The following is a 72,089-nucleotide window of genomic DNA, read 5'->3' on the forward strand; positions in this document are numbered from 1 at the left end:
ATCTTATAAATCAGCCCAGTCTCTATTCATTTTTTTTAATTAGTTTATCAGAATATAAAATACAAAAGAAAATGAAACTAATGAGAAAAAAGGGGAGGAAAAAGGTAAGAGGAGAAAGTGTAGGATAAAAAGGGAGGGGAAAGCATTGACTCTGACACTTGGTAGAAGATAATAACATTACAACATCCACTTTTTGCTTTTACACAATAATATATACTAGACATTTTTAAAACAACAAACCATCTAAACAGCAAAAACCAAAATCAAAGTTATATTTTTTTAAAACCTCAAACACAATATCCAGAGGTGAATTGGCCCGGTCTCACATATGAATAAGGCTGAAAATCATCCTGATATTGCAGATGCTGTCAGGATAGGGACTCGTAAGTGCAGGCAGAAAAAGTTGATAAGTGCAGCAGCACTTTGATAGCGCAGGGTGTTTTGTTCCCAATCCTACTCAGGCTTGGCTTTTCTCCAGCTATCTTTAACATACAGTAGCAAAGGATGCATATAATGCAATATAATGCCGGGATCAAGGATCAAAAATGACACATAGAGGTACTTCTGAATAGTTACTTTATTGTTGTTCGCCTACAGACAGAAATCTTGCCAGATTAAAACAACTATCTGCAAAGTGATTGATATACTTTGTAAATTACTAGGGAGGGGTCCTCTTTGCCTTCTTCCTGTCTATCAAACATTTCAAGTTCTGCTGACTCTTTGCTCTCTGGAAAGCAGCCCCTCCCCTCTGGGACTCCAGACTACATTCTACCACATATAACTACGTCAGGCATGAAATGCTCTAATTTTCGCTACTGGGAGTGCGCGTGCGTGGAGCACTTGGAACCAGGAGTGTGCTTGCGTGCAGCACTTCTTCGCATGCGCAGAACCTTATGTGCAGAGCATCCGTGATGATGTCTGGGTGAGTGGGTGGAGCCTCCTGCCACCACCACTACCGGTTTGCCCAAACCAGGGCAAACTGGCAGACTATCACCTGTGAATTATGTTCTATTTCACCTTTATTCTGAGCCCATCTTCTGCTTCCTACAAAAAAGGGAAGGAGTGGGGTCTAACTGATATGATTTTTTTTGTAAAACAGGGACCAATTTTAACAATGCTCCCCTGCCCCTCCCAAGCTTTGCTTGCTGGTTGGAATTCAAGGTATAAATGCAATCAGAGACAAGTGAACAAATGATGCTATTTACAGTCTTCAGAAACTGAAATATTGAGACCTTAACTCAGTTTTGTGGACAGTAAAAGCAACACTGGCTGATAACTGCCTTTAGGATATCTTAAGATATTTTTTATAGCTGATGTCCTCTAACAGTAACCTGCAATGTCTAGAGGAGAGAGAGAAGATTGATGGGAGAGGGAACATCTATTGTCAAGACAATGGGTTAGATAAACAATGGTTAAGATTAAATGGGAGGGGGGATTATGAAAATGTCTCAAGTAGGAACACTCCTCCCTCAATTCACACGCATATAATAGAGGGAGATAAAGGCAAAGCTTCCCTCGCACCTGTGTGCTAGTTGTTTCCAGCTCTAGGGGGCAGTGCTCATCTCCGTTTCTAAGCCGAAGAGCCAGCGCTGTCCAAAGTTGTCTCCGTGATCATATGTGGCCAGCATGACTCAACAGCGAAGGCACACGGAGCTCTGTTACCTTCCCACCAAAGTGGTCCCTATTTTTCTACTTGCATTTTTACGTGTTTTTGAACTGCTAGGTTAGCAGAAGCTGGGACAAGTACCGGGAGCTCGCTAGGGATTCAAACAGCTGAACTGCTGACCTTCTGATCGACAAGCTCAGCATCTTTGTGACTGAGCCACAGTGTCCCTTTTAATAGAGGGAGACGCTGAGGCACAATTACAACATTCTGATACTGTATCTAATCGAAATAAAAAAATAGTTTTCAGACTTTCATGGAGTCTATTTCTTGGTCTTTTCTGCCCCATAAGGCCGACACAGTGTGATAAAAATGTGATAGATTGATACAGAAGTAAATGCTTAAATCCATCCAGGTTATGCCATCACACTTTTCAGAAAACACATCAAAAGCTTTTGTGAACAGTGTTATGCCAAACAATGCTCTGCAGATCAAAAGCTCTGGAAATACCCCCAATAAGGATCCCCAGAAATTGGGACCAGCCTGAGTGAACAAGGACAGAACAGAAAAGAAAAAAAAACCCTGAATATTCATACCAGACTCAGAACTATGATCTCCCTCATGTATTCACTGAAATTTCAGTTCGACTAGGATGGGTCTTGTTCATCACAAAGCATTAATAGATTAACAGAGTTGGAAGGTACCTTGCAGGTCATCTAGTTCAACCCCCCCTGCCCGCCCGACCGCCCACCCCAACCAGGACATCCTACATCTGCCTCCACCTAGGATCGAACTCACACCCTCCTGATTGTGAGGCGATAGCCTCACCTCTAGGCCACAGCAGCAGGTTAAGAGAACATGAGGGGTAGATGTGTTCTTAGAAAATGGCATGGGAGGGAAAGATTAAGATTCTTTGTTTTTAGGGCAATATCTCTCAATTGTCAAAGCGGTCCATATAGCTATTACTCAGAGAAACACTAATTTCAAGGAAAGCTCATTGAGGAACTCTCCCATCTGAGGATAGGAGCAAGGGACTTCAAGCTTCCTTCTGATCTGTTTCCTAAGCTTAAGCAGCTTGCCCTAAAGAAGGCTTTCAAGGGGAAGACAGAGACCTGACTCATTCGTAACCATAGCAGGAAAGACAATAGAGCCAGAAGATGCGGGGGGGGGGGATCTTCAAGTGAAGATTTAGTAACTCAGATTGGCAGCTAGACCCCAAAGCAACTGTTTTAATTTCCAAGCAGCAAGTTGTATGCGCATACAGGAAGCCCCGGCTTGCAAAACGAAGACGTTCATCTGTGAGATATTTTTTCCTCCCATTTTCCTTGCTCCATTACAATAGTCTTTTCTTTTTATATCTTGCGTCCGGCGTTGCCTTTGTAGTGGTGCAGCCTCGTCTTTCCTACAGGCGCAATGTTGCCAGGGAGAGGCACCCGGCACCTTCTGGTAATTAAAACCTTTATAGAGCATGCATATTTTAATTATGACTTGTTTTAATGTTGAAAGTATTGACTCAGGCTGCCCACATGAGACACAGCCACACATTCCAGCAGGGCCAGCAATGACGGCCAGTGCATTCCTCAAGAGTCCCAAATATTAAACAGACATGCACTCGCGTTGAGCCCCGTCTGGTCTAAATATATATAAACCAGGAAGTATAATGGGGTGGGGAGGGGATGTCAGAGAGGTGGGAATAAACTTCCATATGTTGGAAAGTTAACCCAAAGTTTCAGATTAAGTGGCAAAACAGCGGCTGCAACAGAGAGCAAAACATCTGAGTGGTTGTAGACTTTGACTAGAATATAATATGTCTTTGTTAAGGGACAAACAGGAATAGATTTTTCCCTAGAATTGGCCTCTAGTTCTGTTGCCCGGAGGGATCCAAATGCTCTCAAGTTTCAACCTGCACAAAGGCAACTTTCTAAGCTCCGCAGAATTTTCATCAGTGGCAAGGATGTTCAAACCACCATCACCACCCCCCGCCCCCAGAAGTGCCCTAGAGAAAGCAAAAGGTGTAGACGGGATGGAAATCTCTCAGCTTGAAAAGTAACATGATAGTAATGAAGGGCAAACCTAGACAAAATAATAAGCAAGAATTCAAAGAATAGAAAAGTTCCCTGCATCTATTCATTTTGTTGACTAAAATGGAAAGGATTAGAGTTCATCTCCCACCCCCCAAAAAGCATTTCTTAATGGTTCAGCTCAGGCTTTTGGGGGGGGGATGGGCAGAGAGGATGCAGGTCATCACCCATTCCTCTCTTTCATAGCTCACTGTTGGAAAATATCATTCAGAGCCAATAATAGTGGGCAGAGGTGGTAGTCAGCCAGTTCTAACAGGTTCTGGAGAACCGGTAGTGGAAATTTTGAGTAGTTTGGAGAACCGGAAAATAGGCTGACACCCCCTCCCCCCTGCCTCCCAGCTAACCTTCTTTTGTTGCCTTGAACAGGAGAACGGAGCTGGAAAGCAGATTGGTGGGGTGGGGAGGGAATGGCGACTTTGCAGTATCCTTCCCCTGCCATGACCACAAAGCCACGTCACACCCACAAAGCCATGGCCACAGAACCGGTAGTAAAAAAAAAATTGAATCCCACCACTGGTAGTGGGGTATCTGTAGGGTTTGGTTTAAAAAAATCAAATGGTAAGTACAACGATACAATCATTTTTGTGTGTCACCTTGATTGTTCCATCTCAGCTGATATCTTTGTTTTTTTTCTTTTTTAACCAACTCCCATGGACATCCCTGACTCCACAAGTTCTTTGGAGACACTGAACAGACAAATGAACTCAATGGCCAATGATAATTTCTTTCCTCATCACAACCTTTTATTTGTAAAGGAATAATACTTTGTTGTTCATAAGTTCCATACATGTTCAGTCGTCTTCGGACCATTTCTATAAAACAGGAAGGGCAAAGGCCAAGCAAACCTATTTGCAACCTCACCTAATTTCACACTGGTCCTTCTTATGAAATCTAGTGATGTCTTCATCTGCTGCTGATAGAAAATTAAGTGAAAGGTGGTGTTGCTTGCACCACTCCCTTGCTAGCATGGAAGATTTTTAGCTGGTGTGTTCAAAAGAGTTCTGCATTCTACTTAAATTGTATTTATGTAGAGAACTAGCTGGAGTATACATTATAATGAACATTTCAGTATTACAGGTAGACTACAATTGAGCTGAAAACTTCAGTTGCTAAGCAAGACAAGTGTTAAGTGATTTTTACCCCATTTTATGACTTTTCTTGGCAGAATCAAAAGTGAATCATTGCAGTTGTTCAGTTAGTAACACGGTTGTTAAGTGAATCTGACTTCCCCATTGACTTTGCTTATCAGAAGGTCAGAAAATGTGATCCTGGGACAGTGTACAGGCCAGTTCCAAGCGCCTGAATTTTGCTTACTTGACCATGGGGATGCTGCAATGGCCGTAAATATAAAAAGCAGTTGTAAGTCACTTTTCAATACCACTGTAAATACCACTTCAAATGATCACTAAATGAACTGTTGCAAGTCGAGGACTACCTGTAGCTGGAGTATACATTATAATGAACATTTCAAAAGTACCAGATGATTGAAAGACATTGTATGGTGCTTAGAAACCCCTCTTATTACTAACCATTTCCCCTGATATATAGGCAGTCCCATTCAAGGCACAAGTCTCCTTAATAGCCCCTTATTGCTCTGGATGCGGTGGCTCAGATGCTGAGCTTGTCGATCAGAAAGGTCGGCAGTTCAGCAATTCGAATCCCTAGCGCCGCATAACAGAGTGAGCCCCCATTACTTGCCCCAGCTTCTGCTAACCTAGCAGTTAGAAAGCATGTAAAAATGGAAGTAGAAAAATAGGAGCCACCTTTAGTGGGAAGGTAACAGCATTGCGTGTGCCTTCCGTCTTTAGTCATGCCAGCCACATGACCATGGAAATATTTTCGGACAGCGCTGGCTCTTCGGCTTTGAAACGGAGATGACCACCACCCCCTAGAGTTGGGAATGACTAGCACATATGTTTTGACCTTTTTATTCAAGGCCCAATTCTCCTTAATAGCCCCTTATTGCTCTGGAAATTTCCACTCAAACTTAGGGTAAATAAAGGAACAGAAGACTGACAAAAAAGATAGGGTTTGAGGTTCTTTTTTTCCTAAATAAATGTCTTTGTTTCTTAGCAACCATTCAATAGGTAATACCAAACCATCCTTGACTGCAAATATTTGTATTCAGAATGGGTTTCTAAAAATCTTCCTCCTCCTTGCTGTTGTTGCAATCCTAGCCTGAATGTCTCCCGTGACTTCTATGCAAGTTTCAGCACACCTTTTGACGGGGTGGGCATAGCAGCAAGCGAATGGACTGCTTGTCACCTGATTCTTGAGATGCCAGCAACGAACTAAGCAGATTCCTGGAACGAGAATGCTGCTCCAAATTGGGGTAAATGTTTAACTGGGATTCATGTTGTGGCTTTTGAATTGGTTTATTCTTAACTCAGTCTCCGCTTCCTTTATGGTCACTTTCGTGATTGCAGGCATGAAGGAGTGAAGGAAAAACACAGTAAGTAGCTCTGTATTCCACATTGTTGAAACTATTACATTTATGAATTGGATGGGAGATCAGTGGGTTTTTTTTCTGCTGATATTCTGTATCAAAAACAGACACAACTAGGGGATCAATACAGTGTTAACATTATCCCAGGAGTAAGAAGAAGATAAATGGCTTAGCCAAAAAGAAATACAGAGGGAGAAATCACAGCTGTCTGACAGTAAAACCTGAAGTTGTGAATTATTTAGCTTTCTTAGTCTCTGTGTTTTTTAGCCAATTGGGCCCTATGTACAAAAGCAGTTATAGGTTCAAAGTGTGCGGGGAAGAAAGAGAGTAGCCCTGAAAAACTCAAGATTGATTGGAAAGAATGTGTTCCCCCCTCCCTAGAAATCAATATTCTCAGACTACCTCATTTGAGAACTATTGGAATATGAAATCCACATGGGTTTTAAAAGATTCATAATCAGGAGTGCACAGGAAATCTAATCTAATGAAAGAGAAGCAATCATATTGAATTTGATTTGATCCTAAAACAGGAGTTTTGAGAGAAGGAGGGAGGGATGTTAATGGCACCCTAACATTTTCCATATGTGTTCCTCTATACTATAGGTATTTTTTTGAGGACGAAAAATGTTCCATTGCTCGTGAACTCTGTCATTCTTTTCTGGGGGGGTTGCTGTGGGTTGAACAATAAATACAGCCCCTTCAGGAAAGACATTCTCCTCAGCATTATGCTTATTTGGAGGATTGAAATCTGAGGAGAAATGTTCCCAGAAGATAGATATTCACAAAAAGGTCAGGGTAAAGGTCAATGATGATTAAGAACTCAAAAGGAAAACTCTACTGATAGCAATAATGGTTAGAAATACAATAGAATTAATATGGAATTACAATAGATAAGAATTGCTAGATGATTTTTCACCTATTATATGAATGGTGTCTTTGTGTATAGTGTCATTGGGTTGTATCTTTGCTCTCACATGATATTGCTACATGCTTTCTGTAGTAGTATTTTTATTTGAGTAATTCTTTGAAGTATATAAGTACCATATGTTCTACTTTCATTTAGAGAGGCCGACCCACAGGTTCTATTCAATGATATGACTAAGTCATAGGGTGACTTTGCAAGCACAAATGGCAAATAATGATTGAGAACAACATTTTTCACTTTTTAAGTATATACCTCGTAGGCTGATGTAAAGCTTTCAGCAGTTTTTCATCCTGGTTGGGCCTGTTGGGGGTCATAGTTCAGCAACAACTAGAAAGCCCATTATTGTTTCTCATTATTGCATTAAAATATATTTTCAGGGATCTCCTTCATAACATGTTCAGAATAATGACCCTTCCCCAGGCAAAGTTCACTAGAGCAATAACATCTGAGAATTCGTCTGAGAATTTTCAGAAAAAGTTTGGCAGAACCCACCTATCTTGACCCAAAGAAGGGTCAAGCTGAAGAAGTTTCTTGAATGAGAAGTGAAACATCTTCAAGGAAAAACGAAGAAAATCCAGTTGCCTTTTGAAAAAGCACCTTTGGGGCAACCATGACCTGGATGACCAAGCATCTCCATAGACATTCTACCCTATCTTGACTTTTTTGAATTCCTACTTTCCATAGAAGTCTTTCTGCAGTTATTTGCTTATCTAGGAATTCCAACTAGTCTGTCTCAAAACATCTGAATATTATTTAATTGTCTTGGTTTTCTTTCACTGTGCATGCTCAGTTCTTGTAGCCTTCTTTGTTGGCCTCCTCATTGCCAGAACCCACAGACCATGTTCCTCATGTTGCACATTGCTGAACTGGTCAACTTCAGTGGAGGAGGAGCTAGGCATGGCATGCTGCCAGTTACATCATCATTTGCGGTAGATGATGATGTAATCCCTTGTGCACCATGCAGCACTTGGCTTTTGTGCATCAGAATAACATCTGCCCCCACCTTTTTCCACCCTGACAGATGGGACGCAGCTGGTCATGGTCAATGGACATTTCCTTGCCCTTGCTGGTCCTTCTGATTGAAATTTCTGAGAAATTTCCAAGGAAGGCTTTTTTCAGGAGACCATTTGAAAACAAATGAATTAGGGATATTAAGAGGGAAGGATTTCTAGACAGGCTTCCTAGACAGATTTCTAAGCAGCTTTCTATTTCGAAATGGCTTTTATTCTTAAATTGCTGTGCATATCAGAATGAGACAAAGTATAATAAAAGAGTCAGATTTTCCCACTTAAACTCGTGGCTACCATAGTTATGGAAAGTTTGAAAAGCCATTGCTTCTTCAAATAAGGGTAAGACTTCATTATTATTCGCTCTTGTTTGTCCTGTCCTAAATACTACTGGGGTGTTCTGACCTAGGCTTCCCAAGAGCATAAAGTAAACTCCTTATCCCGACAAAAACCCCTTTTATTAATTTACTGTGAATTTTGCTCATTCACATCCAGCAAAGTCTTTCTGTGATTTACTGTCACAGACCTTATCTGGCATAGAGAGCTGCCAGGCCAATATTTGCAAAACTTGGCAAGGAGTCTCGGAGAGTCACAAACCAATTAAGTGAACTAATTGTCTCCTGCAAGCTCCACTCCCCTTTTGCTTCTCTTTTATTTCATCTGGGAGGGGTCATTCAACATCAATCTGTGGCCTTACTCCCAAGTCAACCCCTGTTCTTTAGCTGTTCTCTTCGTCTGGCAATTTTGCACCTGAACACACTGGGAACAAGCTCTAGCTATTTGTCTGCTGATATCTGACTCTGAAGGCAGCTGATAACTGTCAGATGGCCCTGGCCCCATCTCTGCCTCTGACACAGAGCCCTCATCAGAGCTTTTCCCAGACTCCAGGACTGGCCATCTTTCTCCCCAAGCTCCTCTCTGTCCGAATCTGCTGCCAGCTCCCCTGGCCGCTGGTGGGCCACAGCATGGGGAGGCAAGGAGAGAAGATTTTTGTAGGCTACGGCTCATTTTTGTGGTAATTAAAAAGATCCAATAATACTCAGAGACAGGTGGTAGACATGATTTTTGCAAAATAGGGCAGCTCCAGATGTCCATTCCTTTGGGGAGCTAGTCTGAAGCAAAGCATGATGGAGAAGGGATTATTTTCAGTGCTTTCAGTGCTTTTCTCTCCCCTTTAAGTCTTTTTTCTTTCTCTACTCAGATTTCTGGTCACAGCTTTCTTCGTGCCTGAGGCAGAAGCATTTGGTGCATTCTCATGAGCATTTGTGAGAGCAGGAATTCAATCTCAGCAAGGCTGAGTAAAACAGGTTTTATAACAGGAACAGAAGGGAGGTTCACTTAGAGGAAATACATTCTATGAATAGGCAAAGCTTACAACTTAGCCAACCGCATCCTATCAGAAGGGTAAAGGAAAGCTATGCTCCATGCTCATGTGTCTAAGAAAAAAAGCAGAATGGAGTGACCTCAGAGTAGCCATCCCTTACTTAGACAGAAAGTAGGCAGACTGTTGGATAAAGAAAGGTACAGAGTAAATGCTTAACTTATGGTCTCTTACGGTCAGTCACGAGGTGATGAAGTATCACCAACACCATTGAAACTGAAACTGTAAGAATTTATGAGCAGGGGTGTATAGAATTCTTTATTGGCCAAGTGTGATTAGACACACAAGGAATTTGTCTTTGGTGCATATGCTCTCAGTGTACGTAAAAGGACAAGATACATTCATCAAGAATCATAAGGTACAACACTTAATGATACTGTAGTCATAGGGTACAAATCAGCAATCAAATCATACTAGGAAACAATCAGTAGAAATCGTAAGGATACAAGCAACAAAGTTACAATCATAAGTGGGAGGAGATGGTTGATTGATGAGAAGATTAATAGTAATAGTAATGCAGACTTAGTAAATAGTTTGATAGTGTTGAAGGGAATTATTTGTTAAGCAGAGTGATGAGGTTTGGGACAAAATGTTATTGTGTCTAGTTATTCTGGTGGGCAGTGCTCTATAGTGTCATTTTGAGGGTAGGAGTTGAAACAATTTATGTCCAGGATGTGAGGGGTCTGTAGATATTTTTACAGCCCTCTTTTTGACTCCTGCAGTATGCAAGTCCTCAATGGAAGACAGATCGGTAGTAATTGTTTATTCTGCAGTTCTGATTATCCTCTGAAGTCTGTGTCTGTCTTGTCGTGTTGCAGAACCAAACCAGACAGTTATAGAGGTGCAGATGACAGACTCAAAAATTCTTCTGTAGAACTGTATCAGCAGCTTCTTGGGCAGTTTGAGCTTCCAGAGTTGGTGGAGAAAGAACGTTCTTTGTTGTGCTTTTTTGATGACGTTTTTGATGTTAGGTGTCCCTGTTAGGTCTTGAGATAGGTAGATATATAGAATGTATTGGGGTAACCCATACAAATGCTTGATCTTGCTACTTCTTTCTTTAAATTTCAATATTGTCTTTTTTCCTATCAGTGACCTGGTTTAAGGCAACAGTTAAATCAGGAATCGATCTCCTGTAACCTCCAAATCTCATGTTATCCTCTTTGTAACCCCATGTCCCAGCCAATCATTTTTGGTTAGAAATAATAGTATTGAATCCTGATACTTTAAAAATATAGAAAAAACAAAGAATTTCTTACATAGGTCCTAAGGTAAGCTTCATATACAAGTAGTCCTTGATTTATGACCACAATTGAACCTAATATTTCCATTGCTAAGCAAGACAACTGTTAAGTGAGTTTTGCCCCATTTTACGATCTTTCCTGCCCCAGTTGTTAAGGGAATCACTGTAGTTGTCAAACTAGTAACACAGCTGTTAAGTAAATCTGGCTTCCCCATTGACTTTACTTACAGAAGTTTGCAAAAAGGGGATCACATGGGACCCTGCAACAGGCAAAAATACATGCCAGTTGCCAATCATCTGAATTTTGATCACATGACCATGGGGATGCTGCAACCACTATGAGTGTGAAAAATAGTCTTAAGTCACCTTTTTTGTAACTTTGAACAATGACTAAATGAATGGTTGTAAGTCGAGGACTACATCTACATAATTAAATCATCCAGGAAACCCTAGGTGGTACTTCAAGAGAAAAAACCTCCAGAAAATCTTGGCTTAGTTCACTTCGCAGCATCTATAACAATAGCAGTTAGACTTATATACCGCTTCATAGGGCTTTCAGCCCTCTCTAAGCCGTTTACAGGTTTAGGTTTAGGTTTCGTTTTATTTATATGCCGCCGTATTCCCAGCGGGACTCAGGGTGGCTCACAAACCCAAGGGGGGGGGAGGGAAACACAAAAACTACAAATACAAGCATTTAAAAATAACCAACAGACACACAAATCGAGAGGAGAAGGGAACTCATCAACCCCAGGCCCGCCGACACAGCCAGGTTTTAACGGCTTTTCGGAAGGCCTGGAGAGAGGTGAGGGTCCGAATCTCTGTGGGGAGTTCGTTCCAGAGGGCCGGAGCTGCCACAGAGAAGGCCCTCCCCCGGGTCGTAGCCAGATGGCATTGGCTGGTAGACGGAACCCGGAGGAGGCCAACCGTGTGATCTAATGGGTCTTTGGGAGGTAATTGGCAGCAGGCGGTCTCTCAAGTACCCAGGTCCAATACCATGAAGGGCTTTATAAGTGACGACTAGCACCTTGAAGCGTATCCAGAGACCAGTGCAGCTTGCAGAGGATAGGTATAACGTGGGTGTACCGAGGTGCACCCACAATCGCTTGCACGGCTGCATTCTGGACTCCGAATGCTCTTCAAGGGCTGCCCCATGTAGAGCTCATTACAGAGTCAGCATATTGCCCCCACAGTCTGGGTCCTCATTTCACCCACCTCAGAAGGATGGAAGGCTGAGTCAACTTTGAGCTGGTGAGATTAGAACCGCTGAACTGCAGATAACAGTCAACTGAAGTGGCCTGCAGTACAGCATCCTAACCACTGCGCCACCTCGGGTCTATCTTGAGTGGGTCATGCTCTCTCCAGATGGGACATGTGATTGCTTCGATAGCTACTAAAATTTATCATTTTCAATAGGGGAAGTATCTTGCCACTATAAAGGTGGACTACAGATAAAATGACTATGGGTTTAGCACTGTTTAGAGTCAAAGAGACGCGGTGGCTCAGTGGCTAAAACTCTGAGCTTGTCGATCAGAATGTCGGCAGTTCGAATCCCCAGTGCTGCGTAACAGAGTGAGTCCTGTTACTTGTCCCAGTTTCTGCCAACCTAGTAGTTCGAAAGCACATAAAAATGCAAGTAGAAAAATAGGAACCACCTTTGGTGGGAAGGTAACAGCATTCTGTGCACCTTTGGCGTTGAATCATGCCAGCTACATGACCACGGAGATGACTTCGGACAGCACTGGCTCTTCAGCTTTGAAATGGAGATGAGCACTGCCCCCAAGTGTTGGGAACAATTAGCACATATGTACGAGGGGAACCTTTACCTTTTACAGTCAAAGAACGCCAAACTTTGTAGTAAAAAACCAACAACAACACAGGAAGTTCAGTTTAGAAGAACAATAAGAGAGGTACCCCATCAGCTTGGAATAGTGCCAACCACTTAATTGCCTAAAGATCCTAGGACTTCACCCAGCCACATGGTTAGAGGAGGCCTGTGTCAGATTGCAGTTTCTATACGGGGATGCAAACTGAGCTCATATTGTTCTTATGCTCCCTGCAGGGCCTAGCTGCTTTTAAGGCAAGCATAGTAGCAGTCACATCGGGGTTGTGGGGACCAACTTGCTGGCGGAGGCCAAGGTTGTGTCTAGCCTAGCCTTCCTCAACCTTTTGCCCTGCAGCTGCATTGGATTATTTTGTCCAGATTCTCAGCCACAGCAGCCAAAGTGGCTGGGAATTCTGAGCGCCGAGTCCAAGACATCTGGATGGCGCCAGATTGGAGAGAGCTATTCTAGTACAAAACACTCTCCCCACCACTGGTTATCCAGATGCTTCAGTTACACTAGAATTGAATCTGTTGATTTCACAACACCAGGCAGAGAATCGACTTTGGGGTTGTTGTTTTTTTCTTGAAAGAAGCAGGAATAACTCAAGTCCTCACTTCAATGCATTCTACCCAAAGAGAAATAATTTGGTTAAATAATAGGAAAACAAGGTAGTGTCTCTTTGTCTCTTTCCTAATTATTCCTTTTAAATAACTTTTTGTCCCAGAACAGTGAATAGTAACTATATTTGTAAATGGATTTTACTAGCATTATTGCAAAACACAGCTTCAAACTTTGGAAAATTAACACCGCCACCTATTCATTTATTTGAATCCTCAACTATGTAAGCAGATGCAGATTTCCATTGGAACAGGCTAATATGGTGACTTTTGAAATAATATGTATTTTATATCCATTAGATGTCTTTTGCAAACCTTTCATACATATCCTCCTGTTTATTGTTGTTGTTGTTGTTGTTAGTTGCAAAGTCATTTCCAACCCATTGCAACTCCATGGGCAACAGGCGTTCCTGTCCTCTACCATCCTTTGGCATCCATTTAAGCTCATGCCTGCTGCTTCGGTGACTCTGTACAGCCACCTCATTCTCCGTCATCCCCTTCTTCTTTTGCCCTCAATCTTTCCCAGCATTAGGCTCTTCTCCAGTGAGGCCTTCCTTCTCATTAGGTGGCCAAGTATTCAAGTTTCCTCTTCAGGATCTGGCCTTCTAAAGAGTAGTCTGTTTTGGCTCATGCTATCCACAAAAATGAGATTTTGACAAGAAGAACCCCATCTGTTAGGGATGTATTGGTAAGACCTTAACTTAGAAAGATTTGCAATGTGTCAAACTAGATCTTCTGGAATTAGAATCAGAAGGTTGCCAAGATTGGGAAAGACTGATGTGAACAATGAGCTAATCAAGACCCCCAGAAATGGGACTCCCCATTAGCTTCTTTGCCTGGGTATATTTAGCTCTTTGAATGCTGATGATTTGACAAGCAGGTGCAGCCTTATCTAACAAACGGCTTGTCAGATGATCTCACCAGTTATTAAGCCATAAAAGGCCAGGCTCGAAATGTCTTCCTCACATTGAGCAACACTGAGAAAATGGACATAAATGCTTTGTTTCAGAAACTGAGTTTATAACTCTAAAACATTGAAGGAAGTCCCCTATATTTCATTTTAAATTTAATGGTAGTCATGTATTATTTTTTGAAACTAATTTGATAAGATGACTATAAGATGAGATGACTGCCCTTTGGATGTTCCCTTATATGGAAGACCATAACCTGGCAAAATCTTCAGCCTGAAAGATCTATTTAATGTATGATATAATACAGAATGCCAAACTTTATGGACCTCTAATGCAGTTTATGGATGTCTAATGCAGTTCAGAAGTGTTCCGTGCTTTAAACAAGCCTGCCTGGAAAGCATACAGACAAGTTAATTTAGCAGAAGCAACCTTGATTGTGATACTCGGGATTTCATGGAGCATCACAATAATCTGAACAAAACAGATTGTTTTGTCCAGCTAAAGAAAAGCTGTCCTATAATTATAACAACCCTTTTCCTACAAAAAAAAATGTGCACCATGAAAAATATATCCCTCACGCACACATACGTGCAAAATGGGAAGACACCTCACGCCATTTAAATAACTAAACATGGTTACACACACACACACACACACACAAACACACACACACACACACACTGGTCTTGTTGTATTTGGGTCTTTTCCCATGTAAGATTGATTGTCTTGGCCAAGACAATCTCAATCTTACATGGGAAAAGACCCGAATACAACAAGACCAGCATACCTACACCTGTGAATATATATGAAACATAGATTAGATCTACAGTATCTAACTGCCATGTGTTGGTCAGTACTACATTGTCCCGTTCTGTGTGCATCACCCTAAAAATTATAGCTGAAGACCAAGTCATACTAGCAGAGCATATACTTTTGATCTAGTGATGCTTCATATTGGCCAATAACTCCTTAACTACTCCCACTGTTTTTATCAGCTGCATTTTATTTGATCATATAAGAAATCCCTATATTTGGACAGATTCTGGGCCTGACGGTAACATAGTAGTGAGAATAATTAATAGTAGTAGAGTGTAGACTGTATCTGAAAGCTACAGAGGCTATTTATGGATTGAGATGTAGCAGATTGCCTGGAGCATTATCTGTGGAAACATTAACCACCTTGACAGGCTAAAGCATCTTTTACTACCTGTGGTAGATACACCATTAGAATCTCTCCATCGATAGATAAAACTTATTTGGATGTTGAACAATGCATAGGGGAGTGCTTTTGAACACTGGAAACTTCGCCTACTGCAGAATATGGAATCGATCACAGGAGGGAAATCTTGCTGAGTTTGAAGCAGCTAGAACAGTTGCTACTCTTCTCTGAATCTGCCCTTAATATATAAACAACTTGGCAAATGGGATCCTGAAAGAATTTTGTATCTATCTTAACTGGCCCAGAATACTGATTGCCTCAGTTTCCTTGCCTGATCTTTCCAATCAACCTTGGGAGCTAGTCAGAATCCTTATCTTCGGAATTCCCTTTCAGAGAAGCTTGCCTGATACAATGTTAATTTTGTTTTTTAATAGTGGCCATGGAAAAATATTTCTTTTTACATCTTGCAATCCACGGATATGATTGGGCAGACAGGTAGACATCAACATTGCTGGTGTTTTCACTTCCCTCAGCTTTGGTCAGTCCCTTTTATGGTAGCTTGGGATTTAACTGTTAATTCACCTCAATTTTCTCTTCCTATGACTGGATCAAATTGTCCTATGTCATCTCTCTGTGCTTGGTTTGGAAATACCGGTATGTGATGACGGTCTAACTCCACAGACTAAAACCAGATTTGGTTGAAGAATCACCAAACGGGGGTGGGATGAGGTGAGGTGAGGGCATAAATTTGGTATTTAAGATATTCCTTAAATGGCCAAGAGATTGTTGCTCTGTCTGACTCATGTGAGTTGTAATATACTAGACTATCCCTTACAGGGAAATTTATTCAGTAAATAGCAGTGTCGGCTTTTTATGTGACACAAATATCGAATGTAATAGAGGAATTAGAGAATGTGTTCTCCATTTCCATTTATTGTACTTTGTACTTTCATTGCTAAGCTCCCCCACAGTACTTTGCTGACCTTGCATGATGACAAAAAATGAACAATTTAGTTCTCATATTGCACACCACTAGGATATACTATATATAAAGGCTAGCTATAGCAAAAATTTAAAATATATATCTTGAAACAGGGCAATGAGAAAAAAACTTCTTTGTGGTTGACAAAAAGAAAAAAAATCCTCACAAAAGTGGTGGTTGAACTTAATTTGAAGGAGCTTAAAGCTTTTCAGTCTTACTGGTCTACTTCTGACTGATTGGTAAAGTCAGTTTGAATATTAAATCATATAGAAAAAAAGACAGATTTTGGTGCTTTATTGCCCTTCATGCATGTACAAAACCCTGTAGAAAGGCAGTTTTCTTCATGTCAAGTGTATGATTATAGCCTTGTTATTGTTGCTGCTGCTTATCAAGGTACATCTGCAGAAGTTTATTTAAAAATTAACATTGCCCAAATTTTTGAGATTCACTGTGCAGCATTTTACATACTCTTCTTTTCAAAAGATGAAAAACCCATTTTACCAAGTTCTACATAGAGCCTGAGATCTATATAATTATGCATGAATCTGCATTCTGTTTATCTTAATCTGTGATGTGATGTGCTGTTGTGGTGCTGAAAGGATAGCGCCTATTCTTAAAAGAGTTGTCAGGGCTTTAAAAAAAAACAAATCAATGTCCCCCAAACTTTCTGTTGGGCCCAGGAGTAATTCAGTTCTCATTTATTTGTTGAAATAAACTGAATCTGTATTATAACTCTAGAAGCTGCTCTTGAAGAATAATTAGAATAATCCGTACCCTCACCACCCTTCAGACCTTCCGCGCAGCCCTCAAGAACTGGCTATCCTGCCAGGCCTGGGGGTAGAGATTGATCTGCCCCCACCCGAATGTTGGATGAATGTTGTTTACTTTTTAATTATATGTAATGTTATATGTTATTGTTTGTATCCCCCTTCCTATGAGTTGTTAGCCGCCCTGAGTCCCCTCAGGGAAAAGGGCGGCCTATAAATAAACCCATTCAATTCAATTCAATACAATTAGGTTCTTTTCTTTGCATTGTTTTATTATGTACTGAAATGCAGCTGCATTTATAGGAGAGATTAAATTTAATAAGGTCCAAATTCCAATTCCTTCAATAAAAGACATACTTCACCAGCTATGACCTTTTGAGAACATTTGTAAAAATTGTTGGAGGATCTCAATGTCCCTTCATATCAAAAGCCACTTTCCACTGATATATTAGTTTTCAATGGGCAAGGTTTTTGTTTCACCAATTCTTGATTCCAAAAAGGCAATTTGACTGTATATTTCTAATATTACTTGGAGAAAATACCTATAATTTAAATGCAATTTTGAGGACACTTGGAACATAACAGAAATATGTCATAGTCAAAATGAAAAAGAAGCCCTTCAATTTATAGTGCAATAATAGTTCTATAAGAAGCTCTGCAAACACTGTATTATTTGTTAACAATGACATACATCCATTGAGTTCTTCAAGCAGTATAATTTAAGCCTGGTTCTCATTGTTAAATTTTACTAAACCATTACAGGTAGTCCTCAACTTAGACCACAACCAAGCCCAAAATTGCTGTTACTAAGCAAGACAGTTGCCCCATTTTACGATCTTATTTGCCACAGTTGTTAAGTCAACCATCCTCGACTTAACAACCACAGTTGAACCCAACAATTCCGCTGCTAAGCAAGACAGTAGTTAAGTGAACTTTGCCCCATTTTACCTTTCTTGCCACAATTGTTAAGTGAATCACAGTTGTTAAGTTAGTAACACAGTTGTTAAGGAAATCTGGCTTCCACATTGACTTTGCTTCTCACAAATTTGCAAAAGGTGATGACATGACCTCGGGACACTGCAACTGTCATAGATAAGAGCCAGTGGGCAAGAGTCCGAATTTTGATAATCATGAGGATGCTGCAACAGTTGTAAATATGAAATCCAGTCATAAGTCACAGTTTTTCAGTACTGCTGTAACTTCAAAGAATCGCTAAACAAATGGTTGTAAGTTGAGGATTACCTGTACAATCAAAATCAGAGTGCAGACCAACAGATGCTGCAACTTACAAAATGGTCATGTGACCAAGCACAATTGTAAAGTCAAAAAGAACAAATGTAAAAGCCGGTATGGAATATTTGTACAAGACTTTTGCAACCTAATTACTTTTGTTTGCTAAGTGATTTAGAAGCCATATTAGGATAAAGTCTTCCAAGCTGGTTTGTCATCTAGTTAAAGTCTTCATCAAGCCGAGAGGAGGGTATCTAACTGAGCACCATCAACCCATGATTTCATAAACTTGCTGAGGAAGAGGGAATTTCCATGTCTTCTTCAGCCTGATCTTTTACTCTTAACTTGAAGAGATAATTTTTTCTTCCTATTTCTCAACTGCTTACCTGCCCTTTTGCCTATTACCTGTCACTTCAGGATTTATTGAATCTATATTACTTACTTATACAGTTCTTGTGAATCTGTTTTACTGGCAATTATAGGGACAACATGTTCATTTGAGTGGTTTTATGATAAAGTTTATGAAAAGCTACACAAACATCTTATTCTGGTTTCCATGGAGGGAAGAAAAAAGAGATGGGAAAGTCTGAAGAAGTTAGAAACATGATATTTCCTGGAAATGAACATTTTTCCTTAATCTGCTACTTTTGAAAAAAAAATGTAACTCAAGATCTGAAGTACAGGATAGCCCTTGATTTATTACCACAATTGGGACCAGAATTTCAGTTGCTGGTAATTTAGTGAATCATCATATGACAGGACCTAATTTTACAATCATTTTTGCCACAGCCGTTAAGTGAATAATGAGATTATTAAGTGAGTCCAGCTTCGCCAATGGACTTTGCTTGTCAGAAGCCATATGGCCACAAGACACTTCAGCCGTTATAAATGTGAGCCAGTTGCCAAACACCTGAATTGTGATCATGTGACTGCAAATGTGGTGTAATGGTTGTAACTTCAAGGATGGGCCATAAGTTACCTTTTTTGAGCCTATTGTAACTTTGGACTATTGTTAAATAAACAGTCATAAATTGAAGATTATTTGTAAAATTCAAAAAACAATATTGATAATTTACCTAGGATTCATATATCTAGTTGATAATTCAACCAATCTTTTTTCCAATGTACATAAAAGGAGCAATATTTAGCAGTTGCTATTTGAAATTATTTTATTATAAATATTAATATTAAGAACCTGTTTTCCAATTAATAGGAAGAAATTAAATAATTCATTAAAATGGCAATCATGTTATCACTTGAATGAGTGTAAGACCATTACAGAACTGTTGTATAAGAAATATGAGAGATGTGGATTGCAAAAAACTGGTAAACCAGGAGATGACAAAAATTTAGCACTTCTTATCTCTTTGATGCCATCTGGTGGTTGCCTGGATTTTGGCAGCCTGGATATTGTATCTCTGATAATTCTGCAATTAGTTCTCATCACATTTATGGGCTTTGCTTGCAAGAAAGTGTTTATAGGATTGAGGTTAAAAAAGAAAGGCAACTAAATGTAAAATTCCAGAAAGGTGTCCAGAGATCATTCAGATTTTTCAAATCGTCTCTTCTGTTGAAAAGATTTTGCCAAGCATACTTTCTCTGTTGTATGTGAAAAAAGACTTGAGAAATATGGTGAAGAAAGGCTGTCTAGTTGGATAAGAGGGGGCATGGCCCACAATTGTATAATGAGTGAAGAAAGAGACTCAAGAGAGACCCTCCCTGACTTCTCAAACTGTAAAACAGACGGTGGAAGAATTGTACTTTCAGATCTGCAAGATTCTGTTAATGTTTCCTTAAAATAGAATCGGTTCATCTGGTCGTGTTTCCTATTTGGTCTTCTTGGGAAAGCTGACAATAGAAATATCCAGAACATGGCCTTCTTTGACATTATTCATGGATGAATAATGTTTTCAGGAAGTCCTTTTCTATCATCATTCTGCTTATCAACTAATTCCCACAACACTGCCAATAATTTACTAAGTCTGTATTACTATTATTATTCTCTTCCTTCCTAGTATCTATCTCTCTTATGACTATAAGCATGTTGTTTGTATCTTTCAATTTATATTGTTTTTATTTGTTTCCTAGTACAATTTGATAGCTTATTAGTAACCTTGACTATCACTAATTGTAGTATCTTTTTATTCTTGATTAATGTATTTTATTCTCCTTATGTACACAGAGAGCATATGCACCAAAGACAAATTCCTTGTGTGTCCAATCACACTTGGCCAATAAGAAATAAAGAATAAATCATTGACTATCGTTCAGAAGAAAAAAGACATTTGCCTATTTTGAAATTTTCTTTTCCAACCTCTAGAACCAAGTGAGGGAAAATTAAATAGGAAATATACTTTATGGTGAAATTTTTGCAGCTGCGAGAAAAATGGATAAAGACATCAGAAAAGAACTTCGTCAATAATTAATAGTTTTAAGAGTGCATAGAGCCTTAAGGAGACATAGATTGGTCACTTGGGTGGCCTCACATTAAGTGCAGGTTTTGACGCCATTTACAAAGAAAGGATACCCTCAAGATAGAATTAGGATTATTCTTCATCATGAATTTAAACGTAGGTATAAATGGGAACAGCACATGAAGCATATTCAACATCCAGTACGGAATAGTAATTTTAGCATGAATTATTTGGGAGTATTTCCAAGCACGGGGCATTTGCTTTTTCTATTTAAAATCAGGAAGACCTAATGTGTGTTATTGCAAAATATAGGAAAAACAGACAAGCTCTCTCCTATGAAAGAAACAGTATCATCTTGCTACATTCAGCTTCATTTACCAGAGATCATGCTTTTTCTTCCTATAACAGAAATGGCTACTGCTCCCAACATTATAATGTATAGTTACGTCGGTTGGATTGATGTTAAAATAGTTACCTTAGCAAACGAAAACTTCCATTGACGGTAATTTTATTATTTCAAAAGAAGATCCTTAGGGCATATCCACAGTAACTTTGAGCAGTTCCTACTACAGACTGACGTTAGCTGGACTATCTTTTAAAAAATTCTGCCCAAGTTGGGGTCATCATCTAGAAATCACTGCTTTCATAGTAGAGCATAAAAACTCATGCAGACATTGCATGCATTCCTCCCCTCCAAACTATAGAGGCCTGTACTTCATAGAACATATAACATAGAATCATAGAAGTGGAAGGGACCTTGGAATTTTCTAGCCCAACCCCCTGCTCAAGGCAAGAGACCTTATACATCCCACTCATATAGTTGTCCAGCTTATTTTTGAAAACTTCCAGTGATAAGAGTACCCACAACTCCAGGAGGCAAACTATTCTATTGATCAATTATTCTCACTGTCTGGAAATTTCTCGTTAGTTCTATGTTGGATCTGTCTTCCAGCAGAGCAACCTGACAGTATGAATGGGGAAAATTTTTATTTTTTAAAAAACTCTGTTCTGACTTAACATTCTGTTCTCTGAATGTAGAGCTTTTTTCCAGACTAAGTTTTTGGATTTGCACTAAATTTAACTATCCAAAATTCCTTGTACATAACTTATTTCTAGCCAGATCTCTTTGTACCCAGTTCTCAGTTTTAGGATTCTCATTGTTCTGTGATGCAATATATATATATATATATATATATATATATATATATATATATATATATGTATGTATGTATGTATGTATGTATGTATGTATGTATGTATGTATGTGTGTGTGTATATATATATATATATATATATATATATATATATATATATATATATATATATATATATATATATATATATATATATAGGGGCTGGCTATTTTGAGGTTTAATTATGCTTTATTTGACTGTGCAGACATTTAGGCTGCAGAAATGGAAAATTAGAGAACTTATTTCTGCAGCCCAATGCTGCCTGCAGCTTTAAATCTGTCAGCTCATGAAAGCTCTAGCATGTACTTCAATATGCTTAATGGCCTAGCAATATGTCATGAATTAACATAATGGATAAGACAAAAATGTGAAGGAGGGACAATTATGAATCGCCAGTTCTATATATTTCTATTTTATGCATTTTAGCCTGAAGTAAATATATATAGCTGTTGCCCCGTGTATAATTTTGTCCTATATTGAATTTTTATTTAAGAACAATCCATTCCAGAATCTATAGAAGCTTAGCTAGTTTAAACTAGTTTCCTGATTATATCTTCATTTCAAAAAGTCAACAGTTCCTTCAGCAGTTAAAGAATAATGTGTTCAGTCATCTCATGATTTATGTGATATGTGCAAATACCATATGTAGGCAAAAACAGGTAAATAATGTTAGTTTTTTTTCACTTTTGGGCAATCCTGCCCAATCCTGCTGTTTTCCTCTGCAGTGCAAGCCAAGGTTATATTTCTGCTTTTAAAAAAATAAATTTGTCTAGTTCTTCAGAAAACTAGTGACCTAATTGTCTATTCATTATTTCCTGATAAGTTGCAAAGTATAATAAGATGGATGAAAACAAATCCAGTCTATTTGTTTTAGAGTTTAGGAATCTTAATATGCCAAGGTACACGATTCCTTCTCTCTTCTGGGGGAGGATATGGGCAATTGTTCTTTCTTCATTTTTATCCATAGTAGCATATTAATAAATGCTGAATGCAGTCTGTCTGTCTGTCTGTCTGTCTGTCTATCTATCTATCCATCCATCCATCCATCCATCCATCCATCCATCCATCCATCTATTTATCATCTGTCGATCATTTCCTATTTATTTAGGAAAGCTGTGTGATTGCAAAAGTAATAATCAGTGGTGGAATCAAATGGGAGGGAATAAATAATTATTTATCAATCATTATTATAATCAATCAATCACTATTCCTATTGACAAATGCTGCAAGAGGACAGAAATGGCAGCATGTCCATGTCTTCCTGTTGCCAGAAGCACCTAACCTGTGGACAGCCATGGACCTTCAAAGAAGTAGATAAACTGGCATCCTTCTTCCACCAAAATAATAAAAACAGGCAAACTTTAGAGCCATGTGAAACCCTTCTTGACAGAATAGTGGAAAATCTGCAATACACCCAATAAAGTTAGAAGCAAGACATACCTCTCTTTCTTGGTTTAAATGAACCTTGGGTGTACAGGATTTTTTAAAAGCAGGTCTAGCCTTCTTCAAAAAAAAAAAAATTAAATCTATTTTCAAAAGGAGACTGTACCATCATTGATAAAGTTTGCAATATCGTATCCAAAGCAAAATTGTATCATGATAGGAGAAAACACAGTCGCTTAAAACTGAAGCAGCTAAATATGACATTAAGTTGCCTCAGTTATGGATGAGATTGTGGCACAAAGGCAACATCTGGAGAATCTGTTTATGGCATTATTATGAACAAATGAGGATGAACTATAAAACAGTTCCTCTCCTCCCCTCCACTCCCGCTTCCTAGAAAACATTTGCCACTACCATGAAGTAATTAGTCACAACACTGATTAACACTCAAGTATCATAGAAAAATGCTCTCCTTCAGTAACAGCACAATTTAAGAAACATGACATGGTATGTAAATCAGAAAGCTGAGTGCATCTGTGCATTTCTTATCAGAAATATCACTGATAAATAAAGCCTTGCTTTAAAATGAGGCTATTGTGTTTATCACAATGTATGTGTCCTCAAAGAATGTATTGCCTTCTTGGAAGACAACAAGATCTCTATGCAATAATGTTTCATCCCTGCCCATTATTAAGCAAAAAACCTGAGGTAGACAATGGTCCAGCATGTTCTGTGTTTCTTTGTTTTGTTCTTGAATGGGAAGTGGGCTTTGTGGTCACTGAAGTCTTCATAAACAGTTCAGGGCGTGTGTGGAGAACAATGTCCTCAGAATGGTGTTAGATGGGTAAGAACAAAGAGAAACAACTTTCTGTTTGGAAAAGCATGGAGAAATTCAGTGACTGTAATTGGGTCCAGATTGCCAGCAATATCATGGTATGGTTTGATTTCACTTGTTGACATTTGTGCTTCAAGCTCTCGGATTGGCCTGCAATGAAAGAGAGAGATGGCAGCGTTCTTCAGGAATGTTTGCTAACAATGTGTTGCAAGATAACTTCATCCATTTACCATTTGCCTGGGAATGAAGATTCCTTGTTTCTGCTTTCCTCAGGATATGGCATGACGTCACTGCTCCCAGCTTGTTTATCCCTTCTTATAACATTACTGGCTTCCTTCCAAATTGTTTTATGTTATCTGTGCTTCCTGCGCTGAGTCAAACTACAGTAAACATGACAGCTACCCTGTTATGCTAAGAGATGCAAATGCCACAAACCCTTGTAATACTGTGCTTCATCCTTCCATGTAAGTAAACCACTTGGAGTGTCTGCCGTCCTTCATATTTAAAATATTCCAGTGATGTTCTATTCAGGTAAATCCATTTGGCACTTCAAACTACTATACAACCCACATACCGATTCTTCTATCTCTAAAGTATTGTTAACCTAAATATTAGATACAAAAAGTGTCAATAAGAACATTTTATTTAATTCCTAAATTCATGATTTGATCTTTTCAAAGGGTTCCTTTTTTCACTGAGATAGAAATTGGTAAGACGAGAAAGACATGGCTGATCAATTTTCTTTTTACTTTTTGACTATCTAGATAGGAAATTGCCCCACATAGGGAGAAAATCATTTATTTTTGGCTCACTCTCACCGAGACAACTATGTTTCTGGTAACCTTTCATTGGAATACCAAAGCCATGTCAGAATATGAATATTTATGATGCCAAAATCTGGAATTCTGTGCTTTAAATCAAGTTACGAGCCATCTTCCTTGAATGTTATTGCATACCTGATGGAAGAAAAGGAAGGATGAAGGAAGAGTTAGTGGGTTGTTATGAAATATCCTCTTCTATTATCATACACTAAACAAGCAAAGAAACAAACAAATAAATAATCCTCTTCATTCTCCATATGTACTGCCAAAGGGGTTAAGGCGTGCTAGCAAGCCCCTTTTAATTATGGGATTTGAAGATCTTCAAAACTGGAAGGTCTCTAATAAATAAATAATAAACAAACAAACAAATTGTTGCAACTGAACATTGATATTGCTTAGTTCTCTTTCTCTCCCTCCCTCCCTCAGCACATTCAGTACATATACACATTCCTGTTTATTCAGTGGAGAGTTAAACTTTATTCTGAAATGTTCAAACTGGATGAAACTGCATTTAGTTCAGTGTGATATCTTCCAGCAATTCTTTAAAAAAACAACCTGTAATAAACTGTGTAGAGATTATTACACATTAGACTGTAATACATTAACTTCTCAAGGGTCAGTTGTATCTTAGCAAGGCTAAGAAAGTTTTGTTTCTCAAAACATTTTTCACGAGTTACTCGATGGCAATAAACAGATTCCAAGGCTCCTTTAGGCTGATTTTATTGCCCTCCTTGTTATTTCTACTGTTTCATTTGGATATCCTATTTAATGCCTTTATGATAAGATCTACCCACTCATTTTATTATGTTTGCCTTTGGGGAATAAAATGAATCTCTGACTGACCTGAAAACAATATAAAGCAAAGCTGTTTTAAACCGGAATTAATGAGGGGTGGAACAGCTGACTTGGTAGCCTATTAATCTATTTGCTTGCTATAAAACCAATGACTATATAACACGCACAGAATATTGTTTGCATCTACTGTATATATTGTCCTTCTTGCAGAGAACTGAGCACTGTATATACCAATTTCCCCACCTTTTGTTTGTGATAAGATTCTGGAAGGTCACTATAAGAACTTAGTAGAGAATTAAACCCACTGTTCCCCACTTAAAAGCCAACTCTTACACCAAACTTGCTATGGTGTCAAAACAATTCATGATGAAGATTTGAAACAATACTTAACGTTGAAGAATATTGTATTTCTCCTGGAGAAAATCAATCAGTTAGTCAAACAATATTGTAGCTCAGCAATACCTCTAATAGATGTCATAGTAAATATTTGATTTGATTTTACTTTATTTGTATGCCGCCCTTTTCCCTGAGGGGACTCAGGGCGGCTCACAATTCAAGGGAGGGGAAAAACAGACAAGTTACAAACATGAAAACCATACACCATTAAAAAAAACACAACAGTCATACCATTCGAGTGGGGTTGCAAGTCTTTAGCCCCAGGCCTGTCGGAACAGCCAGCTTTTAAGGGCTATGCGGAAGGCCTGGAGGGTGGTGAGGGTACGAATCTCCACGGGGAGTTCGTTCCAGAGGGTCGGAGCAGCCACCGAGAAGGCCCTCCTCCGGGTAGTTGCCAGTCGACATTGGCCGGCTGATGGAATTCGGAGGAGGCCTAGTCTATGGGATCTTATTGGTCTAGTGGAGGTAATTGGCAGTAGGCGGTCTCTCAAGTACCCAGATCCATGAAGGGCTTTGTAGGTGACAGCTAGCACCTTGAAGGGCACCCGGAGATCAATAGGCAGCCAGTGCAGCTCGCGAAGGATAGGTGTTACGTGGGTGAATCGAGGCGCACCCATGATCGCTCGCGTGGCTGCATTCTGGACAAGCTGAAGTCGCCGAATGCTCTTCAAGGGCAGCCCCATGTAGAGCATGTTGCAGTACTCCAGCCTAGAGGTCACAAGGGCACGAGTGACTGTTGTGAGAGCCTCCCGGTTCAGGTAGGGATGCAACTGGTGCACCAGGCGAACCTGGGCAAATGCCCCCCTGGTCACAGCTGACAAATGATGTTCAAAAGTCAGCTGTGGGTCCAGGAGGACTCCCAAGTTGCGGACCCTGTCTGAGGGACGTACTATTTGACCCCCCAGCCTGAGAGATGGAACACTTGGCCAATTAGTGGGAGGGAAGCACAGCAGCCACTCGGTCTTATCTGGATTGAGCACAAGCTTGTTAACCCCCATCCAGTCTCTAACAGCCTCAAGGCCCTGGCTCATCACGTCCATCGCTTCATTTAGTTGGCACGGGGCGGACAGATATAGCTGTGTATCGTCCGCATACTAGTGGTATTTTATCCCGTGCCGTCGAATGATCTCACCCAGCGGTTTCATGTAGCTATTAAAAAGAAGGGGGGACAGGACCGAACCCTGCGGCACCCCATACGTTAGGGGCCTAGGGGTCGATCTCTGCCCTCCGACTAACACTGACTACGACCTGTCCGAGAGGTAAGAGGAGAACCACCGTAAGACAGTGCCTCCCACCCCCACCTCCCGCAGTCGTCGCAGAAGGATACCATGGTCGATGGTATCGAAAGCCGCAGAGAGGTCAAGGAGTACTAGGATGGAGGCATGACCTCCATCCCTGGCTCTCCAGAGATCATCGGTCAATGCGACCAAAGCGGTTTCCGTGCTGTAGCCAGGCCTGAAGTCTGACTGGAATGGATCTAGATAACTGGTTTCCTCCAAAATAAGACAGGTCTTATTTTCTTTTGACCCCCAAAATAAGCACTTGGCCTCATTTTCAGGGAGGTCTTATTATTTTTGAGGTGCAGGAGGCAGTGAGCAGTCACCTCATGGCTGCTGCTGTGTTTCAATATGTTGGGGAGGGCTTATTTTAGCACATGCGCTCAAAAGCCTGATTGGGCTTATTATCTGGGGAGGTCTTATTTTCAGGGAAAGAGGGTACATCATTTTGCAGTACAAGTAAGAGCTTTAAGAATTATTATTTTCTATCTATGGATGGATGGATGGAGGGGAGGGAGGAAGGGAAGAAGGAAGCAAGCAAGCAAGTAAGCAAGCAATGTTTGAAATATATCCTGCTTTTTTAAAAAAAAGATTACCCACAAAAGTTCAGTATATTACTTGTAATTGTACATCATATTGACTGTAGACATAACACGACTGACATCATCACTCTCTATGGAAAATATTATGAGCACACCATACATGAACAAATATCAAAGAGAACAGAATGCGATATTTCAATATGAAATCTTGAAAGCATTTGGCTTGTGTCTTTGCAAATGAAGAATGACAATGGGTTCAGAATTTGGATACAGCTTCAACTTCACAGTGTTTGACGAAAAACATTTAATGGCATTTTAGACTATGATATAATTTTGTATGTTACAAACTTGAATTAATGTACAAGGATTATTTGCCGTTGGAGATTAAAAGTTAGAACTTGGAATGAAATTTGTGTTTCAGTGATCACATGAAACTATTTTATATGTTGTAGAATATAAATATACCTGGCTTTTCAAAATGGTATCATTGAGAAGAAACTTCCCTCCCTCCCTCCTTCCTTGACAATGCCCAAAATTGCCTAAAATTCTGTTTTCTACATGCCATAGAAGGACTGCTAGCTCAAGTCTGTGAAGTATTTTGGTATCTTAAATTTGAGGAATGTCTTGCAGAGTAAACTTTCATAAATGAATCAGGTGAAATGACCTGAGATCATGACAGTATTTCTTGCAAAGAGTTTACAAAATGTTATAAAACCTCCTTGTACTTTCTTGTAAATTTCAACTTCATTTCTGTACACTTCTCCCCAATCCCCAGCAGTGAGATGACTAAAATGTTGCCATGTCATTTATTTAGAACTTACTTTCAAGGAAACATAAATGATACGGTTAGGCAACTGACTGGTGGGTCAGATTGACTTGCCCATGTGCTTCAGACAGCCAGAGGTCAAAAGCCTGATGGAGGCTTTATTCTCTGATGCATTTGATTTCTCCTGTACATTTCTTTCTGTACTTTCCTCCTCCTCTCAGTTCTTACGGTAATAAATGCTTAATTCTCAGAGTGTTGGAGAGAAGGCGATAGAACAAATTGCATTATGTTTCATTACTTTGAGATTTGTTGTTATGTGTCACTTAGTAGTCTATAGTTATATTAATAAATAAGCAGCAATGTGATGAGTTTGCCCCAGGTCATTTCTATCCAGGTTTGAGTTTCTTGTGTCAGCACAGAAAAAAAAATGTAGTATGGTTTTCTAAACCTTTTGTATTAAACTAAGCTTGAAAAAAGTTTATTTTATAACTGGATCACTCTTTAAGCTATCCAATATTATTATTTAATTAAGTTAATTTGTAAAGTGATTGTCCTGTAACTAACATGGCAACCCTATGCCTGTTTGCTCAAGAGTAAGTCCGCCAATATTTGACTGGTTTACTCACCAATTCACTGAGTAGAATCAAAAGATGTGGTAGGATTACTGAAGCCCATGGTAAGGACTCGTGGTATTTTTCTGAATAAGAAAACATAAGGCTAGTCCTCGATTTACAACAACAATTGAGATCAAAATTTATGTTGTGAAGCAAGGCAGTTGTCAAGTGGATTTTGCTCCATTTTACAACCTTTTTTGCCACAGTTGTTAAATGATTCTTTGAAGTTTAGTGAATAATGTGGTTCTTGTGTATCTGGTATCCCCCTCCCCCATTGACTTTGATTGTCAGAAGCCATCTGGAAAGGTTACAAATGGTGATCACACGATCCCGAAACAATGCAACTGTCATGAGTACATGTCAGTTGCCAAGCGCCCGAATTCTGATCACGTGACCATGGGAATGTTGCAATGGGCTTAAGAGTGAAAACTGGTTATAAGTCATGTTTCCCAGTGCTGTTGTAACTTCAAGAGGTCACTAAACAAATAGTTGTAAGTGAAGGAATACCTGTAATAGAGCTTAGTGAAAGGGTTTTCTCTAAAATTCAGTTGAAAAAATGAAAAGAAACTAAAGTACTGTATTTTCAGAGTATAAGATTTCACCCCCTAAGAGAGTGAAAAATTGGGTGCATCTTATACTCCGAAAGTAGCCCCCCTCCAGCCAGCCCCCACCCTTTGACCGTCGCAAGTCACATTTTAGACCTGTTCCAGGCTGCATAGCCCATCCATGGCTTGTCTTTTTGGCCTCTGTGCCTCATATTTTCAGCCTCTGAATGCTCCATTTGAGACCTGATCAAGGCTGCGGGGATCGCCAGAGCACATCGCGCCCACTCACAACCTGCGAACTAATGTGCTGAAGCTGACCAGGCTAAGAACGCTAGCCAGGTGAATACCTGCAGGGACATGCAGTCAGGGGAAGCAGGGGAGGCAGAGCCTCAACACTGTCATATAAAAAGAAAAAATGTAAAAGGAAAAAGGCAAGAGCTAGTTGCTGCCAGAGTCACCATGGAAGCCCTCTGCTTAGGGCTTAACTGTTTAAAAAAGCCTCTAAAAAGTGCCCTCTACAGGAGGCAACAGGAGAACGACATGCCTCATCTAGTCTGACTTTTTATGATCACTCGAGCAGAGTTAAGCAAGGGTTAAAAGCCGAAAAATTCCTGATGTAGCTGAGACATGTTGTTCTCCTGCCTCCTCCTGTAGAGGGTGCTTTTTTAGAGGCTTTTTTAAACAGTTAAGCAGAGTCATCCAGGGTGACTCTGGCAGCAACTAGCTCAGCCTGACCTCAGCTCTTGTCTTTTTCCTTTTACATTTTTTTCTTTTCATGATGACAGGCAAGAGCAGAGTTGAAATCTTCTCTAAAACAGCTGGAAAAGGTACGTGTGGGTCGGAGGGAGGGGGAGGAATTCAAACTTCATCCTCCTGGTGCAACTTTGTGTGTCTGTGTGTGTGTGTGTCTGTGTGTGTTTGAGAGAGAGGGGGAGGGAGGGAGAGAGGGAGGAAGGAGGGGAAGGGAGAAGAAAAAGAAAAAGAAAGGAGGAAACTTATTTAGCAAAGGAGAAAAACAAATGCTGCCGCTTTAAATCGGAACTGAGGATGCCTGGCTGTGGAATTCTGGGAGTTAAAGTCCACAAGTCTAAAAAAATTGCTGCCTCACCAGCCATAAACCTTACCGCATGTCACTGAATACCTGGTAGGCAGAGGCAGATTTTTTTTCTTATTTTCCTCCCCAAAAACTTATACTCCGGAGCTTCTTATTCCCAAATGTATTGGGAATACATTTAGAAATCTTAAAGCAGCATTTGACGGAGACTCAGATAGGTGACTTCAGTTCAGGGCAAGTTGTTGAAGTTTCCCTCACTGTGAAAGCCTCTCTTTAAAATGTATCCTTCATCCCTAGCTGTAAAAACAAAACAAAAACAAAACTTAGTTCTGGGTCTTGGGAGAATGTGTTGCATGCACAGTGTTAAAAGTGCCAAAGCAAAACACTGGGTTCATTGTGAAACCTTTGGGTGAACAGTAGCAAGACATTAGGAAGAGAAGTCAGGGGAACAACACTGAAAGGATAGAAGGCTGTAAAATCATTAGAATACTGATTGGACTGTTTTACATTTCTGCCAAGATATTTCAGGAACTGGTATGAAAAAGATGACCCAGCCAGAAGTTGCACAAGAGGAAGGCCAGCCAGGTAAGAGGGATGCTTTCCTCTCTCACCCACCAGGAAAATAGGATGCAATTCATAACACTATAAAGCAGAACCGCAAACCCACACTTGCCACTGAATGCTTTTTATGATAATTGAAAAGCAATCTGGAAAGATATAATTGACCTATTTAAAACAAATTGGTCAGTAAATATACCAATTATTTAGCATGAGTGGACTATGTAATTGTAACATGTACATCATATGATTACAATTGCCGCTTTGTTTGCTGAATTGGCTTTACTTTCAGCAAACGCTCCCCCCTCGCCAGCCCCCAGACAAAATTGCTGAGTCTGAGACCTTGACCTCCTGCCATTTTTTCCCTCTGATTATTTAGCCCAGAGATTCCCTTCTTTCATTTGCCTACAGGCAATCTCTATTAAAAGCGAGATCTTTTCCCTTGAGGCGTCATGCTAAAGTTATTTTTTTTTATTTCTCACTCTGCCAAGATGGAAGGTGCTTGCAAGTTTCTAGGCTGCTTTAGATGCAGCCAGATAACACAGAGAATGATTTAGCTTTGAAAGAAAGTCTGCATAAACCCCTTATTCAGAAAAATCACATTTTTCTTCCCTCTTAACCTTGCTGTGTGACTTTTGAAATCTAGAGCAGTGATGGCGAATGTTTTTCTGCTCAGGCATGCACGCAATAGCGCATGCATGCATGCCCACACCCATAATGCAATGCACTCCTCAGCGCATGCACACACAACTCCCTGCCCTACCCTCTGTATGTGTGTAGGCCTCACTGAAGCTTCCGGATTTCTGGTGAGCCTGTTGGACCATTTTTCGTCCTCCCCAGGCTTCAGAAAAGCCTTCGGAGCTTGGGGATGTGAAAAATGGGCCCATCGGGCCTACTGGAAGTTCAGTAATGATGGTCTGAGGAGGCTCAAATGTCTATGCAGAGATTGGTAAGTTCTGGGGCAGTAGCTAATAGCTCAGGGTCAATTCCACACAGGAACACACAGACCCATCTGAGATGAGGGACTATTCTACAAAGCATCTCCTCTAGCAAGGCTGACTGCCAAAAGATTGATGCTTTCAAATTGTGTTGTTGGAAGAAGATTCTTGAGAGTCCCTTGGAATGCAAGGAGATCAAATCAGTCAATTCTGAAATACTTTGGCTTCAAAATGAGAAGAGAGGACTTATTGGAAAACTTATTGGAAAAAGGAAAAGGGGATGGCAGATGGTTAGATAGTGTCATCAACACAATGAACATGAATTTGAAGAACGTCTGGGAGGCAGTGGAGGATGGGGTAAGGGGGTTAGTGTGCTTTGGTCCACAGGGTCAGGAAGAACCAGACACGAATTAGCAACTGACTAACAAAAATATTTTATTAGATTACTATACTCTAAACAGGAATTCTTTTTTTCTACATCAAATTGATGCGTCATTTGTTGGATTGTCCAAAGATAGTCCTTTATTAGAGCATTATAGATAGAAAGTGACGAAGTCTTGCTATGGTGGGGTTGCTTATAGGGATCTTTGTGGAAATAAAGACAAATATATAATCATACCAAGGCTCTTTCAAGACATCAAATGTGCTGTCTGAGACAGTTGTTTCACTCTAGTTAATGAAGGGGCTGGCTCTCTGTGGACCTTATGGAGATAATAAGGCCATTTCTGAACCTGTCTCCCTCTCTTTGTAATGAGCCCTCTTGAGCAGCCCAGTTGTGTCTTAAATGAAAAAAAGACTTTGTGGTACTGCCATGTGACAACTCTGCTTGTACTCAGACCTAGATGATATCCCTGAGATGGATGTCCTTGGAAAAAATATTTCCAGCTGGAAAAAGGCATGATAAGATTAGAATGCCATATATATTACCCAAATGAAAAGAATTCTTCCTGTTGTTCATTGACACCTTTATTCTTCTCCAATCTCATCAAAATCAAACATGCTAGAAGGCTCAATTTCTCTTCCCCAAGTCTATTTCCTCTCCTTCAACTCAGCCCTGAGCCAGTCCCAATCTCTCTCTTATAGTGGAAAAATAAATTTTGAACTCAAAGACACTTTTAATTAGAAGCAGGGGAACTGCCGAGACTCTCCATTGAGAGTCACATGAAGAATGGGAGCCTCACAGAAAATACACACAGATTATTTTAATTGTCTGCCTCCGAAAAGGCTGGCATGCTGTATATTTTTAGCGCGCGGCATTTCTATATCCTTTTCAAACACTTGCAAGTCACATCCTCTTCTCCAACTGATGCTTGAAGTGTTGCCCAAATACACAATTACAAAGTCAATTAAAACCCAGTCCCTGTTTTGTTAATTTAAACATAAAAAAGCATACATAGGTTTTAAAAGTAATTCTAAAATACAAGCAAAAATTAAAACAGACCCAATTGACCAGAACATGAGAACCAAATTTAGAGGGAGGGAGGGAGGGGGAAGGAAAATAATCCATTTTTTAAAAAAAACTGTTAAAAGGATTGAGCAAAGCCACAACAGTGATTTAGAATTTAGCTGAAGTTTAGCAGGCACCTTTCTCCCCCACTCTCCTATTGTGCTTTTCCCCCCTCCCTTCTTGGAAATATCCAGTACTTGATGCGGAAGCACAGACCTGGGTGTCTGCCAAAGGTATTGTGAAGTGCCAGTGTGTCCTAAATGTTCAATGAGCTATGGGAGCCAAGGTTGCTTAGCATCCCATAGAATCGAGATCGCAAGGAAGAAAGGCTAGCTGTACTGTAGCTTTTGGAGATAGGGTGCATACATAAATAAGAAAATTAAGACGGACACAGGTTTCGTTCCACTTCAGTGAACCTCAGTGGTCGTAGTAGCAAGCAGCTTGTGCTGATGTTACATCTCCAATCTTGGCCAACCTAACCGGTGAGTGAACTAGGGACCTATATGAAAATAGATGTGTTGGGGGGAAAAAAACCTAGGCTTCGTAGAGGTGGGATAAATAAATGTTATATTCTTTTCTCAACTTTGCAAAGAGAGCAGGCAAATAGCTCTTACGGGAGGATGATATAGTACCACTACATAGCAAACTAATGCTGAGGATAAAAAAAACTAGGGTAGGACGCTTTGTTATAAAACAACTACTAAGGCCATCCTGTTTAGATTCAAAACTATGGCGAGATCCTAGTTTCATTGACAGAACTGCAAGTAACAGAGAAGAATCCATGGGGTAGAAATTTTGTTTCCTGTCCAAGGAGTGAAGCTTTCCACCTGCACCTGATAAAGAGCAGTTCTTTAGTATATTAAATGCCATTTGAGCTTTCTTTGGGGCATGTTGCTCCTCAGTAGTTCAAGAGGTGATACTTGCCCAGAAATCAAATCAAACTGATCTTTATTGGGCTCATTTACCAGAATAAATCCGCAATGAAAGAAATAGTTCCAAATAGGATCTTGGTTGTTTACCTTTGTTGTTATTTTTTTGACCTTAGGGTTTCTGGAAGAGGTAACGACATTGGTAATAAACACTGAGTAACTTCTATAATCAGAATCTCATTAGTGATGTTCTCTGAGCTTATTTTAATGAAATTGTATCTCGAGAAGCATAGATCGTGGAATACTTGGAACTGAAAAACTGGAAAAGAAAGCAAACAATCAGCCAGCAAAAAAGAAAAAAAAAGAAAAGATACCATTAGTTTAAGAGTTGATGTGGAAGAACAGGGAACTGTAACAGAAAAAGGATGAGTTTGTTACTGAGAAAGTATAAATGTGCAGTAGCAGTAAGAGGGTCAAATCTTGGACCAAAATTTAGAGAATCTGCTCTTCTCTTGTTTTGCAAAACACTGATCACTGATTATGGATATATTCTACTTTTTTCTCCCTCTTTCAATATTGCACTATGGATTTCCTATCATTCTGCAAGCCGGCTTATTAATTGCCGACTTCCATTGGTTTCATCTCCTCTTAAGCCTCCAAAACTCTTAGCAGGTATCTTGGTCTCTCGTGTTCAGTTGTCTCCCCACCTCTCCCCCGAGCTCCTTGATCTGCCTGCCTGCCCGAGTTTGTCCTATGATCTGACCCATGATGAAATAATTTTCTTGCTCTAGGTGTTTGCTGAAAGACTTTCTCCCACGTTCTGCCTTAATATCTCTTTTAGGTGAATCCTTTAGCAGTCAGTTTCAGATTGTCTTGTGTTAATTTTGATATAAAGAGTTTCAATAAAGATCGTGTAGCTTATATTACAAGATCCTCATGAGTATTATTCTCTGAGGCCCCTTAATGCAATCTTTCTATTTCAGGAAACAGATATTGATTCAGAGCCCAGCAATAGTATTTTCAATTAATGTCTGGGCAAACGTTCTTATTCTTTCCTTCCTTCTACTATGATTTTCTGCAGATTCAGATGCCTACAGATAAACAAGCATTTTGCCCCAAGGCCATAACCGCAACCCACTTAAATTCTAGACAACTAGAAGAAAGAAATGTTTATATGGGAGCCCTGAGAGGAAGTAATTGAAGCTGGAGTTTCCAAAACACGCAACTGGTGACTATTGACATTTTAGTAATAAGATGTGGAAAATAGGATTCATATTAATTCCAGCTTTAGATTCCACTAGCTCACGCATCTCCGAGAAATTCTGTGAACGTTAACCTGAACCAAATACCTAAATTATATGCTCATGCAAAAGAGGGAAAAAAGAAAAAAAAAACTTAAATGGTTACATAAATTTTAATGAAGAGTTTTCTAGGATCAAGGAAAACCTGGGTGAAATATGTGACACTAATACTTTCCAGAGACCTTTCTGGGGTTTTTTTTCTTGTTAGAGTAGCTAATCAACCAGAAACTATATACTAAATGCATAAGTTAGGGAAAAGTGTTGTTTGAATATATGAGACATTGACACAGGCAGAGTTTAGGCAGATTCTTCTAGTTATCACCTGTTCAGGTTTTTCTCTCTCTTTGATTCAACAGACCAGCAGATACTTGTGGTATCTTGAAGGTAAAGAGTTCAAAATTTAATTTTGTAAAATTTCTACACAAACATTTGTTCATATTTTATGCCTTTTCCCTAATATCTTTATTTTCAATAATTTCCCCCTCATGCCTTTTAATCTGCAATTTTAATATAGTCATTCTATTTTTCTCCCATAATCAGAAACAAAAACTTGGAGAAACATGAAAATAGAAAGACAATTTATGTATCAACAGGTGCTTTAGTATAGGAAATGCACATTAAACTAGAGTGGTGAAATTATCTGCTCATTGTATTTGGTTTTAAGTCAACCCTTTAATATTAGTTCATAAAGACGATGGAAAAAACCTGTTGTTTAAGGAATAGGCAAATCTGTCAATTTGGTATGCTTCTTATATTTGGATTTTTAAAAACCTCATATTATTTTCTTCCCATTTCCAAAGAAATGTTATACTTCCTGTTAATTCCGCTCTAAAACAAGGTGAACATACTTTTCAACTACCTGTACCTTTCTCAAATCAAAAGATAAGAGTTTTTCCCAACATTAAGTGCAATATTATTCTGTAATGAATCTGAGAAGAAAAAAGTGGCAACTATAATCAGAACATTAAGAATGTTGAGGATGATAAGGATACAACCTGAAAGGGAGAATAGTTTGTAGCAGGTATTCTGGAAGGGGGAATTGGCATACATATTTCATACAATGTGTAGTTCAGCTATCAATATTGTGATCAATGCACAGCCAGAGAATGAATAGCAAAGATACATTAATTTCTAAATAAGAGCCAAGGGTGGCGCAGTGGTTAAATGCAGCACTGCAGGCTACTTCAGCTGACTGTAGTTCTGCAGTTCGGCTGTTCAAATCTCACCGGCTCAGGGTTGACTCAGCCTTCCATCCTTCCGAGGTGGGTAAAATGAGGACCCGGATTGTTGTTGGGGGCAATATGCTGACTCTGTAAACCGCTTAGAGAGGGCTGAAAGCCCTATGAAGCGGTATATAAGTCTAACTGCTATTGCTATATGAAAACTGACCCCTTAATTTTTTTCTTTGTTAAAAAAACCCCCAGGAAGAAACAGTAGGATGGAGGAAAAATATTAAAATATTATGTTTAACAATAATGATTTCTGAGTTCCTTGAAGAAAAGAAGAATCTTAATGATGACATACTGTTCAGACTAAAGGCATCCCATAGTTCTAATAATGCGAATGGTTTTTCAAACTGAACCTGACTTCCAATCATAACCAGGTTGTAGGTTCACTTACTTCATTAGGCTCTACTAATAAAAATATACTTTGTAGATAGCTTTGTAGGCCTTAAATATCGTATTCCTCCTTTTTTCTCTCTTCCATATTATATAATATCTATGAAAGAATATAAAAAATAGATGATACAAATGGAAGAATCAGCTACAGGTAGTGAAATACTGATGGATAAAAAATAATCTGAAATATCATAACACATTCCAATGCATCATTAGAAGCTTCTGATATTATAAGATATTTCGTATCAATTTTTCTTATCTTTTCTTTTTCTAATCAACAGCCTGTAAGATGGCTGGCTGGTTCGATTGAGGTGATGCTTATAATTAATTGATCATAGGCAGATACAGGTAGATCTCTGAGTCCCACTTCAGAAGAATGACTAATTAAATTATGCCTCCCACAGAATAACTTTGCATGCAAAAAATAACATTTAATTTTAAGTGGAAGCCATTCTCAGAATATTATTTATAGAATTGGGTCGCATCCAAAACTGAATTTTAGAGTTTATCTCTTAGTTTAAAGTATATGTATAGTATTAATTTACCATACTTTTTTTAACTATTTACAATCTTTCTAGCAATTTGAATGGGTTAACCAAGCACTTTTGCCACTTATTCTCATTTCCTCCTATCCTCATTTCGATCCATCTTATACTGGAATTCCCCACTAAGGTGCTTTCATGGATGGAAAGGAAACCTTGCAAAGTAAACATTTGTGAGCACAAGATGAGAGCCAGGAAAAAATTGTTAGTGTGACAGTACACATTTATATGTGCTCCCATATCTTTAATGTATACTATGGTGATATTCAGCTTGAGAGTACTTGGATTTATACATATTAAGATGGGACAAGATGTGAAAGGCTGTTTTAGGTTTTCCTAAAATTTGTCAAATATTGTAAATTGATGGGATTCAGATGCCTGCCCAGATTTCCCAGGAAAAAGGACTTAGGATCAAAGCAGAAAACTCAAGGAAAATAGCTACTCACGTTCTAATTGCAGTGAAAAGGTCACTGTTATAATTATTAGGAAAGAGCTTGTATAATGTTACCCATGCAATTCCATGATATAACGGCATATGGTATATTACCCTGTTTCCCTGAAAATAAGACCTCCCTGGTTAATAAGCCCAATTGGGCTTTTGAGCGTATGCTAAGCCCTTTCCCCAAAATAAGCCCTCCTACCATGAGGTGACCACACTCGCCGCCTCCTACACCTCAAAAATAATAAAATCTCCCCGAAAATAAGGTCAAGGGCTTATTTCGGGGGTCAAAAGAAAATAAGACCCTGTCTTATTTTATGGGAAACATGGTATAGGCACTGGAAACAAAATAACATGAAGCTGAGAAAGATAATATGCTGAAAAAGTTGGATCTCTTTCCCTAATTGAAAATTATGCCAAACTAGGAATATTTTCATTCATAAAAAAGAATAACTATAGGGTAAACCAGAAGCTTTTATAAGTTGGCGTAGTATATCCTTAATAAGCAGACAGATTCCCCCCCCCCCCCGTGCAGTGTTAGAAGTTTGGATTTTCCATGAATACACAAAATCAAATTTGTATGCAGTCTACAAAAATGTTTGGAGCAAGGTTTGTTTCAAAAAAAGAAACCGGGGGGGGGAACAAAGGGGGGGGAGAGAAAGGGAGGAGGGTGTTGAAATATTTGGAGCCACCATGTTTTTAAGTGGTGACAATGCTGTAACTAGAAGATTGTTTCCATTCATAGCCAGATGAAAGTCAGATGGTTCAAATGGTTATGATTTGATTGGTTTATTCAGGGCTTCTTTGGTTGCAGCTTTCCAACTGTATGAGCATCAGTGTTCATAGGAAAAATTTCCAAAACTGAATGCAATGCTATATTCCAAGACAATTAACAGCAGAAGGAAACACTGGACTTCCAGGAAGGAAAATTAAGATTAAGCATGAAGAGAAACTTTGTTGATAAAAAGCTTAGCCAGAGCAACATTAACAGGGGAAGTTGTGAAGATGGAACACATCTGCAAAAGAATCTTTAGATCAGAGTGGAGACTGCATTCCTTTAAGACTAATATTTCAAGGACATTTGCTAGTGACGAACCTCACAAATTCTTTTTCCTTTCTTTAACATCATCATACCCTCTTTTCCATTTCCTTTCTTCAGATAGCTTTTATGAAAGATGGTTAAGAATTGTCTAAAGTTGAAATAGTTAATTTGCAGTGCATTTTCCCAACTCTATTATCTATGGCTGACTAAGGTGCAGTTCTGCCATTATCTTCATAGGTTAGTTACCTATTTGATGAATACAACTGTGTGAAGAATAAATCTCCTATCTACATTGTATGGGGAAATATACAATGCACATAGTATGTACATAATGAGTGGCTTTATAGAGCAAATATCATGAGCTCTTTTTTTTAACTATAGTCATTAAACTGGGAATTAACTGAAAAACTTCATAGCATATTTCATTGCTCTATTAAGCAAGAATCAAATTAAAGATAATTTGCTAAACAATACCAGGAGAAAAAAAATCACAAGGAAACCCTTTAATTCTTACTGTCCCCCCCCCCTAATCTTTTCCAAATAAATGTTACTAAATATAATTCCAATGAACTAAGGAACTAAAAATTAAAAATTGACATCCACTATTTTAAGGCTTTCTTTGCACTAGTCAAATGGTGTTTTCTGACAACAGCTAAGAACATAAATGGGATGAGCTGGATCAAAAGTTTCAAAATTCTAAATTTATTAGAAGAAGAAAGGATGTCAGAGTATCTACTCTTAAAAGAATTAAACTAGTCATACTGGTATCTAAATAAGCCATCGGAAAAAAGAATTCCCCATTAATGAAGGATCCCATGGAAAAATTCTACAACAGTTTCAAAGTACTCCTGGGGATGTAGGGAATGGAAATGATAGTGGAGTATTCAAACTGCAAAACCTCTTTGAATCGGTGCATTTAGTTTCACGGATTATATTAATCTGAAAATTGCATGCATGTAGTTATTTAGGGTTTTGGCAGTGGAAACATTTTTTTTCCTGTAAAAACAGCAATAGCAATAGCACTTAGATGTATATACCGCTTCACAGTGGTTTTACAGTCCTCTCTAAGCAGTTTTACGGAGTCAGCCTTTTGCCCCCAACTATCTGGGCCCTCATTTCCCCGACTTTGGAAGGATGGAAAGCTGAGTTAACTTTTAGCCGATGAGACTTGAACTGCCAAACTGCTGGCAATCAGCAGTCAGCAGAAGTAGCCTGCAGTACTGTACTCTAACCACTGTACCACCATGGCTCAAAAATAGAGTAACACTCTTTTTACTCTGAAAATTATTGGGAAGAAGTGCTTCAGAACTTGTGCAAGCACAGCATTTCTGTTATTCATTAAAGCAACCTGTCTTTTTATGATCTTACATGTGAGCCTGAAAAATAGTTGTGGCTGCTTTGTGTCATATTAACTTCAGTGAGTTCACTCCTAAAAGCAAGCAATGGCTTTTTAAAGGTTTTTCAGAGCCTGTATGAAGCTCTTCAAAGATTATAAGGCTCATCTTGAAGCTGACTGGACATGGGGTAGCAGTACACTGCATGCTACTTGCAATCTATTATGCATTCAATAAAACAAAACAAAACAAAACAGAGACAAGGGTTTATAATCTCCTTCAGAAGGTAATTTGAAGATAAAAATCACTTGTTTTGCATGCCAACAGTCATGCATTTTGAGAAGGATCACACTGAAATGTCTCTTCTGGTGCAATTACCTAAGTACAATTACCTAATTTGTGAGGTCTGAGACAGTAGGAAAGATGATTGTGAATGCCTAGCTTATTGTATGTTGTCTTGATCTCAGCCTTATGTTAGCTGAGTAGATTCAGACAACTTTGACTATATTGTTACATCATTCATTGAAATTCCCAGCCTTAAATAAAACTATGGAATGTCTACAACTAGATTTAGACAGAGCCAATTCTTACACTTAGTTGAAAGGTCAAAAAGCCACCCAGACATAGTCAACTATTGTCCAAATAGAAATACCCCTAATTTGGGAGGTCAAACCTGTATCAGTTGCACATGTTTTTGGAGGAGACTTATTAGCTCAGTCTAGGTTGTAGCCTCATTTTTGTGCATGGCCAGTCATTTTCACCCTGCTAGATAACCACTTGTTGAAGAGAAACAAAGAGGATATGGCTCTATTGATCCTTATTTTTAAACCTCTTGGTAACTTTTGGTTCTATTACCCATATATTCCTGGGCCACCTTTGTGAGTTTGAATTGGGAACATGATTCTGCTTCCTGAGGGCAGCCTCAGAGATCAGCCCTGAATGATTGTGGTCTGGACCTTAGTGTTATGTTGTATGGCAGCGGTGTCAAACTCTTGGCCTGTGGGCTGGATGCGTCATGTACTGGCCATGCCCACACCTGGTTTAACGAAGGGGGGAAAGTTGGGATACATCACATGACAGTTTGAGACCCCTGTTGTATGGAGATGCTAATATTGTTTCATATATTGTATAATATTGTATATATTGCATAAATCACATGTATTACTTTGACAGCAGAGTTGGGCCATAAGATAAAGTGCCATTACATAGGGAAATGGAGAGATAGGAAATATGTATTTTATTTTTGTTTCCATCCAAAATACTGCTTAGTAGGTAGCTGTTCCTTGATCTAACTTTTGACTGACCAGAACCATCTATGTCTAATATGCTTGAAGTTCAATTCATCAGCAATCTTGAGAACCCTAGGTCTCCATTCATCTGACTCTTGAGTTTTTAAACTCATTTAGAGTAAATAGTTATTTCATAAACTTGACCATACAAGTTAATATCAAGCTTCTTCTGCCTTTCTCAAGCTTTTGAAGAAGAAAGTTGTCAGCAAGACAAGTCAGGAATTTGTCATTTAACAGAGTTTATCTCTCACAGATGGCAAAGTAATTAAAGTTTCCCATCATCATGTTCTTTGAAAGATCTTCAGTTTACTTTTGGAAAATATTATTCACGTTATTCCATGGTTGAACAAACAATAGTTTGCATTCCCTCCTTTACTAGTTTTTGTTATTGTGAACCACCCAGTGCTATAAGATGGGCAGCCATACAAAACTGAAACTAACTTGGATGCTATCTACAGTATCACTAAGTTTGTTCCTTTGGCTTTTTGAGCTGGTGTGGAGAGTTTTAGTGAAGAGGACACCTTTTCCCCTACTATTACTTCTGCTCCTTTTGAACAAAATGAATTCTTCAATTAATATTCTTTGTTCACAGGAGTTACTCCACCAAGTTTCTCACATCTTATGAAAGAATATTTGCAGTGGTGGGATTCAAATAATTTAACAATCGGTTCTCTACCCTAATGAAAGGCATGGCTCGGTGGTCATGTGACTGGGTGGGTGTGGCCAACTCAACGTCACTCATGTGGATGGGCACTTCACCTTAGCTGTTACAATTTAATAAAGGTTAACCAGAGAGGCAGTTTCCGTTAGCAGGGCAATAAAGATTAGACTAGAAACAAAACCAGAATGTTTCCTTCCTGCCTTCCTTACAGGATTAGCCCTGTAAAGTGGGAAAAAACAAAATGAGATTTCTTCCAACAACTGGTTCTCCGAACTGCTTAGAAAGTTAACAACCAGTTTTCCTGAATAGGTGCGAACTGGCTAAATCCCACCACTGATATTTGCCTTTCTCTACTAAGAGTCCAAATCCAACTTGTATTTGTCTCATAATCTGAGCATTATAGGACAACAAAGGCCACAAACTTTATAAGACACATTTTTTTAATTTTTTTACTGAGTAGCTAATAGGCCCCATTACTGCAATACCTTTCTTCTTACAGTATAGAAAACCAGTCATGCAATTGCTTGTACTAATAACAGCTGTGTAGAAAACAGCCTTTTTCCATTGAAGGCCAGTCTTTCTACTGGGAGATATCTTAAAAATCTTAAAAAGGTGTAAGATATTTATTATTATGGATTTTCAAAAACTGCTTTATGTATTCTTCTTACTTATAATTGTTAATCATTCTTTTAGATATCATGGCTTACTAAGGCACTGTACTTTATTAGTCTTAACTTGAGTTATATTATTCATGTTTATATGATTAATACTGTATTATTTTATATCCTACAAAGCTATAGGCATATGACAAATAAAAGTATTATTTTAATTGCCTATCATTGGTTGGCAGAGGTGAATCAGAGCAGGTATCTATGGGATCCAGCAATCCATTTTTAGGAGTCCATATTAAAAGCTTCTCAACCAGATGAGGTAATTCTGCTACATGCTTATTTGATGGGGCAGTATTAACAGCAGAATATGCAGTTGCCTTTTTTCTCCTGAGCTAACAGCACATGGTAATGTGCTGTTATCCATGCTAAGATATCCAACTTATCTCTCTAGCTGTCACCTGGTGAACTTCACTATCTGTATCACTTCTGAAAACCAAACTTTTCTTGACTGAAAAGTAATAGTGACAAACAATTAAGCAACTGAATCAATAGTATATCCATAGACTCATAGGAGAAATACTCAATTGAGATCTTGCTTGGTATCCAGCCATACCCAGAGTATTCTGCCATCCTTTAGATTCTATCAGTTTCTGGAAGCAGATGATAAGGGACTTCTGATCCTTTAGACAAGATGTTCCACGACAATACTGTTTGGCTGCTCACATCTCAAATTATTTTTCCTGTCTCTCATTAAGGTACATGTTAAAGATACAGAAAGATGTTCTACAATCTTTCACATGCTGAGTTTATTGAGATGTGAGTGACCAGTATCGTTCTCAAGTAGTACAAACATCATGGAGCCTACCCATCATGGTCATAGCTCATGATGGTCATAAATGCTACCCAGTTACAGACTGCCCAAAATGTGGTCACAAGACCAACAAGCAGAATTTTGAATCTGGGTTGTAAGTGCCCCTCAGGTAGGTCTACTGGAATTCTGAACAGTCACTAGAAGACTAGTCATAAAATGAGGACTATCTGTACATATATCAGCTTATCACAAAGTCCTGGAAGCCATGCTAAAGTCTGCAATTTGGGTGGCTGAAATGATGAGCAGTTTCCAAGTCAAAGAACTTTATTCTTGGCACTATATTTCATTTTCAACAACTTTGTGAGTGCAACAGGTAAGATTATTTCTATCCAGAAGATAGGTGTTGAAGAACTGGCTAAAGGCAGCCCTCTTTGTAAGAGATGGAATGGAACTCTCGCCAGATGCCAGAGTTGGCTATCTCCTGAGAATACATCTCCTAGTTGTTTTCCTCTGAATCCACACCTGGGAGAAATGTTGTGTTCTAGCCACTGAGAAGATTTTCAGTTATACAATATGAATCACATTCTTATTTATGAGATAGCTCTTGAAAACGCAATGAATGAAAGTGGGAAGGGGTGCTTAAAGCCACAGCTACATCAAGTCTATGAATATTTCCAATAACTGCATTCCAGAAGTATTTTTGGAACCACGAAAGTTATGTTGTTGTTGTTTTAATGAAGGCCACATTCTGAGGATATGTCACCATATGTCACATTCGTTTTTGTCCTGGAAAAGAAAAGGAAAGTATGCTAGATTTTTAAGTGTTTTGGAAAAGTGTATTCGCACAGCTGACATTATTGTTCATATGGCTAACACATCCTGAATGAGATGGACTACACTCTGTGGGGCAGATATTTCACAATGAAAAACTGGAGTGTGGGGGAACATTCATTGTTTTACTAACCTTTTTGGTAACTCTAAATTTGTAATCTCTGCTTGTAAAAGTTATGTTTTAAGAAGCTTAATACAGAAGGTGGTTGGGGTGGGGTGAGAAGGGAAAAAAAATGAATGTATCACTGAAGTAGGAAACTTTATGTCTAACAACTGTTTTGAGTTCACGTTTCCATCATTCTCACCACATGAATTCTTAGGACAGATAGATAACTTTCTCTTGCTATTAAAAAATTAATTAAAGTAAAGATAAAGTAGCACAGCAAATAGATGATACTAAAAAGGTACAGGGCAGAAGTAACATAACTGATTAAACTACTTTAGACTACAAATTATATAACCAAGTAGCAAGCAATAAAATTCTCTACAAATATATACTTCAAGTGTAAGGGAAAAACATGTAAATGATTCTCAACATTGTCTATCATATTTGTGAACACAGAAATTGGAGAAGCTATATTAACTTAATTTGTTTTTGCTGTACATTATAGCAATCAGATTGCACTTAGTATATTGGGGTGAAACACAATGGCTCACCCTCATCTTTTTAACTATCAAGGATACCTTTAATCATAATCTAGATGTTAAGACTTAAAATAAACCCAAGAGATCCTCATGTGAGACTTCTATTACCAAAGCCAAGTGAAACCATAAATAAATTTTGGGTGAATATCCACATAAGAAAGCAGTCACACTATTGTCTAAAATATGCCTTGGTTTTAAAATTTAAACAATAGGTATTTTTGCTTTGTAGATATTTGGGGGAAATCCAGTACTTTTATGGGAGATTTAGACATAGTTTTTCATTGGAGATGCCAAAAACATAAAACGCTGATAGAGGTAAAATACATCTCAGTAGGTGGCAGCACCTGTATGAACTTTTCTAGGTTCAGAAGGAAAGCTAGGTTGGACCTCTTTTATATCTATTTATTTTGCAACATTTGCAAACCTCCCAGCCAATTAAGAATCTGGGAGATGAACAACAAAACATGGATAAAACTCTGTCAAATAGTAAAAATCGTGACATACATACATATACATATACATATACATATACATACATGCATACATACATACATACAAATAAATAAATAAATAAATGATAGATATCTACAAATAATTTGGTCTAAAGGTACATTGAAATAATTGTTGTTTTTTCAATACTTTGCAAAAGTATTGGCGATAGGGAAATCCAGTTCCATCACCCAGAGGCTACAATGGAAAATATTTGCTGTCTAGACCAATCTCCATCTACTTCCCATTGGGAAGGATCTTTGGATATTAACACCGGAAATCTCTAGGAAATAGTAGAACTGACAAATAGACTAGGGAGTTTGACATACATCTCAGAGAAGTTCATAGAGTTGCCAGGGGAATGACCTGACTGTATCCACAGAATTGTTGTCAAGCACAGGTTGAAGGATACTTTGACCATGAGCACTGACTCAGCATCTCAGTCAGTTAACATACCAGGTTAAAGATAAGATAAAATAAGACAGAAGTTGAATAAATCACTATCACTGGAAAAGGGCGTTCCATTGAAAACTGTATATTAAGGGTTAAGGGTGCAACATAAAAACAATCTATTTATTGTTTCAATCTCCCATTTAAGTTAATAAGGATTCCACATATGGCTTCAAAACTGGGAAGCCAACTGAAAATCTCAAGCCTTTGCTCTTTGTTTTTCTTTCCCCTCAGGTTATAAATGAAAAGAGAGGGACAGATCAACAGATGACTGAACGTGTCTCCTAAACTAATTTCACAATACCGACCTGAAGCATGGCGGAGCACACCGATAAACTTATCAGCATAGAAGCAAATAAACTCAAACATTCACAGAGTTACCAGGAAACTACATCAGTGGGGATTAAAAGAATGCAAAAGCGATTCCTTCAGAAAGATGGCAGTTGCAATGTTTACTTCAAACATATCTTCGGGGAGTGGGAGAGCTATGTGGCTGATATTTTCACCACACTGGTAGATATCAAGTGGCGCCATATGTTTGTGATCTTTTCCTTATCTTATATCCTATCCTGGTTATTGTTCGGCTTAGTGTTTTGGCTCATTGCGCTCCAGCATGGAGACTTATTGCCTGAAGAAGAAGTCACTCCCTGTGTGGATAATGTCAATAGTTTCACAGGGGCCTTCTTATTTTCCCTGGAAACCCAAACCACCATAGGCTATGGATCTCGCTGTATAACCGATGAGTGTTCTGTAGCAATCCTGACAGTTGTCCTACAATCTGTGTTAGGCTGCATCATTGACACGTTCATTATTGGAGCTGCCTTAGCAAAAATGGCCACTGCCCGAAAGCGAGCTCAGACCATTCGCTTTAGCTACTATGCAACAGTAGGCTTACGGGATGGTAAACTTTGTCTGATGTGGCGGATAGGTGATTTCCGACCTAATCATATGGTAGAAGGAACCGTAAGAGCTCAGCTCTTGAGGTATGTGGAAGACAAGGTGGGCAGGATGATATTGGAGTACAAAGACTTAAAACTGCTAAATGATCAGATCATTCTTGCCACTCCAGTGACCATTGTCCATGAAATTAACCAAGATAGTCCACTGTATGATTTTGACAGGAAAACTCTGGCTAAGGACAATTTTGAGATCCTGGTTACATTTGTTTACACTGGAGATTCAACAGGAACATCACATCAGTCAAGAAGTTCCTATGTGCCAAGAGAAATCCTCTGGGGACACAGATTCAATGATGTTCTGCAACTGAAGAAAAAATACTACAAAGTCAACTGCCTGCAATTTGAAGAAACCACTGAGGTTTACGCTCCCTATTGTAGTGCCAAGTATTTGGATAAAAAGGAACTAGAATACACAAGTTGTGATAAGACAACAAATGGAGAACCAGAAATCTCCTCCTCTTCCTCTTCCTCCTTCTCTTCTTCCTGCTCCTCAGGAATCAGAATCAGATCATTTAGTGCTGACGCTTTAATTATTCATTCTGAGGTTTCTGGAGAATCAGTCAAAATTTCCAGTCCAATGGAGCTGCCATACGACAGAGCTCTGGTGACATTAAACAGAATGTCAATGGAATCCCAGATTTAGCAATCAATGACTTTTGCAGAACTGTACAACTAACTATAACAGCTATTAAGTGCACAAAGTTCATTTAAATTCTAGTGGTCAGATCCTCGAAATAAAGAAGAGATTTACTGACAAAATGTTAAGATTGCACTCTGCCATTAATATATAACTAGCTGTTAACAATTATCTTTTTTACAAATTATAAAATTCTGCATAGTGACACTGAAAGTTATTTATTGAAAATTCAAACTTGTTATCCCTGAATTTGCAGAGGTAATTATTTGAAATATTAATCACATTAGTCTACAATTTAGACATATTTTGGAATTGATCCAGGTTTATATAATTTTTGGAGATAGACCAGATAGTTTTGAAACAACTAATCTTTGTTTCTATGTAAATTTGTAGACTTTTCTTCAATGTATGCATTTTTTTCTTCTTTAAAATTACAAGTAAAAAAATAACTTTTTTGGAAATGAAAATACTAAGATCACATATAAACTATGAGGAGAAAACACTGATTTCACAGAAAAATGAAAACAAGTAACTAATTTTGCCAAAAGCACCTTATTTATTGCACTTTACATTAATAACTGTTACTGATCTGATGTGGTGATATAAGGTCAAATATATTCAAGTCTATATTTGTAGTATTTTCAAACAGCAGCTTTTAAATCATTTAATATTTATGTGCAGAAAATGTTAAAACTTATTTTGGCCTATTTGAAGAAAACAGAAGTGTATAATGTACAGTAATGCTAGGCCTGGTTTTTACAATTAATATATAAACATTTTCTCCTCAATAGTTGAGACCATCTATTATTTTATTTTTCATTTTTAAGTACTTAACTAGATCAGGGCATTTTGTTTTCTTTTTCTATTTTGCAACCTCAACAAGTGATCTGTAAACCAGACAAACCGGTTCTTTTAAGTGTAGGTTGATGGCTCTTAATTCCCATTACAAGTATCCTTAAACTTGCTCTTGAAAACCTGGCTTCTGACAAGCCCTCATTGGTTAACTACTCTGCTGGAGAACTAAAACATACTTACCTAACTATAACTGTGTATTTTCCAATCAGTAGCTCACCGGTTTTTCTGGGCAAACATCAGATGCGGTATTGGAGGCACATGAGAAGAACTGTTTATGAGTATCCTTCCCTTAAAAGTGTTAAACTGAAAATTGAAAATGTGGACCACTGATGCCCTTTACAGAAGTTATGGATTTTATTTTATTTTAATTGAAAATAATAGCTATTGTGAAATGAGAAAAAAATCAGCACTAATGAACATATTGACAGAATAGAGCTTTTGAATAAAATAGACATATTAATGGGTTGGTTGTACTTATTTTATTATTTGTTAATTACAAAGAAAAAAACCCTGAAACATAAATCTATTATAAGTCAGCATGATCTCGGGGGTTTGTATAAAAATGAGACTTGTGGGATATACAGTAATTGGTTCATGGTTTGCCTTTATCTGATATAAACAGCAGGAAAATACAGTATGTACACAATGCGTAAAATTATTTGGGAAGAGCATAACTATAGTTAGTAGAAAAATTTAAACTAAGTGGTGTCTTTAGTGTCTTTATATAAAGAACTTCAAGCTTCTTTAATGCAGGAAAATATGCAAACCAATATCACATTTCAAGGTGGAGTTGGGAAAGATAAAGGTAAAACAGTCATTTAGGTGAGATGAATGATGTAGAAATTGAATGAATGAATGAATGAATGAATGAATGGCTGCTATGCCTAGCTATGCAAGTGATTTCCAAAATTCTGCAAGATATCAAGATTCTTACAATACTTGATTTTAAAGTATAACTTTTTATAACTCTATCATTCTTTAAGGGGTGGGGGAGGCATAAGACCATTTGTTTTCACTACAGTGGGTTGACACTGCCAATCGTGTGGAAACCGTTAAGTGTTCAGTAACCCAAATGGAAAACTAACCAGTTTGGTAAATGCCAGACCACATAAAGAATTGGTAAATGTAAAAGTGCTCCTGGGAAGAATGCTCTCTGAAATGAAGTTGAATCCATATGGAGGTTTCAAAATCCTACAATGTGTCTCCTAAACCATAGCTCAGGTTCCACTTCTAGAGATGGAATAACATATAGTATCAGTTGAACAGCTCCTTAGCAAAATTCTGGAAAGGATATGAGAGCAGGGGAAAACAGACTATTTTGGGAGGCAGCTTTCTTTTCAGCTTCAAGTGGTTTATTATAACTAGAAGTGTCAGGTATTTGACCAGGAATCCTTGCATAAGGGAAACAGCTCTGCTTCCATTCTTGCCTGGGGAGTTGAGTTGGACACAAGCCAATTCAAGTTGGCCGTCTGACTCAGTTCTGTTTACATCCTTTTTCTGTCTGTACGTAATAGTGGTGGCAGTTAGAAAGACATCAATAACTGGAAGTATATAAACAGGTAGCAATACTGCTCTTTAGTTCTGATGGTTCCCAGATTAAACAAAAAAGTGGGTACTTAAGTGCGCTGGTAAAGTAATTCTCATTTTTGAAAGATGTGCCAGATAAGAGAAAAAAGTCAGTGTGCATCACCATAAGTTGCTATTATCTCATTCTGAGTCCAAGTTTATTATCTTTCACAGAGGAGAAAGCACACGATATGGTAACTGGATACCAAAACAGTTGGGCCTGTCCACACTTTTCCCAAATGTTTGAAATTCATCAAAGTTCCTGGGAATTTTTTTAATGTGATTCCCCAAGAAATGCTAGCAAGGGGATACTTATAATTCCTAAATACAGACCGTATTATTTAAATATATCTGAATATTTGGAGTAAAACCTTTATCTCCAAAAGCTGATACCAGTTGAACGTTTCAGAGATCCAGCTGCACTGAAAGTTGAGCTTCCGCCAACCTCTTTTGGACTCTTTCTGCAATGGAACTCAGGCTCTTTGAAGACCTAAATAAACTTTCTTCTTCTAAATAGAAAATCAAATTAAGTGCAAGCCAACCTGGCTGTCACTTCTTGACAAAAATGAGCTCCGGGGATAAAGCTTCACTCGCATCCAGTTTATCCCTGTAGTTTTAAATATATTGCAAGAGGTCCAGAGCTGTGCATCATTAATGTAGCTGTGTTTTTATTCATTATAGTTCATTTGCCATCTTATCTGAGACTTGGTTTTCATCCTGGAAGTCTTCCAAAGGGATGTAATGCAAACAAATAGCCAAATGCCCTCACTGAACCCCATTCTCCTGCAGTCTCCTGTGGTGGAATATTTGCGGTCATCAGGCTGCCACCTTGTGGTTCAAACAAATACAGGTTTTAATGGGTGAGGAACTGTAGCATGTCATGTGTAAGGAAGCATTGCTGGGAAGCGCTTGCAAGTGGAAAAAGTGTCTCAATGTATTTCTCGCTTCTTATTTTGCAGAATATTACACATACTGAAAATGCCATTTAAACAACAACAGCAACAGAAGCTTTGGTCACATGATATAAAAAAGATGTTGAGATGCTGAAAGAGTGCAGAGAGAAAGCAACAAAGATTATTAAGGGGCTGGAGGCTAAAACATATGATGAACAGTTGCAAACTGGGTATGTCTAGCTCTTAACAAAGAGAAAGACTTCCAGTATTTGAGGGGCTGTCATAGAGAAGAGGGAGTCAACCTATACTCCAAACCAACTTATGAAGGAGAGGTCCAATTTAGAACTAAGGAGACATTTCCTGATGGTGAGAACAATTAATCAGTGGAATAGCTTACCTCCAGAAGTTATGGATGCTCTATCACTGGAGGCTTTTAGGAAGAGACTGGACAACCATTTGCCCAGAATAGTCAACACTAGACTAGAAAATCTCCAAGGTTTTTCCAACTCTTCTAATCTATTAAAATTATCCTAATACAAATTCCCTTTGAAAGGCTCACACCCAGAATTATGTAATGCAGTAATTATTATAATTGATAATAACCTACTGGTTTTTATGTTAAGCAGAGAAAAGTATCTCTTTCAGTGGTGGGATTCATTTTTTTAACTACTGGTTCTGTGGACGTGGCATGGCTTGGTGGGCATGGCAGGGGAAGGATACTGTAAAATCTCCATTTCCTCTCCACTCCAGGGGAAGGTTACTGCAAAATCCCCATTCTTTCCCGATCAGCTGGGACTCAGAAGGCAGAGAATAGATGGGGGTGGGGCCAGTCAGAGGTGGTATTTACCGGTTCTCCGAACTACTCAAAATTTCCACTACCGGTTCTCCAGAACTGGTCAGAACCCGCTGAACACCAACTCTGGTTTCTTTGCTCGACATAGATTTTCTTCTTCGGCCACTCCATATTCCTTTCATACTTAACTGCCTGGTCAACTATATTGCTTTTCAGTCCCTTTCGCTATTTCTTTCATGGAATGTTTAATTTAAATGTGTGAATCAATGTCAGAGCAGATAGTTCTTCACCTTAATCTTACTTGTATCCTTTAGACTTGGTACATCTGATACCTCATCATATGTCCCCTAAAGGAAACACTTAACTCACAAAAGCAGGAAGTACCAAGTAGGTGGCAAAAGGCTTACATTGGAGATGCAAGAGATCCCATGAGAGATCTCCTGTTGATAACCTAGCATAGGATCAAACAATCTGTTGTTTTCCAGTTGTGTTGTACTGTAACTTCAACAATCTCTTGCCGTTGCCTACCATTCCTGGGACAGAAGAAAGTGGAAATCCCAAAAATATGAAAAAATATGAATTTGCTTAGCTTCGAATATATGAGAACTGTTGTCGGGGTGGAAACATGCTACTGCAGATTATTTGGCTGTAAACTCGTGTGCATTTATATCCAATTCCCAGAAAGCATAGCCAATGGCCCCAACCACATTGTAAAAATTGCTGGCACCATCCTTTTCAGCCAGAGTTCACAAGAGAGGGTATTAATGCTGAAAAGGGTTGAAATAACGGGAATGTTTTTGAATGAGGTCCTTCCAGTTTGTCTTAATTCTCTGCTGTCTACAAAGTCATTAATATAGTGAATATTTTCCTTTTACAATATGGATCAGCAAGAGGAAGAGGGCCTTAGGCCGTGGAAGGAAGGAAGAGAACAGCAGTGAGACCAATGTTCAGGGTAAAGCAGGGGTGAAATCCAGCAGGTTCTGACAGGTTCTGGAGAACCGGTAGCGGAAATTTTGAATAGTTCAGAGAACCGGCAAATGCCACCTCTGGCTGGCCCCAGAGTGGGGTGGGAATGTAGATTTTGTGGTATCCTTCCCCTGCCACACCCACTAAGCCACCCAAAGAACCGGTAGTAAAAAAAAAATATTGAATTTCACCACTGGGGTAAAGCCTAAATCTCTCACTGGGTTCATTGGAAAGACCCCACCTCAATCTCTCTTAAGTTGCTGAATTTCACACAGTTATTTGTATGAATGTTGAAATCAGTCCAATGTTTTAGTTGACAGGCAGTAAACACCTCAACAGTCTCACTTGTGTAAATCATAAGCCCAGATTCTCAACAGATTCTGCTCTGAACAAGATTCCAATTATCTGCTGATGTTCTTTTTTCTGTTCTACTAAACAACTTATAAAATCCCATTTACAGTATTCCCATCTCTATCTCCAGGTGTTGCTGTAAGTGTATTTTTCCTTGATTAAGAGGCAGACAGCAGCTGGATTCATTGATTCATCCAAACTATGAATCAATTTGTTCAGTTTTGTTTTAGGGTGAAGCATAAACCTAGCTACTGGAAATAATATGCTTAATTGTCCTACATTGTCAAATAACTGCTTTTTGAGACAAATCACCATCACCATCAATAGCCTTAAATTCTGGCAGTGTATAGATGTGATAAATGAACAAAAATGCATATAGTGTACTAGGCTTTACTAAATAGTGATGAAGATATCAAATCTTGAATTCTAATTGTGTATTTGTACCACTGCTTTTATATTGTATATATACACATCTACAGAAGCATGCACGATGACAGTATTGTTTATTTGGCTAAGGCTAAATGCATAACAAAATTAATACCTCTACAAGGAACATTCTGAAGACAGCAGCTGTCTATGTTGTGGCACAACATAACTCCACCAAGGAGATATCCATTTCAAGAAACTAAATTCTGCCAGGCCACATATGTTTGCACACGCTGGGTGTGTAGTTGAAGAAATGTTTTAGCATTTGGGGGGAAACCCAATTATCTGAGAAAAAAAAATCACATGATTTTTTCATGAAGGGATACACATAACAAACTCAGAGGTGAACTCTTCCTTTATTAATACATAGCAGTGTTTTTCAATTTTGGCAACTTCCATCTTGGCAATTCCCCAACCAGCATGCCATACACTGTGGGATTCTGGGAGTTGAAGTCCACACATCTTAAAATTTCTGAATTTGAAAACACCAATATATCACCACAGGAAAAATAATAATTACATTGTGCTTGAAATATAAAGTACTGATTCTGATGTTCATTATAGAACCTGGCCCCATATAATCAAAGATAACAGAACAGAACATCTTCTATTTGGCTGCCTACTTTTCACAGATATAGTCTTCTTATTGTGGCCTCCAGATGAATTACAGCTTTAAGAATTCTCTTTTGGCATGCCAACAATATATTTTTACTCCTGGAAAATAGGTCCCTAATGATCAGGTTACATGGAGCCAACTCTACTTTAAAACTCTGACCATGAAAAACAATTGGCAGATTAAAAAAATTAAAACAATTGGATATCAAGTAAATAGTTATTATATATCACCAGCACTATACAAATAATATTTGTGGAGAGAAAATAGAGTTTAATGAACTGCTATTGTCACTATAAAGAAAAAACTCAAAGGACAATAGGTAAACCTTGGAAGTAAAGATTAGATTAGACCAAAACAGAACAGTAGCTACCATCAGTACAAAAAGAGGATAGAGTACGGGTGTCAATCTCGAGGCCTGCAGGCCAGATGCGCCACGTGCTGGCCCCACCCCGCCTGTATTTACAGTAGGTAAATAGGAAAATATCAGCATTCACCAAATCTTTCAAAAAGAAAAATCCCTAACTGAAAACTCACCCACACAAAAATTGGAAATATATTTTCAATGAAGTATACATGATTATTTTAACATCTAAGAGGTTTATCAACTCCCTATTGTGGTTAACCAGTTTCTTAATACACTATCTCAGATAATGATCTACCTAGAATGAGGAAACATAGTAACAGAACATTAATCTTTTTTTAATGACTTTTAAACGCTAGATGAGCCTGCAGATTCAAAATAATTCTGTGCATCTTTTTTAATGAGTCATATACTGCAGTGACTGGCATTTTTATGCAGATTCTTGACCATTTCCCTGGACACTTGGTAAAATGGAGCTTTATCTTTCCAAATCTTTGCAATGTTTGTTGTTAATAGAATAAGAACACTAGCATAGAAGATATCCAACAATCAGTGGTGACCTATAAACAGTTGATTCCAAACATTATATATATTTATGCCTGCAGAAGAAGACAGATCAGTAGCATGGGAAAGTTTAATCCTTCACAAGGATTCCAAGGTAGGTTAGACTGTTACTGAATCAGTTGAATAAATACAACTTTCTACCAACAAAGTACACAACTACGTGAGTTTCATTTTGTATAGTGCCAGATACACTCTGAAATGTGACTGCTCATACAACTGATAAGAGGACATCCAGTCTATTATAGGCCGCAAAAATTGCTAAGAGGCCATCTGACTTTCCAAAGCGGCTTTCCCCAGTGATCCATGGTTCTTTTGTGTTAAATCAATTACACAATGGATATTTGAGAATAACAACAACATTGGAGCTCTTCATACACCTTCAAGGAGAAAACACGTGATTTCTGAAAGATTTGCTAATTCCTTCAAGGCCATGTATGGGAACTGTAAAAAGACACACTAATGGCCTGAGCAAGAAAAAAAGTAGAGATTATTTAAAGTAAGGGAGCTTTGAGAAACCCCTCAGAGAGCTGCTTTTAAAAACTGTTGCATTGATAGTTACATTCCTTGTTGATTGGACTTTCAGTAGTTTCACTAAATGTAAGACTACAGGCAGATGTGTACATCAGAAGTAGCCCAAATATGAGGCCACATTTCACCCAACAACTTTTGTTCTTTTTTAAATAAAATAATGTACACATAATTTAACAAAAAAACCAAAAAAGCAAAAAAAAAACAACCCAAAAACCCATTTCATCCTGGGTTTTGATTTCCCTCAAAAGCATAGGACTTGGTGTCATTGTTGCTAAAATGCAGAGCTATCATTCATGGGTAAATACGGTTTGCTTGATTGTACATAAAGAGATGCAGACTCTAGATAATGTAATGCCATTAACATGACATCAGGTGTCGCAAAATTTGGTACAGAGTGTACTGTACACACAAAAAGCCAATGGCTAATCTTCTCTTTATTGAAGCACATCAGTTTTTTTTAAAAAAAGAAAATAGAGAGGAAAAGATAGGATATATACCACCTTTGCATGTGCTGGAAATGAATGCAGCCTGTTTTTTTTTTTTTTTTTTTTACAAAAGACCCTTTACAGAATATTTGAGTTCAGAATGTCAAGAAAATAAGCCTCTTTCCTTAATAAGCTTTTTGGAAGATATTATCTACTCCTACTATTTATAAAAAGTCCAAATCCTTCTAACAAACAGGCAAAGTTTCTTCCCTGTGAGCAGAACAGAAATCTGATCAACACCTGTTGTTTTCCTCCCACAAGATACTTCACAAAATAGACTATTTCACTTTAAGCAGCTTTTATTTTGATAATTGGGATGATGTTTCACCTTAGATCACTCTCCCAATATTAATTTCACCAAAATGTACCAAACATCTGGCTATTCTCCACACCCCTTTTATGAACCCTCTTAGAACAGCAAAATCAACATCTGTGGTTTATAAGGAAGAGGATGAAAGCATTTTCACACGTGGTTGCATTTGTAAATTGCTGGCTCTTAACCCTTTTCCTTCCAGGAATTGTCAGTTCGCTTCTGTCAACTCGGGGAAGGTAAAGGGTATGTTTCCAGTATCCAGACATATGTTTAATCAACTTTGGGGGGGTTGGCAGTTGGTATATATTTCCTTTCCTAAAAGTCTTATCTATAACATCTAGTAGTTCTGAATCAATAAGTTGTCATTGTCTTCAGAATGTGCTTGGCATTCCCCTTTAGCCATCAAACCATGTCAGCAAACAACCATCTTTCAATTTGCATAGTCTTGCTCCTTTGCTGTTAACTATAACTAGGTGCAAAAAAAAATGAAGGTGATTTTTTTTACTTTACCTGTCTCTATGCTCTGTGTTGCTTTTATGGGCCAGGTATATAAGTATAGCATTCATAAAAAATAGCTTGCCACCTGGTCTCTTTTTTTTAAACTAAGCTGCATTTAAAGACCAAGCAAGGATTCATACCTGAATTAAATTTCAGTATTATATAGAAACAATGCTAAAGTGTTAAGAGAAAAAAATGTATTTAGAAAAAATATGCATACTGGAAAAAGTAGCCACGAAAGTGTGTGCTGTCTTTCATGGAAATTGATGAGTGAACCTGGAACTGAGGATTGGAAAACTGATGTGGTTATCCATCCTTTATTCACACAACTGAATTTAATTCCCAAGACACTCAGAATTGCAATTACAACCAGTCCAGTTGTACTGTTCTTATATGAAAATTCACACGTGTTGATTTTTAAGTGCAATTAACTCTACCTTCAATACTATGCATACCAGAGGTGGTATTCAACAGGTTCTGACCAGTTCTGGAGAACTGAGTTTGGGGAACCGGTAAATACCACCTCTAACTGGCTCCACCCCCATCTATTCTCTGCCTCCAGAGTCACAGCTGATCGGGAGGAAATGGGGATTTTGCAGTAACCTTCCCCTGCAGTGAGGAGGGAATGGAGATTTTGCAGTAACCTTCCCCTGCAGTGAGGAGGGTATGGGGATTTTGCAGTATCCTTCCCCTGCCATGCCCACCACACCCACTAAGCCACGCACACAGAACTGGTAGCAAAAATTTTTGAATCCCACCACTGGTGCATACTGCTGGGTCTCTATCCTGATACCTGTTCAAGACAAATATGTATATGAGAACATCTCTCAGCAAGCTGAGTGATGCATGGGTGGATGTCAAGAAGATAGATGGTATACACAGCAGCTGGGCTAAGTATCTGCAAAGAACTAGAGTATCCACATCTATCCCAAAGGGATAATGCATAATTTCTTTATCTAGACATGTTACTTATGATTTCTATTGTTGTCTTTAAGAGAGGAAGAGAGGAAGAGAGAAAGGTAAGACACCTTCTGTTCAACCAGGTCTCACTCCAACCTTAAGTTGCTTAACTTCTGTGTATAATGCTAAGGCAGATTAAGAAATTCCTTCCAAAATTTTACCTCTTTTTCTGTTTTGGCCAGAGGGTGATGGGCTATCATTTTGTTCACACTGTTTACTATTATATGTGGTGGTGGGGATTGAGAACATGTGGCTTCATTGATAATACTTGTACTTCTGGGGTGTCCACTAGAGACCAATGTGTTAGATTCCAATGAAGCTTAGGGTAAGGTAAAGTTTCCCCCGCACTTGCATGCTAGTTGTTTCTGGCACTAGGGGTGGTACTCATCTCCGTTTCAAAGCCGAAGAGCCAGCATTGTCGGAAGACGTCTCCATGGTGATGTGGCCGGCATGACTCGACGCCAAAGGCACATGGAGCGCTGTTACCTTCCCACCAAAGTAGTTCCTATTTTTCTACTTACATTTTTACATGTTTTCAAACTGCTAGGTTGGCAGAAGTTGGGACAAGTAACGGGAGCTCACTCCATTACGTGGCACTAGGAATTTGAACCGCTGAACTGCTGACCTTCTGATCGACAAGCTCAGCATCTTAGCCATTGAGCCACCATGTCCCCTAATGAAGCTTCAACATGGGCCCAAATGCTGAATTTGTTGGGGTGGGAGAGATCATGGACTATCCTGGAAGAAGACATGGCCGCCTCTAATCTTGAATCCACTATGTATTAATACTCCTAGTTTGTCAACTATTACAATAAGTTTTTCTGAAAAGCCAGCTAAGTTTTCTTTCCAAATAGTTTATCTTTAAATTTGGAAACATCCCTTATTGTCATTAGCAGTAAGTAACAGCTACAGATTAGATAGGGAAAAAAAGCTTTGGGGTTTTGAAATTGTTTATTAAATACACAGTCTTCTTCCAGAAAAATACAGTAATTTGTATAACTGTTCAAATTATGTCTTAATAGCATTGCTACTATATACGCCATCAACACAGAAGCTATTTGTGACTGAATAGAAATTGAACAAGTTGTAAAGCAAAACGAATGGGAAAATAAACATATTTTAAAAATAATATGGGTGAATGTATCATATATTCTACACTGCAAACAGACAATAAGTTATTGAGCCAATAACTAAAAGAAAACAAACCTTCACCTTTAATAAGGGTTAACATTTCAACTGTATCTCACCCCTTCTTTCTTAGGGTAGTAATGTAACAGGAAAAGGTCGTTTTTTAAAACAAACTTTTCATGTAACATCAACTTCCTTGTGTGCTAGTCATTAAGGAAACATTTGTCTTTAAACAGATGGGTTTACTAAGCATTTAACAACAGCAAGCATCTGAAGCTGTGGTCCTGAGTTGTTTCTGGGCTTGTAAATCTGTGTGGAAAACAAGGCACACACCACTAACTTTTATGCAAGGAGGAATTTGGGCTATATGGAAGATTGACAAGAGTTAATTACAATTCTATCCTCAGGTATCTTTAACAAGATCTGGATAAATGAGGCTGCAAAACTGTGATTTGTCTGAAGCCTATTGGGAAATTTCACTGTGCTAAACAAGTTGGTTGTCCCACATCTACATCTATCACTATAGCCAGACTATTTAAGTAACAGGCTACACTTTGTTTGAACTCCTATTGAATTCTGGTGCTAGCAAAGTGTAAAAAACTCAATGATAAATAAATGTATTTGCTTCTTTGCTCCAAATTATTTGAGTCTATTACATATTAAGATAGATTAATAGAGTTGGGAAGGGACCTTGTAGGTCATCTAGTCCATTCTCCCACCCAACCACATCCCCCAAGCAGGAGACCCTAAACCATTTCTGACAGATAGCAATCCAGTCTCTTCTTGAATTATACTTAATGGTATAAAAGAAGATGGAGAAGAAATTGATTCCCAAGTATTTTCTGATAGTTTTCAAATGTTAACCAGATCTTTTATTCCCATCTTTTCTTCCCCTTAGGTAACAATAATTAATGTAATGTAGGAAACCTGGATGTTAATCATATGATCTATGATATTTCTGATGTGGGTTTTGTTACTTAACAACCCTTAATCCTAAAATCAATCCAGGAAGTCTACAAATAGGCATCACCATTGCCAGGACCTCCGCAACATCGGATTTCATGCAGCTAAATGGTAGGGTGTGTTTTTTAACTGCCCTGCAAAATATACTGCATTAATGTAAGGGAACCTACTTCTGATCCTTCAAAACTTTTTCCAGAAGAGTAGCTCATTATTATCTTTATCTGACATTTAGCCCCAGCAATTTAAAATATAAAAAAGAGGACATTTAGTCCACATTTATGTTTGTGCATTTTCAAAACATAATAGCACTTCGGTCAGGCTTGTGCAAAATATAAATCAAATATAGTGCATGCACAGACAATTGACTTTTCAAATTCTATGTACTGTAATATTTATGTCATTAATATGAGATAACAAAAAATATGTAGATGGGCCTATCTAGAGCAGAGGTTGGCGATTCATTTTCCCAAGGGGCCACATGAGGCTGTTGTAGAGGACTGCTTGAAAATCTCTTTTAATAAAATTGATTACAATTGCTGCATTCTAGTCACATCTGCTTTCTAGCGACATGATTATTTTTACTCCGGCTCTCTTTGGGTGTTCATGGTCTTCCTCTAAAATTGCATTATAAGCTAAAGCAGTGATAACAAATCTTTTGGGTTTGGCATGTCAAAAATTCAGAAAATGTCTGATTTGACTCTGCTGGCATGTGTCTGTCTGTCTCTCTTTCTCTCTCACACACACAGGCACACACACTGAACAAAAGAGAAACAATTCTCTAGATCTCCCTGGTATTTAGGCCACCCTGAGGCAGGGCCTGAAATAGAAGCCTGGCCCTTGACTTCAGCCCTGGTACTACCATTGCCACTCAAAAAGGCCGCCTTGCACTATTCCCCAGGCCCTGCCATGAACCTCTTTCCTTCAGGCGGTCTTTCTGTTAACCTGAGGCTGCTCCGGGTCACACAAGGCCTTTGTTCTTGAGATGATTTCGGAGAATGCTCTTCTACAGCCTCTGCAACCTTTGAGAAGAATGCAAAAGCAAGTCCTGTTCTCACATGATATTTTGGAGGCTTATGTGACAGTATGCCCCATTCTCATGTAGACTCTGAAAGTCATGCCGAGAACAGTGTTGCGGAGTGCTTGTGTGTCACCCGAAATGTCACAGCAGGTCACCTTTGACACACGTATTATAGATTCGCACTCACTAATCTGAAGGAAGGCAACGATTGCTTTTCTATCTCTTGGAAAGCTATGGCACGAAGTCAGAGAGCATGCCGCCATATTACAATAGTCCTCGAGTTGCAACAGTTTGTTTAGTGACCAAAGTTACAACAGCACTAAAAAAAGTGACTTACAACCATTTTCCACACTTATAATCATTGCAGCATCCCTGTGGTCACACGACCAAAATTAAGACACTTGGCAACTGGCATATATTTGTGACAGTTATAGCTTCCTGGGTTCTGTGATCTCCTTTTGCAACCTTCTGACAAGTAAAGTCAATGCAGAAACCAAATTCACTTAACAACCGTGTTATTAACTGCAGGGATTTACTTAACAATGGTGGCAAGAAAGGTTGTAAAATGGCTCACTTAATGTCTTCCTTAGCAACAAAAATTCAATTGCGATTGTAAGTCGAAGGCTACCTGGACCCTCCATACATGATTTCTGGAAACACCGGAAGGCAGCTCCAAAGCAAGATTGAATAAAGCAGTTGGCCAATGCTACGTTCATTCGATTAGTAATTCACAGAACAGTATTTGTGAAAGATACACTTCATAAGTGAAAAAGAAACTAATTATACACAGTTCCCCCTACATCTAAGTGGAGTTTAAGCCATTAAAACACATTATCCACTGAAATAACTTGTTGATATAGGAATGTGCATTTTTGACCATGTGCCATATTTTTCTTGTAGCTTTTTTTCTAATAAAATTATGTTAGCCAATAAGATTATTTCATCTGTAATCTAAAGTTGTTTCCAGACAAGGCTTTTATTATGCAATTGCCTTGCCTTATTCAATTTTTGGAAACTCTGGATGATGTCTTATTTTTCTAACTTTCTCCCCCCCCTCACAATTCCATGGTTTTCTTACTATAAAAATATCTGATAAAGAGTGGAATAACTGCAGTCATCTTTTGATTGATGGTTCCTGAGGCATTCTGACAGGAATGTGCTCCAAATGTTAACAAATAAAAAGCAAATGACAAAGTCTGGTAAATGAAGTCTCCTATTGTCAGAGTTTTAAACTAGAACGTATACAGCAGTATACAGGTAGGCCGCAACTTATAACAATTGAGCCCAACAGTTCCATTGCTAAGCAAGACTAAACAAGACAGTAATTAGAGTATTAGACAGAATGGAGTAATCTTGCAAAATGAAAACTTCTCCATGTAAAAGTAATATCTTTCATATTAATGTCAAAGATGAAGAAAAGTAAACAGGTAGTCCTCAACTTACAACCATTTGTTTAAAGACCCTTCGAAGTTACAGCGGCACTAAAAAAAGTATCTTATGACCAGTTTTCACACTTACGGCTGTTAAAGCATCCCCATGATCATGTGATCAACTTGGCAACTGGCCTGTATTTATGACAGGTGCACCATTCTGGGGTCATGTGATCATCATTTGTAGCCTTCCCAGTTGGCTTCTAACAAGCAAAGTCAACGGGGGAAGCCAGATTTGCTTACCATATGATTCACTTAACAGCTAGTGATTCGCTTGACAACTGTAGCAAAAAGATTGTAAAATGGAGCATAACTCACTTAACAATTGCCCTGCTTAGCAATGGAAATTGCGAACTCAATTGTGATTGTTAAGTCAAGGACTGCCTGTACTTATTGCTGCTGTTTTAAGTTTAAAGGAAGAACAGCCCATTAGTGAGCGCTGAGGCAGTTAAACTGTGATTCCCAAATCTGTGAATCTATGTGGACCATAGTTTGGAGAAGGGACGGACATCCTATTAGAACCTCCCTGTCCCAACACACATACATACACAAACACACACACACACCTACCTTCTAAATTTTGTCCCTTCTGGAGGACAACAGGTCAATAAATGCTTGTCCAAACTGAAAATCTAACTGTAAAATGCTTTTAAAAGGAAGAACTTTACCTACTGCCCAGGTGCTGGCTTAGATGTACTTGCTGATGACTATCAATTCATCCAACTGCTTTCTCTCCATTTCTCTAGCTGTTAGGCCTTATCCTTTGGGTCAGAGGAGCCTATCCATCTCTCTTGCTCATCCAACCTGGAAGATTAGGCTCCAATCCCCAGGTTCTTGCTTTGCATTTTTCTCTAGGCATAAGTTTGAACTTATTATACACTAGAGGAAGTAGTCTTCCTGGTATTTGGAGTCCTCCCCTTCAGGACTACTCTATTAATGGAAGACTCATTGCCACTTTTTTTTTAATGGTCCTGCTGAATGATTTTCTTCCTCAGCTTAATACACAACACTTCCCAGAGGCTGTGACCACTTAGTATGCTATCCAAAGCTTACCGAATGAACTCAATCCCTTAGGCTGAGCCACAAATTAATTATTCTAGCCCAGCATGTGGTACACACAGCACATCCAATTTTGAGGTGGGGGGGGCTGAGTAGGAAGACAGAATGATGTGATCAATCAAGCACTTGGCTGCTATTCCTCTAAGTTTGGGAAACTTTTACTCACTTCCACTTCCTCCTGCCTGAAAAAAAAAACATACAAAGGGAAGGCAATAGTAGGGCCAAGGCAAGTGAGCCAATGGAGATAATTGGTACCATCATTTACTCAGCCTTCCTTGCCCAGAGAAAACAAAGCAGGATGATTGAACAGATAGTAAGCAAAAAGCCAGTGCTAATTGTACTGTTGTGAATTGACTAGCTCTTTTTGCAGACAGGCTGAAATGCATTCAGTCGAGGTAGTAACAAGTTCCTTGGGCAGACTGGTCTGCTTAGAGAGCCTCAACACCTACTTCTGCTTGGTCACTTACTGTTACTGAGCTATGCTGCCTACTGGGCTCCTTGTGGTAAAAACACAGCCATCTACCTGGATTTTCTTTTGGGTAGTACAATAATGGGGCTTCTACCCAACACTATAAATGGTGGCCTTTGGGTGAGCTGCAAAGTGACATGAGTATCTTCCTTGAAACAAGACATGACCTTTCTCCTGCCTTCTTCCACGGGATAGTGTCGAGAACTGGACACCAACCTCACCAAACCACGTACAGACAGAAGAAGGGAACCTAGAGGTGGAGCTCTTGCCTCACAATCAGGAGGTTGTGAATTTGACCTAGGTAGAGGCAGATGTAGGGTCTCCTGCTTGGGCAGGGGCTTGGACTATATGACCTGCAAGGTCCCTTCCAACACTGTTAATCTGTAGTTATTCTTGTTGTCTGCACTGGGGAGCAGGTACACTGCTCGTGCCTTGAAGCAACACCATAATGTAGAAGTAATTCGCTGTTGGGGTGCCAACACTCTATATCCACTCTCTTCTTTCTTGCTATTCTCTCCTGAGAAACATAATTCAAGGCTTTTTTTTGTTTTGTTTTGGAGGAAGGATGGAGTTCCTTTCCCTTAATTTTTTCTCTTCCGCTGAAAGGAGAAATAGCTATTTATCCTTTCTTCTTTTCATCAATGGTTCTGTTTCCCTTTCAAGTTAAAAGGGGCAGCTTTAAATCCCCTCCACCAGTCCTAGATATTTAAAATCCCAGGTAATTTTGCCATCAGTTTTATTACCTCTTATTATATGCAATCAAAGGGTGTATGGGTGTTCTACAAAATCACATTTTTGGGGGGTACAGGGAGCACACATAGGAATTTGAGTTCTTTTCAATGCCGCCTTCCACTGGTCTGCTTATCCATGGATGATTTTTAGGGGCTCTAATAAAAAAAAAACACAGCAGTTTGAACTACTCATAAATAAATGCCTTCTTTTTTTCCTGCTCCCTTCTCTTAAGGTCAACAGGCCCAACCTCAGCAGCTGGCTGATCACTCAAAACCACCGTTTATTTTATTGTTTTCATTTCCCAAGCAATGCCCTCCTTGCTTCAACCATTTCTCCTTCTACCTACATTATTGTACTTCAGCCCCGACTTCCCCCATAGACTAGAACAGGGGTCTTCAATCTTGGCAACTTTTAAGACTTGTGGATTTCAACTCCCAGAATTCCTCAGCCAATTCCACAAGTCTTAAAGTTGCCAAGGTTGGAGAACCCAGACTAGGAAAGCCCCAGCTACGCTCCGTCCTCCAGGAATCAAAACGATCCCAACAGCCTTGGGATTTCAGCAGATGTTTCAGAGCGACCGGCACCGAATTCTGCAGGAAGAAAAGGAGGCGGATAAAGTTGCTCCCCCGCTGCCTTCTGATTGGTCTTTGAAGCAGAGAGGAGGAATGAATAGACCAATAGGCACCATGAGCAGGGATGCGGGCCGGGAGGCAGTAGGAGGCGCTGTCTCGGAGTTGGATGAATTGTGAACTTTTGGAGGGCAGTCCCCCCCCTCCGCCCCGAGATATTATTTTAGACACTCACTGATTCAGCTGGCAGGGAGGTGTGTTTTTTTAATAGCAGCCACTGGTTTGACGGCAGACGCGTGTGACCTGTGTGATACTGTACATAAACACTGATTTAAGCGGCGGAGAGTTGTGATTTCATACAGCAAACGCTGATTTATGTGGAGAAGAGACTTAATGGGCGAACGGCTGTTTCAGGCCCAGATAACAATTTAACAGTAGCAGAGTTGGAAGGGACCTTGGAGGTCGTCTAGTCCACGCAGGAGACCTATACTAGGGATACTACCTTTCTGATCGACAAGCTAAGCGTCTTAGATAACTTTGATAAGAACGGCGATTATTTCTACTCTTAACTCAATCACGGAGAATAGGCGATCGCTAAAAGACGACACCTATTTGATAGCTCGTAATCAAATTAAAGACCCCGGTAAAAAGAGCGTAGATAATTTTCGCGCCCCAAGCCGCCAAAAGCAAACCCCGTTCGAGTTTTCTGAAAGTCGAAATCTGCTAAATCTCCCACAATACTTCTTCCAACTTTTTCTGCTCCCTTTTTCAACGTCTCCCGATTTTTACTGCTTCCCATAAGATCCCCCCACTTTTTTTTTGGCTAATCAGCTTTTCACACCTTCTCAATCTCCCCTTCCTTTAGAAGGCTTAACCTCCTCCCCCGCCTCCCTGAGCTCTCTTCCTAATTGGATCCATTCCTTTCTTCCGGCTCACCACCTCATCTTACCACCCCATGCTTAATACGGTCCTAACCCCCCCCCCTTTTTTTTTTAACAAATTCAATTTCAATAGGATGCTCTGTTTTCCCCTAACGTTGCATTTACTCGACGGTAGTCTGCACTTGCTAACTTCTTGTAGAAGCAGCTTTTTACGGGTCTAGGCACAAAACTCCCTGCGGGGTCAACCTGCAGGATACCCGGCAGGTCTTTCAAGACCGGACCTCGGCACAACTCTTCTTCCCCCACCGCGTCTGCCTCATCGCAACCCCTCGTTAACTCCTCTCATCCATTCTTCTTTGGTTGAATAATTGGCGAGCCCTCCGTCCAGTTTGGCTGCGTGCAGCTCCCTTCCGTCCACGGAGGACCGGTGTCTGAATAAATCGACCCTAGATTTGTTTTGGTTTTTTTCCCTACCTCTGCCCACCTCCACTTTATTTCTTATCTTGATGCTGGTCTTCCGCCTCATCAGAGCCACATTTCCAAATCTCCGCGGCTAAGCAGTATCCGCCCAGCCTTCCTTCCCCTCTCCTCACGTTCCCCGCCATCTGCTTCGCAAAATCCGTCCCCAAGGTGTAGCAATCGCAGGACTTCCAGCCTCAGAAATATTGGGGACAAGGCGGATCCTGTTCCCGGGGGGGGGGGGCGCAAGGTACCCGGTTTCCCCCCTCCTCCTTTTGCGCACCGCCTAGATAAACCTTGCCTCTTTCAATATACGTTTGCGTTCTGCAGAGTTGCGACGGGTCCCCGCGAAGACTTCGGCGCAACTGAAGGGAGCGGAGAGCTTCCCGGAATTAAATTTTCACTCCCCCCCCCTCATTTTCCCACCGTCGTCCCTCCACCCCATCTCTCCCTGCTCGCTCGTGCCCCATCACTCTACGCTTCCTTCGGCAAGACTCCCTCGGAGGAGCCGCTGCAAGTCAGCCTCGGGCTCCGCAAGCCAGCCCCGCGATTCTCATTGGTTTGGTTTCAAGAGGTGGAGACACATGAGCCGGTATTAAAAATCACATGGGTCCTTCAGGCGGTAGCTTATTCAGTGGTTTCATTTGCAAGGGGTGCAGCGGTTAGCAGCGGACCTTCGGCATGCTTGTCTGGATCTTACGCTCTTGTTCATTATAGTCATTCATTGGGTAGCTTAAAACTCACCCGCAGGTAAGGAAGAGATTCTTTTTTTTCTCCTCCCGGAGAACATCTAATCGTCTTTTTTTCTAAAGGAGGAAGAAATAGAACTTGCAAATACTTTGGGACTGTTGATACTCGATGCAGAATTCCAACCCCCAAAATAATATTTCTGAGTGTCGGGGAGGTGAAAAACAAAAACAAAACAGTCTTCTGGATTGAATAGAAGCGGAGAGATTTTTTTTATTTATTATTTCTTAAACTCCCCATTTTGCGGCTGCTTTGCAATTCTCCTTTGGATAGTTGGCGAAGTAGTTTCCAGGTACTTTTCTCGTTCATAATCGCGGCGATTTATGCTTTTCACTGCAAGAAGCCCACTTTGCAGTGCTGCTCTGCCTAGAAGTTAGCAAAGAAAGCTGCTAGTTATTAGTTTCTCTCTTCTTATTTTTGCTGTTTCCTTTTTTTTTTTTTTTTGGCCCGTGATTACAAAAAAAAAATAAAAAATGCTGTGACTCAGGAAAAGGTCACAGCATCTAAGCCGTTAGGTTTGCCTAGTGCTCTGTATCTTTCACAATCACCTAAAATACCACATGTTGACTATTCTTGTTCAGCATGCACAGAAGCCTTGAGTGGATTTTTCCTCTTTTTTTGAGAAAGGAAGAGAAAAGAGGGAGAGTGAAAGAGAGAGAGAGAGATGGATGTTGTTATAGGTGCCAAGAACTGGAAGCAAAAAAAAAAGCTAGTGAGAGTTTTACAGCTTAGGAGAGATTGCATCACATTAACTTGATTCATTAGAAATTTTTTCCCCATTTAGATTAAATAATTTTCATTATGCTTAAAGCCTAATTTAACAGATTTTGACATCTGAAAATAGTTTATTCTTGGAACGTTTTAAATTGGGATCAGCTCCAAGCAGCTTTAAGGACTACTGTGAGCAATTCAGACCTCTTCTTATCATGCTCTTCTCAACTGGGGTATTTCTGCTTTCCGGATTGTGCTGGGTGAGCCTCTCTTCTAGGCATGATATATGTTAAGCTGCATGCTTAATATGCTACACAATATCCAGTCCTTTTTCTATATTTCCATCTACAAAAAGTGGCTTATCAGTGATGCTGTCATTTGTAGTTACATCGTCATCCTCATCTTATATAAACAAGCTGGCTAGGTGTGTTGCCAGCATTGCTGGCCCTTTTGTTTTTTTAAAAAAATGCTTTGATTATGTCATTAGGAAGAGGGGGGAAACAGACTGGAGAGGGGATGAAGACACTGCGAGTATTGGGAGACTGTAAGGAGTCTGGCAGACTTAGAAGAAAAGAGCATTGATGTGAGCTCTCTGTTCAGAGCCATTCTGTTTACTCAAAGGCACGGGCAAGGAGCAGTGAGCTTCACTTAGCAACATGTGCCTTGAACAGCCTCAGTAGAGGTGAATGCTGGCAACTGGGAAATAACTGCTATATGCTCATTAACTATTTCTCCCTCCTCTTCCCTCCCCAGTCCTTTTAGCAACTAAAATCTCTCATCAGCCCCTCTGTGCTATGTTTTTGCTCCAAAGTTGCTATGTAGATGCAGAACCTATCAGCTTGTACCCCTTTTTCTTGATTCTCTCCCAATGGTCAACACCTACTTCCAAATTCTGAATGGAGGTGTGGGGGTGTTAAACAAAAGACTCACTTTCCTTTTCTAAAGCTGTAGAAGGGCTTTAAAAAAGTCACTTGAGCTGATCCATGAAGCTACTCCCAGGCATTTTTTTTAAAAAATTGGGATGCGAAAGAATCAGCTCTATGGGGCAGTTCTGTAGCATGTAGACTCACAATTCAGTTGGTGTTTTCTCCAGGTGGAGTGTGGGATGTCTGCTGGTGGGCAGGAAAAAAGAGAGACAGGTGGGCTCGAGGGACACACACGCTTTCTGATGACAAGTGTTTTGGTAAATATTTGCAGCTATAGGAGGAAAATGCACCGTCAAGCATGATGTTTGATACCCTATTTTGGATAACAGGCTACATTGCTGAATGGATTGTGTATCTGTAATAGAAGAGGAAGGGAAGTTTCTGCAGCTAAGAAATGGCCATTCTGTTGCTAGAAACAGTTTCTGATAAAGCACCTTGCAGAGTATTTTTTGCCAAAATGTATACTCATTTTGTGCATTTGGAGGAGGACTGCCACTCACGGCATTGAAGGAGTTTGCTTTATATATATGTGGCGTATGTGCAAAAAATGTATCTTCTAAATATTTCCAGAGCCGATTCTGCCTGGATTGGTATTAGAAGCCAAATTCCTAATATGCTGCTCTCATCCTTATCTGGAGATTGAATGCAATTGTTAACCTCTGACCCCATCCCTTTTTCTTGCTGCTTAAAGGAATGTAATTTATGGAAAAATAGCCAAGACTGTAATAAACTGAGTGTGATGTGCCAGCCCTTTATTTTCCAAAATTCTAGATGAGGTCTCAGAGCACTCTAGAGAGTTATAGTCCAGATTTTTTTCTTGAAGGGTGAGTTTATCTGACCTCCATGGAGGCTTTGCTTCCAAATATATAGTGCTGATAATAATTTGAATTTGAACAAATGCCCACAAATCAATTTGTTTAAATCCAAGGGTTCTTCTGTCTCATTTCTCTCCCTTTCTCTCTGTATTTTACAAACTGAGAACTGATGTGCATTTGAAAAACTCTGCATTTTTGGAAGTTGCCAGTAGACAACACAGCAAAAAGCTTGCAGATGACAAATTTCAGGAAGTTACTAATAAAAAACCAGGATAGAATTCTGCTTATCCCTCTGCTTTATATGTTCCTCATTCAGCTATTTAGAAAGAAATCTCTCTAAGTACATAATATATGCAGGTGGAATTCAGAAAATTAGACAAAAGTTTGAATAATATACAAATTGTACAATATGATTAGATGGCCATAATATTTAAGAAAAATTCCCTTCTCTTGTTAAGGTTCTAGATTACTAAAACGTATGGCATAAACTGATACTATGGCACACAAATTGTTACTCTGTGTAATTTATTTGATATCCTGCCTTTCCTCAGGAGCTCAAGGCAGCTTACATGAAGATCTCCTTTCATTTCATCTCCACAGCAACTCTTTGGAATAGATTGGGCTGAGAGAAAGTCACTGACTCAAGGTCATTCAATAAATGTTCACAATGAACTTAGATTTGAACTTGGCTCTTCCCAGTTGTAGTACAACACTTTAACCACTTTATTCCACATTGGAAAAGCTTTGATATTTCACTTAAACCAGTGATTTTTTCTTCTTCATTTAAGTCTCTGTGTGGGATTTCATATTGTTCCTTTTTAAGGTGCCACATTATGAAGGTGCTGTCTGTATAACTATAGAAAGGAGGCTCTGAATAAGAGGTTTGCCATCAAGAATAAAAACAATAAATCAATGCAGCACTACTAATGCATTGTCACCTACTGCATTTTTAAAATCTTTGGATTTTTATGCAAAATGTGATATGGATATATTTCACTAAGGAAGAAAACTGAATAGCAATAGCAATAGCAGTTAGACTTATATACCGCTTCATAGGGCTTTCAGTCCTTTCTAAGCGGTTTACAGAGTCAGCATATCGCCCCCATAGTCTGGGTCCTCATTTCACCCACCTCGGAAGGATGGAAGGCTGAGTCAACCTTGAGCTGGTGAGATTAGAACTGCTGAACTGCAGATAACAGTCAGCTGAAGTGGCCTGCAGTACTGCACCCTAACCACTGCACCACCTCGGCTCTCAATGTTGCTGTGGTTTTGGTATTTAAAAAGCTACAGTCCCATATGCTGGAAATAGTCTACTTCTAACTAAGCCTGCATGGGACTTCTGATATGCCCAGAGGGCATTTTCTTATGATTAACCGTGCTTAAAATTATGAGTTTTATGTTTGCAACATGTGATGTTGCAAGGACACCCAACCACTATTAAGCAAACTTGAAAACAATGATACTTTAGTTTTGAATATAATATATTAAATACAGGCAGTCCTTGAATTGCGACTGTAACACAGTCATAAATCATAGTTTTAAAATGGATTGTGACCAGACCGACTCTTACTACTTTTTAATGGTGGTCATTAAGCGACTGGTCATAAATTAAGGACTACCAGTATATACATGTATGAGTACTGTTCAGCTAGCTGATCACGTTTTGTCAGACATTGGGTGGGGGCGGGGAGAGAGAACCATAGCTCTTTTGCTCTTCAGGTTCAA

General features: G+C 39.1%; 2 protein-coding genes across 3 annotated transcripts in view; both read left to right on the plus strand.

The window, feature by feature from the left end:
- The first annotated feature begins 6,079 nt into the window (after positions 1-6,079).
- KCNJ16 (potassium inwardly rectifying channel subfamily J member 16) lies at positions 6,080-49,577 on the plus strand. 2 transcript variants are annotated; one of them, XM_032208659.1, is made up of 2 exons: positions 6,080-6,136; positions 46,918-49,577. In XM_032208659.1, exon 2 carries the CDS (start codon positions 46,999-47,001, stop codon positions 48,283-48,285), a length of 1,287 nt encoding a protein of 428 aa, XP_032064550.1. In that variant the 5' UTR covers positions 6,080-6,136; positions 46,918-46,998; the 3' UTR covers positions 48,286-49,577. The 2 variants fall into 2 exon arrangements, with proteins under 2 accessions (XP_032064550.1, XP_032064551.1); XM_032208660.1 differs by lacking the exon at positions 6,080-6,136 and adding an exon at positions 31,327-31,392.
- Positions 49,578-67,832: 18,255 nt separating this feature from the next.
- KCNJ2 (potassium inwardly rectifying channel subfamily J member 2) overlaps positions 67,833-72,089 on the plus strand; it is a 10,730-nt gene continuing 6,473 nt past the window's right edge. Inside the window, exon 1 of the mRNA XM_032208525.1 lies at positions 67,833-67,915. The gene's annotated coding sequence lies outside the window, so the exon portion shown is untranslated. The remainder of the gene's footprint in view (positions 67,916-72,089) is intronic.

The sequence above is a fragment of the Thamnophis elegans genome, chromosome 2 (assembly GCF_009769535.1).
Source record: "Thamnophis elegans isolate rThaEle1 chromosome 2, rThaEle1.pri, whole genome shotgun sequence".
In the NCBI taxonomy this organism is placed as follows: Eukaryota; Metazoa; Chordata; class Lepidosauria; order Squamata; family Colubridae; genus Thamnophis; species Thamnophis elegans.

What these genes read in the sequence shown, in the direction of transcription:
- KCNJ16 (XM_032208659.1), top strand. Translation starts at nt 46,999, where the DNA reads ATGGCGGAGCACACCGATAAACTTATCAGCATAGAAGCAAATAAACTC.